This window comes from Phoca vitulina, unplaced genomic scaffold, assembly GCF_004348235.1.
Source record: "Phoca vitulina isolate PV1807 unplaced genomic scaffold, GSC_HSeal_1.0 scaffold10, whole genome shotgun sequence".
Classification (NCBI taxonomy): domain Eukaryota; kingdom Metazoa; phylum Chordata; class Mammalia; order Carnivora; family Phocidae; genus Phoca; species Phoca vitulina.
This window is the reverse complement of record NW_022589713.1, coordinates 21965120-22033937: the sequence shown is the minus strand read 5'-3', so window position 1 is coordinate 22033937 and position 68818 is coordinate 21965120. Positions and strand designations below refer to the sequence as shown.

The following is a 68818-nucleotide window of genomic DNA, read 5'->3' as shown; positions in this document are numbered from 1 at the left end:
GGTAGCTCTATTTTCAACTTTTTGAGGAACCTCCATACTGTTTTCCAGAGTGGCTGCACCAGCTTGCATTCCCACCAACAGTGTAGGAGGGTTCCCCTTTCTCCACATCCCCGCCAACATCTGTCATTTCCTGACTTGTTAATTTTAGCCATTCTGACTGGTGTGAGGTGGTATCTCATTGAGGTTTTGATTTGGATTTCCCTGATGCCGAGCGATATTGAACACTTTTTCATGTGTCTGTTGGCCATTTGGATGTCTTCTTTGGAAAAATGTCTGTTCATGTCTTCTGCCCATTTCTTGATTGGATTCTTTGTTCTTTTGGTGTTGAGTTTGATGAGTTCTTTATAGATTTTGGATACTAGCCCTTTATCTGATATGTCATTTTCAAATATCTTCTCCCATTCTGTCAGTTGTCTTTTGGTTTTGTTGACTGTTTCCTTTGCTTTGCAAAAGCTTTTTATCTTGATGAAGTCCCAATAGTTCATTTTTGCCCTTGCTTCCCTTGCCTTTGGCGATGTTTCTAGGAAGAAGTTGCTGCGGCTGAGGTCGAAGAGGTTGCTGCCTGTGTTCTCCTTTAGGATTTTGATGGACTCCTGTCTCACATTGAGGTCTTTCAACCATTTGGAGTCTATTTTTGTGTGTGATGTAAGGAAATGGTCCAGTTTCATTCTTCTGCATGTGGCTGTCCAATTTTCCCAACACCATTTGTTGAAGAGACTGTCTTTTTTCCATTGGACATTCTTTCCTGCTTTGTCAAAGATTAGTTGACCATATAGTTGAGGGTCCATTTCTGGGCTCTCTATTCTGTTCCATTGATCTATGTGTCTGTTTTTGTGCCAGTCCCATACTGTCTTGATGATGACAGCTTTGTAGTAGAGCTGGAAGTCCGGAATTGTGATGCCGCCAGCTTTGCTTTTCTTTTTCAACATTCCTCTGGCTATGCGGGGTCTTTTCTGGTTCCATACAAATTTTAGGATTATTTGTTCCATTTCTTTGAAGAAAGTGGATGGTATTTTGATGGGGATTGCATTGAATGTGTAGATTGCTCTAGGTAGCATTGACATCTTCACAATATTTGTTCTTCCAATCCATGAGCATGGAACGTTTTTCCATTTCTTTGTGTCTTCCTCAATTTCTTTCATGAGTATTTTATAGTTTTCTGAGTACAGATCCTTTGCCTCTTTGGTTAGATTTATTCCTAGGTATCTTATGGTTTTGGGTGCAATTGTAAAGCAATAGTGACTTCTGTTAAGAGCTAAAACCATAAAACTTCTAGAAGAAAACAGGAGAAAATCTTTGAGACCCTGGGTTAGGCAAAGATTCTTTTTTTTTTTAAAAGGTTTATTTATTGATTTGAGAGAGAGAGAACACAAGAGAGAGGGGCAGAGGGAGAGGGAGAGAGAGAATCTCGAGCAGACTCTGCACTGAGCATGGAGCCCAATGTGGGGCTTGTTCTCACAACCCCGAGATCACAGCCCAAGCCGAAACCAAGAGTTGGACGCTCAACCGACTGCTCCTGCCAGGCACACCCCCTTTTTAAAAATAGTGACATGGATGATTTCTTTCCCCCAAATTTAACAAAAGCCAACATTTCATCATATATTCCTCAAACCTTACATAGAATAAAAGATTACTGAAAACGTCTTTGTTTTGGTCTAATTCCATGCCTTTCTTCTGTTTCCAGAAGCAATTGCTATCCTGGAGATGGTGTTAACACCTCACAACTATATTTTTGGATTTGTACATATCCACAAAGAACACACAGCATGATTTCATGTAGTATACTCATATGTCTATATGCTAGAAACAATTAGAAAAAACAATTAAAAAAAGAAAAAGAAAATGCACTTTAAAATTGATACTATTACCACATCATGAAAATACACCTGTAAATACCTAGAAATGTACCTAATAAAAGATATGCAAGGCTCCACAAAAATCTACTAAACATTACTGAGAGAAAGGAAGAATTTGCTACCTCATCCTCAAAACTGGGAGACAGGAAAGGGGGCTGGGGCTGGAATGGCATGAGATGTCCAAACACGGCATCTAATGCATCATCAGTACTTGACATTTACATTGTTATGACCCTGTAAATATCCACACATAGTATACTATGATTAATATGATTTTTTGGGTACAATCTTTCTTCATGCAATCAGCATTTGCTTTGTTTTCAACATAGCTTTCACCAAATAGTCCCGCAAACTCCTCCATGTCATTAAAATAGCCCCAGTGAAGTCACCTGTCATTGGTCCCATTTTGTTTTTTCCTATGACATGCCTCCTTTCTAGGCTGGTCCATCCTCCTTGCTGTGCAGCTGTTCTCCAGATTTGTTCCATTACCATCCTCCTCGCTATCCCCTTGCCCTCCTTTCTGTAGGAGCTTCCTGGTCCCAGTGCACTTTGTTCTTGGTTTACAGGAGAAGGCGGTAATGCCTTATAGATCCTAATCTTGAACGCCACACACTGTGATTTCTGTCACATTCTATTTGTTAGAAGAGAGTCACTAAGTATAGCTCCCACTTACGGGGATGGGAACTAGGCTCCACCTTAGGAAGGGAGGAGTACCAAAGAATCTGTGGATGCATTTTAAAACCACCAAGATGCACTCGCAAACTCTGTGTGTGTGTGTGTGTGTGTGTGCGCGCGTGCGCGTGTGCGCATGCCTGCATGTGAGTGTGTGTATGTGTGTGTGTATGGGGAGGGATTCCTAGAGGTGGTCAGATAGGGTTCTGGTCCTGTCACTGGAGTGCTGCCCACAGATTGTACCTGTGGGTGTTTTTCTTGGATTGTTCAGTTTTCTCAGAGAAGAAATGCTCGGAGGATATAAGCCGGGTGGCCGGATGCAGGGCATTATGTGGGATGAGGGCTTGGGGTGGTCTCCCCATACAGTATGCAGATTGCATATCTTTTCTCTCTAACCTTTACTTTACTTCTTATGGTTTCAGATGCTGATTTGCAGGCTCTCTTGAGTGGGAGATTTTCTTTTTCTTTCCCTCTCTTTGGGCTCTCCTTCCTCATCTAGGTAGTTGACGGCTGTTCCAGCCAGCTCCCAGAACCCCCAGGTGAGCTGGGTTTTGTACTGGTGGCTCAGGACGCCTGCCATGTGGTCACCTTGGAATATTACAGTGGGTGATATTCATGGACCGGTGGGTGGAGTGGCGCAACTGCTTGAATTTAAGGCAGTTACACATAGGGAGGGTCTTTTAACAAAGGTGTCCATTAATGGCATAGCTGTTTCACGGAGCAATGAACTCCTGGTCTCTGGAAGATTCTAGAAGAGGTAGGTGGCCGAGTGTTGGAGACAGGATGTCTTCTTTTAGAGGCTGGCATCAGTGACGGCTATGATTTCAGGAGGGGCCTGTGACCTTCGGATTCAAGCCATGGCACAACACATGGCCCTTCAGGCTCATCCTCCTAACGCTGAGGACACCGATGGTGTGGCCGTGGGGACAGCTGACATCCACCCGGCAGGTACTGCTCACTGTATTCATGTTAGCTCATTCAGTCCCCATAGGACACTTGCATGGTGGGTGCGATGATGATCCCCAGCTCACTGCTGAGGACACCAGGACTGGGAGGATCAGTGACTTGGGGCTCACTGAGGGTTTGTGCCGTGGCTATGACAGCCTGATGTTGGCAGATGGGGTCGGCCAGAGCTCAGTGAGGAGGGGTCTCCAGCTAGCTGCAGGGCTTCTGCAGTCAAACCAATGTTTACAGAAAGGACCCGAGGCTTCAATCATACATTAATGGCTCCTGACGGTGCAAGACAGCTTTCAGTCAAACAGGGGACCAGCAGCTAAGAGGCCATCTTTCCAGAAAGATGCCCATTCTCTTCTCTTTAAAATGGACTTTTAACACTCTCGCGGAGCTTTAAAAATGTCAAGTGAAGCTTTTTAATGATAGAGTGGATTTCCTCCCGCAATCAGGTTAACGTGTTCTCTTCACTGTGTCTCTCCTGGGAGGTGGGGAAGGAGATGGGATGCTAAAGAAATGGATGCCGAAGGGTTCATGGTGCCCACGCTCGCCTGCAGTTCCCAAGGGCGGAGCCATCACAAAGGATATGGGCAGGGGAGGGGACGGCCTCCAAATGCCTCTGGCGTCTTGGCCACATCTAATTTTTTACAATATAATAAAATGTTAATTTTTCTGATCCTCTTCGTGTTCACATACGTACAAATACATCAGCCAAGTGTTCAGGGAGTAATTTGTTATCCTGCGGTGATTTCGTTTTAAATAAACGTCTCCTCGTACCACCCCCCCCAGCTCCCGTCCCCCTGTTTTGTCCGTGTGGGAGCTGTCAGGGCCCTCACTCCCAACATCCGCACTCCATTCATCCGCGGCCCGATTGTTCTGGCCGTTCGTGACTGTGGCTGCCGCCGTGCCCTGAGCCCACAGGCTTCTCCGCAGTTGTCCCTGCCACCCTGGGGCGGGCACCACTGCCTCGCTCCCTGCCCAGCCCGGGGGAAGTGATGGCTGATTCCTTGTGTCAGAGAGGCAGTCAGCCGTCCCTCCTGATGGAAACAAAGCAGTCTCGGCACAGGCCCAGGGCGGGGGGTTCCTGGGGAAGAAGGGCTCTCCTCTGATCAGTCAGGGCCCTGATGGCTTCCTCGGGCAAACAGCACGAACACTCCCAGCGGGTGGCCGTTTCGGTCTTCCTGTAAACAGACATTCCCCACCGCGGCAGAGAAACTCACTCCCGGACATATGCTTTTGTAGTTAGTTGAGAGAACGAGGGAAATGACTCTTTAGGATGTTGTTAACTCAACAGCCTGTTTGGTCAACAGCCATGTAAATAAATCCAGTGACCTATGAATTCACTTTTGAAATGACAAATTGATGTTCACTTCAAAAATGTATTCATCATTTATTCTAAATGTAGGTGTCATTTAATCACGGAGATGAAACAGTGAGCAAATCCCACCTGGGCTCCTTCTTCCTGAAGCCATATGCTTGCGTGCGTTTGTGTGCTCCAAGTGGGTATGTTGGGTGGCATCCCCCTGGAGCCCAGAGGTGTCAGGAGGCCTCCAGACCATCCTTGGCCCTACGGTTTGGCAGCTGACTATTTGGACGGGTATGGGTAGGACTGGCGGATGCCTTTAGCTACATTTGTGTGCTGCCAAACAGAAGCACCCCCAGCTTAGGTTATAGAATCTCCTTCAAACAGAGTCCTGGAGGGGAAATCTGGGGCAGGAACCACAATTCGGTAGGGAAAAGGCAATTTCATAAAGCTATTCATGGCCAAAGAGTCCTGACTACCCCCTGCCACCTGTAGTCACAGACAGGGTGGTCATTCCAGTATCTCCCCCTGCCCCAGTTTCCCAGCCCTTCCTGGGGTGTGGCCCTCCCGGAGAGCATCTTGGCTTCTACTTGCAGTTCAGGCCGTGGTGTCCAGAGCTGGGCAAAAGGCACAGGGGCCAGTCTTGGTGAACTGGAAACATATTTCAACAAATGTCAGTGAATGGTTATTGGGCTGCTGAGTTATGTTACTTCGCTGGTCCTGTCTTCATCTTTCCTCTCTGTTTTCCTAATGAAACACTTACCAAACATTTACCAAGCCCCTATTTTGTGCCATGGAGAAAAATCAAACTAACTGTGTTCAAACAATTCGTAACAAAGTACGCAAACCTTCAAGTACCCTCTCAATCACATGAATCATGCAGAAAGTACCTGGTTAACAGATGAGCTAACAAAGCGATATGTGAGCGTGGAGGGTGGGCAGATAGGGGCTGGTCCAGATCCCTGAAGACCAAGCAGCACTTCTCCAGACAGAGATGGAGGGAAGGACTTCCTAATGAGAAGGAACAGCATGTGTGAAAAGCACGGTAGTGTGAGGGTCCGTGGCCCTTCTGGTGTCGTGTGGCCGATTTTTGCAAAAGGGATCTCATGGACAGTCATGAGAGACAAAGCAGAGAAAGCAGTGTGAAGCCAGAGGGGGGATGATAGATTGAATGTTTGTATCCCCCCCCAAAATTCATGGGTTGAGACTGAATCCCCCATATGATGGTGTTTGGAGGCAGGGCCTTTGGAAGGTGATTGGGTCATGAGGGTGGAGCTCTCATGGATGGGATTAGTGTCCTTATAAAGAGACTCCAGAGAGTAAGCTTGTCCCTTCCACCATGTGAGGACACGAGGAGAAGGCAACCATCTATGAATCAGGAAGTGGGTTCTCATCAAACACGGAATCAGCAAATGACTGGATGTCAGCTTCCCAGCCTCCAGAACCGTAAGCAATGAATTTCTGCTGTTTATTAGCCACTCCGTCTATGGTATTCTGTTACAACAGCCAGAAGAGACTAAGACAGTGGGGAACTAAGTCTTATCTCTTGGACAATGGGGGAGTTTTGGGCAGGTTTTAAGTAAGAGTGTAACATGAGCAGATCCTTCTGGCTTTAGTGTTGAGGCTGCCCTGGGTGACAGGAACCAGGAGGCCAAGGCAGAGAGGGAAGGAAAAAGCTGCCTCTGTCGAATTAGTCCCCAGCACCTTAAAGGCGGCCCTTGGAGGATGCATTCCTCTTGCACAGAGGCAGCTAGATACGGAGCCCACCCCTGTCCCTTTGACAAACAATTTGGTGGCCTCTCACCAGTGATCACTGGATCCCAGATGGCTTTTGGATCTGCTGCCCCACCCCTAGAACCTGCACCCAATCTTTTCTGAATCCTTTGTGGCAGACACAGAGGTGTGCTACTCAGCTTTCCCTTTATGAGAGAACTTGATTATCCGCAAGGAGTACATCAGGCAGCTGAGAGCTTTCAGCTAGCCGTGCCTTCAGGGTCTGCCTTAGCTTTTATACATTGTGGGATTCAATTTGCTGGTTTTTGGAGGATTTTTATATCTATGTTCATGAGAGATATTAGTCTGCTGTTTTCTTTTCTTATAATGTGTTTGGTTTTGGTATTAAGATAATGCTAGCCTCAGACGAGTTAGGAAGTAAGCCCTCTGCTTCTATATTCTGAAAGAGGTTGTAGAAAATTGGTGTAATTTCTTCCTTAAGTGTTGGGTGGAATTCACCAGTGAACCTATCTGGGCCTGGTGCTTTCTTTGTGAGGGTTATTGATTATTGACTCGATTTCTTTAAAAGATAATACGCCTACTCAGATCACCTATTTCTTCTTGTGTGAATTTTGGCAGATTGTGTCTTTCAAGGAATTGGACCATTTGATAACCTAGGTTATCAAATTTGGGGGCACAGAGTTACTTGTAGTATTCCTTTATTATCCTTTTAATGTGCATGGGATCTGCAGTGACAACCACTCTTTCACTTCTGATATTGGTAATTGTGTCCTTTCTTTTCTCTTAGCTAACCTGGCTAGAAGATCATAGATGTTATTGATCTTTTCAAAGAACCAAGCTTTTGATTTTGCTGATTTTCTGTGTTGAGTTCTTGTTTTCAATTTATTGATTTCCGCTCTTTTTAAATTATTTTTCTTTTGCTTACTTTGCTCTTCTTTCTAGTTTCTTAATGTGGAAGCTTAGATTATTGATTTTAGAGCCTTCTTCTTTTCTAATATATGCCTTCAATGCTCTAAATTTCCTTCTAAAGAGAGCTTTTGCTGCATCTCTCAAATTTTGATAAGTTGTGTTTTCATTTTCAGGTAGTTCAAAATATTTTAAAATTTTTCTTGAGATTTCTTCTTTGATGCATTAGCTATTTGGAAGTGTGTTCTTTAATCTGCAAATATTTTGCAGTTATCTTTCTGTTACTGATGTCTAGTTTAATTCCACTGTGGTCTGAGAGCAGACATGTGTGACTTCTATTCTTTCAATTGGTTGGTGGTGTGCTTTATGGACCAGAATGTGGTCTATCTTGGTGAAGTTTGGAAAGAATATGTAATCTGCTGTTGTTGGATGAAGTAGTCTATAGATGCCAATTATATCTAGTAGTTTGGGGGTGGTGTTGAGTTCAACTATGTCCTTACTAATTTTCTGCTTGTAGATGGACCCATTCCCCTCACCCCAGAAGCATGAGGGGATTTTTCCCTGATATTCACTGTGAGACCTGGTAGAGACCCAGGAGATAAAACTCACAAAAATGTGGGGGTCCTGGTGACTGGGTCCCCCTGGAGAGTTTTCAACTCTCAAAGCTGTCCACATTGAGCCCCAGACATTTGTCAATTACAATTCAGGTTATCTCACCCAGGCCATGGTTTCCATGGAGGTTTCTGCTCTGGTGGGTTGTGAATCTCGGTATCACCTGTCAGTCTCTCCAGTTTGGGGAGGGGGGAAGAGGTTTACCTTGTGACTTCACTTCTCCTACAGATATAAGAAGAGTTGTTGATTTTTCAGTTTGTCAGCTTTTTACCTGTTGGAGGGAGTGATGGCTTCTAGGCTTTTTACATGCTGGATCAAAAACCAGATATGTGGCTTATCTTAGCTTTTGAACAGAGGCCCAGCTCTTCTTGGTCAGCCTGTAGCCAGTGACTGAGCAGACTGGGGTCTCTAGGGCCTGGCCATTTCTACACAAGGGACTCTTCTGTTGCATTGTCTGAGACTTGGACCGCTGTCCGAAGTTCTCGCTACCTGATCCTGCTTCCTCCTCCTTTATCTTTCACAGGTATTACCCTCTAGTACCCTGTTTGCGTTCCTAACTCTGTCTCAGCATCTGCTTGCCAGGGAGTCCACCTGCTACATTTGATCAATACTGTTGTTGTTTCCAGGAGGAGAACAGGGAAATCTATGAGCCACGGATGTGGATAATCTGATTTACAAGGTGTAGCTTGCTAACCTTCAGGCTGGGCTCCACCACTCGCCCTGTCACAGGTCCCCCTTTGGCTGTGCTGCTATGAGCCACCCTACACAGCACCAGGCGGGAGTGAAGACCTCAGCACCTGGCCTCTTCAGAGTCCAGAAAAAGGAGGAGTTTCTGCCTCTCTGTTAAAATCAGTTTTTGCTTGAAGACCCACCTTTTCCATCAGCACCTGACACAAATGATGCTTTCTCCAGAGATGGTGAACTTCTTCTGGAAGGCTTTCGTGGAAACCTTGTCGTAACACAACAATAGTCCTGGTGTTCTTATAAGAAGAAACATGGGGAGTCATGGAGCAGGTGGTGGTGGTGGGTCCTCATATCATCGTGGAAAGCAATCCCCACAGTGGAGCTGAGAGATGAGGAAGGCTTGAATTATGGCAAAGGCTGTGGGAGTAGGGTGGATGTGGGGCTGGGAGAGTGGGTCAGAATGGACCAGATTTCATCACTGCGGGGAATGAAGGAGTCACTAGTGACCATCATGAGTCTGACTGAGGTACCTGGGGGATGGGGATGTATTCACTTCGTTGGGGACCCAGGAGGAGTTGGAGGTAATGTGGGGGAGAAAAGTGACTTCGGTTCAGTATCTTTTGATTTGGGGATGCCTGTGGGATATCTAAGGGAAGGCATCCCGATCGCTGCCTGACTTTTAGTTTTCTTTCGTTCTGCTTGCAAAATCAGAGAGAAGCAGCATCCTGTCAGGGGCTGTTGCTTTCCCTTTGGTCCCTCTGCTGGGTTTTCTCCAGCCCCTTGCCCTCAGGCAAGAGAAGAAACAGCAGCGCAGTCTGCTGGGGGCTGCAGGGCAGGCTCTTAACACAGCAGGGCTCTTCAGATGTTCCGAAACTGACAATCCCAGGTCTACCACCTGCCAGCATCTGTTCCCAGAGACACAGCATCACAAACTCTCCGGACTGGAAGGGACGTTAGAGGTCATCCATTCCAGCGTCGGGGTTGGCATTCTCAGACTGTTCTAATAATTTAAGAGTTCCTCCTCCTATGAATGCGGGAGGCTTTCTTCTGACTTCTCCTTAATATGCTGTTCAAGACATGGTCCACCCGTGCGCTTCCTTCCTCCGGAGACGTGTGCCAGCGGCGGGGGGTGGGGGTGGGGGGGGGGGGGGCAGGCGGGGGAGCTCACGTTTGTGGGTCCAGCAGGGAGGGATGATGCTACAAGTCCAGATTGGAGAACACAGTTCTTTCTGTCCTTCACACTACAGCTACCAGAATGGTCTCCATGGTTACGGCAGCTTCTCAGAGGTGCCTGGATGTTCATTTTCTCTATTTCCCTAAATGTCTAATTTATGAATAATCTGTTTAGTAACCTGCTGGAAAGTTTCTGTATGTATATGAAAATCAAGAAATAGATATTCAAAACAACAAAAAAAAGTAGGCTGATAGGCATTTTGGGTATATTCTTTTCTTCTACCAATAACAGAAATTAAGATGGACTTGAAAAATTTCAAGTTAAACAAGATTCAATGAAAGAAACACTGCCTTCATGTTCTTCAAAGGCATGTGAGCCAGAGAGGGGCTGGAGCTAACCTAATTATGTTTTCTTTAATGTGAAATAGCTATTTGCCTGACATTCCATTTGCATCTCCCCATCACATTCAAATGGCTGGGACATTGATTTTTTTTTTTGTTCTCCTAGGGCTCCCTTTGAACATGAAAGTGTTTTTTTCCTATTTTTTTACCCCTTGTGAGAGCAGTGATAAGAACAGATCGATAATTACATTGTTGGATAAAAATGAATATAAATTTTATTGAAAAACAACACCAGCAACAATGTGCGGAAAGCATACTCAACAGCCACTGGCCCACACAACTCAACACACACGTTATGAAAAGTAATCACCTCTTAAGATTTCCAGCTACTTATTCCAAATGAAAAGAAATGATAGACCCCAGATAAAACTGATGTGGGACACAGATGCACATCACCTCTGAACACACTGTTAACAGCAAAGGATGTGGCAATACTGTTCACCTCATGTTTGCTGGGGGCGATCTAGTGTACTTCAAGGATGAACTGGTTTAGAGAGAATTTATCCTTCCAGTTAGCATAGCATCTCAAACCCAGACTACCGGGGAAACTTTTCTACATTGCAAGTCCTTTGAGATCAAAGAGGATTTCACAAACTTTCTTGGCACCTTGCCCCTCCTGCTTAAAAACAGGAAATAGTTCTTTATGTCTAGCCTAAATCCTTCATGCTTCAGTTAATCTATTTATTTCCTTTTAATCTCAGCAGGCCATGAGGAGTCTGTCCTGGTGGGACAATGCAGCATATGGGGAACTCACAATGATCATAATCAGATTGAAACGGAGTCCAGCTGGGCGGCTGGCGCGTCGGAAACAAGCTGAAAGGAGTTAATCGCAGTTGTGGTTGTAGCCCATTTGCCCCCCACTCCGGCACCCTCCCCGACCTTCTGCACCCTTCTGCCTGTGGCCTGAGGGCTGCCATCCCAGGACTTGCCAGTCAAAGCCCTGAGTGTGATCAGTCTCGGTCCTTCACCGGCGTAGTAACGAGTGCGGTCAGAGCTGTCCCTTCCAGTCCCATATCCAGTGTTTCCGTTTCAAGGCGCGATTTCCCGGCAAAAGACTCTCCAGTATTACATGCCGTGTCTTCTCACCCGGCCAGGCAGTCCCCAAGCTCGCCTCACAGCTTGCGCGTGGCAGAGACCTGCTCCGTGTGCACACGAGGAAGCACCCAGGGAACTGAACATAAACATCTCAGCAGATATTTCAAATTCTGTGTAAAAAACCCCGGCGAGCGACTCGGCCGCGCAGTGCTGCTCGCCGGCAGCTCCGCGTTCTGGGCACCAGGGGGCGCCCGAGCCATTCCACCGGTCGCGGGACTCCAGCACCAGGAAACAAAGATGGGGATTTGAATAAAAGGCTTCGAAATGCAACCCTGAATTCTATCCTGAGCAGCATGCGTGTAAAAATTCATGAAGATTGGATTTCATTTCATGTATTTTTACTTCAGTGGAAAGAAATACAGGTGATTTCTGACTGTGCCTACAGCTGTCTTTACGAAGGGGGGGTCTGGTTAACGCAGAGGGAGGGGCGCGCGGTTGCTCTGCAGGTGGGGCCTGGGCTTGGTTCCTGGGCAACTCCTACTGTGCCGGGGCGGGGAGGGGGTGGGGGGTGGTGGTGGTGGCATCCTCTGCCTGCTCCAGGATGTACTGATTAGTTGTATTATTTTTAAAAAGATACACGTTCTCATCGGGGCTAGCCATGGCTCTGGGTCCAGGGAGTGACATGAGTCATAGAAGGCACTTACTATTTGGATAAAACACAGCACCTTTCTTTCAGCCCATAAAATCAAAGGTTTGAAAAAAGGCTGTTTTCGGGGTGTAAGAACTCCCCTTGTTTTCCTGTCGTAGTTAGTGCGCAGCGGTTCCGCCTCTGGGGTCTTTGTGCATTTTCCAGGCGCGCATGTCAACTGTGCCAAGGGCTTGGGAGGCAGAGCCTGCCAGAGGGCACAGGACACAGTCCAGGGGAGAGCCCAGACCCCCCATGATGTTCTGCCCTGGTGTTCCAGGGCCCCAGCCTGGGCACCCCTGTCACATGGCTCTGGGCCAGGTCCAAGCTGGGTGGCACCGGGGACCTTTGGGGAGATGCGGGACTGAAGTGTTGGGAGCCTGGAACTTTAGGCAGGCCTGTTTGGGGGAGGCTGCTGCTGCCCACCCTGAGCTCTGAGATGGCAGGGGCAGGACCCCTGGTTCCCTCCATAACCCTGGCATCGAGCACGGAGCCCTGTGCTAATTAAGTGCCCCGTGAACATTTGCTGAATACACAAATGTGAGGATGAAGGCAGAGGAGGCGTGAGCATCCAGCTGGCCTGGCTGCCGCTGAACCTGAGGACATTTAGAACAGTAGTGGGGGGGGGGGGCGCTGGGCCAGTGCCCGCTCTCGGGGTGAGGGCGCGGAGACGGGAGGGGCCACAGAGTGGAGCAGCCAGGAGGCGGGGAGCCCCTGCAGGGGTTCCTTGTGCTGGGAGGGGGCTGCAGTGGCCACGCAGGGCCTCTCCCTCCTTCCCTCTGGGCTGCCCTTGCAGGAAGGAGCCAGCCTTGCTGCTGTTGCCATGGCAACACGGGCCTGAGGTGCTGCTGAGGCTCCTAGGGCTGGAGCTGGCGTGGACGGCAGGACCCCAGGGGTCTCTCATGTCAGCGACAGGCAGGAAGGGAGATGGGATGTGGACAAGCACAGAAGCAGCACCCGGAGCGGGTGGAGGTCCCCCTGTGTGGGCTTTGCTGGTAGGGAGCCTTGGGGGCTGGCAGAGCCCTGTTATTTCATGAGTCTCCTTGGCACTACGGTGTTTGCACTCCTCCCTGCCTGGCCTCCCTGCCCGGGTCTTTAGGGCTATCACCAAGGCCTCCCCCCCCCCCCCCCCCCCCCCCGGGCCTAGCAGCCTCCTGAAGCTCCCCGTGAAAGTGCAGGCTGGGGCCTGAAGCCCAGGCTCCGAGAGGGCCTGGAGGGCCAGCGACTCCCTAGACTGAACTGGCCTGTGGGCCCGTCGGGAGCACGGAGTCGGAGGCCTCACAGCCTCAGACTCAGGTGGCAGGGCTGCTGTGTTGTCCCCCGCCCTCTGGCCCTCCCCCCAGGGCACCCAAGAGCGGGCCCTGGGAGCCTCCACATGACCTTCCTATTACCACATGGCCATTGTGTCCAGGGACCGTGGAGCCTCGGGCCGGGTGCGGGCTGGCCAGCTTCCTCTTCACACCTTCTCTTTTCTAAGGCTCTTGAAGAGCGAGGGGCAGCAGGAATGCAGATGGTCAGGTCTGGGGGAAATAATGGTAGGCCGACCGTCCCTGGGGTCCAGGAATTGGTGAGAAACACAGAGGCTATCCAAAACGGGCTCTGTGATTCAGGATGACTCAGCCTTGCAGATCAGGTCCCTTCTGGGCACGGAGGAGAATTCTCTCATCATCACGTGAAAAAGCTTTCTGTCTGGGCAACCTTCCTGCTTTCCCACATCAGCCCTATAAAGACAACAAGAGCATTACTACACGAAGGGGGCATCTGGGCAGTGGTGTACCCTTTACAATACCTTGGATTTACATAGCACCTTTGTCTTCTACAGGGCCTCTGCCTCAGTCCCCTGGGCCACGGCCACAACCGGGTGAAGCCATGGGAACGCCAACATCCCCGCCTCCGTGGCGAGCAGAGAGCCTGAGGCAGAGGCCTCGAAGAGACTGCGTGCAGACTTGGTGGTGTCCAGGGCCCTCCCTGGGCAAGTCTGGCCTTGGCCCTCTGGGCGGGGGCGGCCGGGGGGCGCCGGGCCTCACTGGGCGTTCACTTTGTATTTCAGGATGTAGGAGTAGAAGTTGTGGTTGGCGTTCTCCAGCACCATGACGTAGATCTCGCGGCAGCCGGCCGTGCTGCAGCTGCCCTCCCAGTAGCCCTCTCTAGTCAGGGTCAGGGGCCACGTATCCTGCCCCTTCACCAGGGCTTTGGTGACGCCGTGGAGCTTCAGTTTGAACGGGACGTTCCGGTTGGCAGGAAGCACGCCCGACAGAGGCTCCAGCAACTCATTGTCCTGCCCCCAGTTGCCAAAGCTCTCGGGGAACATGGGCCAGTTCACCTTGGTGTTGGTGCAGCACAGGAGATAATTGAAGACGAAGATGTAGTTGCCCGGCTCCAGCCTCTTCTTGACAAAGATCTTGAGGGCAAACTTGCCGGCCTGGGGCAGCTGGACCTTCAGCTCTGCCCGCTTCTGCCGCTGCACCTGGAAGATGTAGCGCCGCTGCGTCTCCTCGGTGACGGGGCCCTCGTCCCCGTGCAGGGAAGCCAGGACGCTGATGCCCTCCTCCACGCCGAAGCTGACCGAGCAGCGCCCGTCGCCAGTGTGGATGATGGGGTCGGGGTGGGAGGGCTTCACGATGCCCATCTGCTCCGAGAACCAGCTGGGGCCCACGGGCTGGTGCAGCTCGGCCGGCAGCCGGACACTGATGTCCACGTAGTTGCACTTGAGCGTGTACTCGAGCACTGAGCTGTAGACGTCGGAGCTGCCTTTGGCAAAGATCTGCAGCTTGTGGGTGCCCACCGTCGGAGGGTATATGTCCAGCTTCATCCCGTTCTTCCTGAGGCTCAGCAGCCCATGCTCCTGCTTGCCATTGAGCATAAACATGAAGAGCGTGGGGGCACAGCTCTCGATGGTGATGGTGGCCTTCCCGTTCACTGTGGAGAGAGAGAGCCGGGGTCAGGTGGGATGGGTCCAGGATGTGCCGACGTGCTGCTAAATGTTTAACAACTGGCTCTCCGCGGGAAGAAGCCCTGACTCTAGCATCTGCCCATTTCCACGGTGTAACTACTTTCAGCACCCTGGATTTTAAGCAGTCGAGGTGATGTCACGGAACAGGCTGTAAGCCAGCTGCAGGACACCACTGGAGGGGCCCCCCTCCCCGCTCTAGGTGGTTCTCTTCGGGTGTGCTGAAAGCTGAGGGTCTCCAGAGAAAATCTGCCCCAGCTGGATGTGCTTGCCTCACCCAAGTGATTCTCGTTAGCTGAAGGTGGTCCGGAGGCTTAGCCTGATTCCAGAGAAGGGGAGAGGGCCCAGGGGCAAGGAGGGCCCATGACTGGTTGGAGGGCCGCCCTTTGTCTCCTTCCAGTCTTAAGTCTTGCTTCACACCGCTCCCTCCAGCATCTGTTCATTCTAGTGTCAGCCCTGTCAGGTGAACATTGGACCTTAAAACCCGGCTGGACCACTGGAGGCGGTGCTCCGGGGGCGGGGCTGCCTCCTCGCCTCCCCATGCCCCAACCCAGGACTCTCACTTGGGCGAGACTTGGCCCGTCTCTGGAGGGCCTTTTGCATCCACTCTCCCTCTATCTCTCCCCATGCCCTCCAGTTTTGTCTTCCTCTGTCCCAGTCACTGTTTTTCAGGGTCAGTTCTCTGGTTCTACAGCCCATGAGCACTCCCCTACCTCATCCTCCCTGCCTCGCAGGACCACAGGGAGGGGCAGTGGCTCCTTGCAGAGCCTCAATCCCCTTCCTCTTGGAAGCCCCACACCTGCGCCTTGTCCCAGCAACCTCCCCACCCCGTTGGGGTTCACAGATGAGCACAAAGGAAGGAGACAGACTACCACCAGAACCACACTCGCTAGTAACCTTTTCCCGGTCTGAGGTACAACGCTCTTGATGGGGAGGTCATGCCTGGGTTCTAGGACAAGTACCCCCAAGACCTCCCCTCTAATCTGCCCCAAGGCCCCGACTCCAGGCTGCTCTGCTCCTGCATTCAGTGCTAACTCCCAACCAGCCAGTGAGAATCCCCCAGCAGCAGCAGGAAAGGCTGGGAGCTTCCTGGCTGGCTCCCCTCTGCTTCTTCGTGGGCTCCAGCCCAGCCCACCCACCACCGCCCCGTTCCCTCTGCTGCCATTCCTTCCCTCTCTGCTATACTTCTTGTGGGGTGCTTGGTGCTTTGGTGTTATTTTCTTTGTCTACCTTCTTTCTCCACTGCCTCCAGCCACGACGGGACATCTGTCCCATGGTAACCTCCAAAAGGAAAGTGCCCAAGAACAACAGACTTGTTATCAGTCTCTCTTGGTTGAATCTCTCCTCTCCCCTGGCTTCCTCTTGTAAGCCAACTCAGTGGGCAGAAGTTGTCTCAGCCTTCAACTGCTCATGGCCCTGTCTTGTTCCGTCTTGCTTCCGAGTTGGCTGTGAGATCCCACGGAATTCACCTTTGATGAGGAGTGCCATCCAGCACTTCCACAGGGCTGCCCAAGGGCCCCTGGGAAATTGTCTACCTGGTCATTCCTGGGTTCACTTGTGTGGGTCACCATCCAACTGGAGACCAGTGAGAGTCCTATCCCCTCCTGCCTGGCCTGAGTCAGGACCCTCCTTTTCTGGACCACAGGGCATTCTCCCACATATCCCAGAGCCCTCACACCTGTCCTTCCCTCCACCGCTTTTCCCCAAACCTGATAAGACCTTAGCATGACGTCTGACTGCAGAGAAGCCTTTTTCCGTGCCCTCAGGTAAGGTCCAGCTCCCCTGGAAGCCTCTCTTGTAGCTCCACATCTCCTTCAGGAAACTTAGCACCATTGTACTGAATTAGTTCTCTGCAATGTCTGTCTTCCCTGCAGGGGTGAGCACTGTGGGGAACTGCCCTCCTGCCTCCTTTCATGCGTGTCCCAGGGCTGCCCAGGGCGCCTGGCCCAGCAGATTCTCTGCAAAGGTGAGCTGAATGGCTGGGAGACTTGAAAGATGGACTCTGGGGATTCTGGGAGAGCCTGTGACCTCCCCTGTGTCCCCTCTCCCTCCAACCCCCCTCTCCCCTATCAGTGGTATCCCACCCCCCACACCCCTCACACCCCCTGTCCTCTTCCTTCCCTGCTTTTCACCCACCTGTTTCCCTCTTCTGCTTTCTTCCCATCCTCACTCTTAACACAACTAGCTCCAACAAAGAAAAAGTCTTGAAATATGCATCACGAATATGGAATCAAATTTGAGATTACTGTATATTAAGAATCCCAGTGTTTACATTTCTGTGTCTCTTGCAAAGGCAAGTTCTACTCCGTGGCATTAATTGGATGTTGGTGTGGCCTGGACCATTCTTCCGTGGTTCCATGGCCCACACCAGTCAGAACAGGCTCCCCATCTGATACGAGCACAGGAAACGCATTCTCAAAGATAGCAACCTCGCGCTGTTATTTTAGCAGCAGGAGCCTCCAGGTATTTGTAGTTTTAAAAAAGTATTCAGGAGCTCAGCAAACTGGTTAGGGAAAGCAGTGTGAGGTGGAAGGGATGAATCAGCTGGCAGTAACTCGGGGACACCTGTGCTCCCCGTGCCCCTATCCCTCTACAGTGTAGGATGGGGCTCCCCTTCAGACCTACCCAGAGACCTCTCTGTGCTAACAGCCAGTGTGAGCTCAGACCCTTCCCTCCTGGGAGTATACGGGTCCCCTGGTAGCAGAGATGGTGCCAACAGGCAGGCCTTTGCGTAAGTGTGGGTGTGTGGGTGTGGGTGTGGGTGGGGGGGTAGGTGCACTGACTAGGCTGTGCTGAGCCCTGTAGTGTGTCCAGGTTATGTGTCCAGCCCTGGACCAGGCACCAGGGCCTTGGACAGACATAAGACGATGTCCTCTGCAGTCAGCCCTGCGAGGCTCGTGACCACAGTTCTGTACCCTCTCCCACACAGCCGGCCCCCCCATAAACCTCAGAGTGCACAAACACACCCGGCTGGGTACCTGTGGCCCCTGTGGGGATGTAGGGAACAAAAGTCAGTCCAGGCCAGCCGTGGGGACAGCTCAGCTAGGTGTCCTGCCCCTTCCTACTCCCAGGAAAGTTGGCTGGAAAAGGCTGGACTTGGCCTCCAGGAGGGAAGCTTGTGAGAGAAGGGCACAGAGGAAGGCAGGCTGCGCCTCTGCAGCCAGCCCTGGTCTAGGGGTGCTTGAGTTCAGGCATTGGAGGGCTTGCTGTGTCCTTCCAGAGCATGTCCGTCCCTGTGTTTGGGGATGCCTGTTCTCTTCCAGCTCTTAAGACCCAGCTCAGCAGCCACTCCCTAATAAAGCCTCCCCCGGTCCTCTGTCCTGGGAGACCCCCACTGCTCTCCCACTAGCTGCTCAGACCACTGACACACAGAGCCCCGAGTGGCTGGGCCAACACGTCCTCTTTGCCAGGAGTTTGGGAGAACGCAGCAGGCTAGTGAGCTTCTGTCGGGGACCTGAACCGGGAGGTGGGGACAGCCAGGCCTGTGGCGGTCCTTCACCTGCTGCGGGAACTGGGAGAGACTCACCCAGCGGGGATGCTCCAGCCCTGGCTCCCTGACAGGTTGGGCTGTAAATGGGGTCCTCAGGGCCTAGGGAAACTCAAGGACTTCCTATGCATCCCCTTTTTGGTTTATGCTGCTGTGAGCCGGTGTCTGTCCCTGCAAACGTGACCTGTGGCTGTGTCCTGCGCCGATGGCCCGATGGACTTGGCTGCCATAGTAGCGTCCGCATATACATACAGCTTACACGGAGCCCACGGGCCCTGGCTGGGCCCTGACAGGGCAGTCCCCTGGGGCCCAGAGGCCTCGAGGTGCAGAGCACGCTGCTCTGTCCCTGCCGCGAGATGCCGGCCACCTGCTCCGGGCTTACCTGTTTTGATCACAGAAGTCGCTGGGTGGGCACTCAGCATTCCCTTGTTGTAGAATTCACTCTTGTGATACATGTTGTTCTCAAACTGCTTCAGAGATTGAGGAGGTTTTAGCAGTTGCCAGTTCTTGTTGTCTGGGAAATGGTCCTCGATGAACAGTGCGGGATGGGTGAGGAAGTAGAATTCATTGTAGCTAGAGGTGGGGGGGGGGAGCTGGTCAGTGGCCATGTGCTGTGAGTAGGCCTCAGCTCTGTAGAGAAGGAGGTGGGGCTCGCAGGGGGATCTTTGGGGCCTTCTTTTGTCTAGCGCTTCCACAGGAGGGGTCCTGCCAACAACCCGATGGGGAGAGGCACTATGTCCGGTCTTAACATGGGCGCTGCAGATGGCCTCTCAGTGGCTGCTTCCAGAAATAGGGGCCATGGCGGGATCTGCGGCCCCTTTTAAGTGAAGGCCATAGTCCATGTGGAGCTATGTCCAGGTGGGGATTGGGCTCCCCCTTCTCTCAAAGCCCGACAGAGATTTGAGGGAGCAAAGGCATAACCCAGGGACCGGGTGCCAACCAGCAGGGTGGAGGGAGGGCAGGCAGGGAGAGTCTTGGATGAGCAGCCCTCCTGTGGTCCCTGGGGCCAATGAGACATGGCTCTCTAGTGGTTAGTGATGGGGATCAAGAGAAGAAGAGGGAGACTCATTTGAGCTAAAGCTTCTCTCTTAGCTTGTATTTGGCCTGTGTGCAGGCCTGTCGAGATTTAAACTGCAAAAATCAGACAATGCTCTCATTTTTCTGGATAAAAAAGAATCTGAGTTGCTGAGAGATGTTATGATCCAGAGTGAATATCACGGCTTTAGGTTAAGACCATGGTTGGCCAGAGCCTTGGAGAACAGACATGCTCCAGCGCCCTGCACCCCAGCACCCTGCCCCACCGTGGTCACAGTGACTCTGTACCCATAGACTATAACCTCTTCCTCAGAGATGTGATGTGGCTGCATTTGGGCCCAGAGCGTGGGGGAGGAGCCCTGGCATCTGGGGGAAGAGAATTCTGGCATCCCTGCATTGTAATACAGCCAGTGGGTCAAAGGCCTGAAGGGAATCTACAGATGTTAAAGTAGCTTCTCAGCTCTGCCTTCCTCTCTTGTAGGGCCTGTGGGCAAATGCTGGGCTTTCAGCACTTGGGCAGAGGAAGCGATGGGGAGCCAGAGGAGGGATTTAGTCAGCAGAGGGTGAGGTGACAAAAGGGTCCGGGCCCTTCCTATTGGCTTGGAGCTGAATCATTTCAGAGCTGGAGGAATGGTGGGAGGGGCCAGCAGCGAGGAGAGGCCACCCTGGCCCTCCCTGCCCTCCCACCTGGCCTTCTCCACCTGCTGCTACCTTCAACCTTGTGCCTCCCCCATTTCCACCAGCCGGACACGCAACAGCACCGAGATTTCTACTTACAGGAAGGTGAATTTGGAGGTGGCAGAATCCACCAGGCCACTGCCCCAGGTGCTGTCCACCAGGTGCCATCTCCCCTCCAGGTACACGGCGTTCCAGGCGTGGTCAAAGTCCCCCGAGAAGCTCTGCCCCGTCTGGTAGCCAAAGCCCTTGGAGTAGCCAGGCACAGTCATGCACTGCACGCCGGCGATCCTGGGGGCGGGACAGGGGGTCTGAGAGGTGGCTCCTGCGGGGGCTGCAAATCACCACCACCTGCTCCTCCATGGAGACCGAGCAAATCACCTCTGAGACATCTTTCCCCAGGCAGAGCCCGCCTGAGTGCTCTGCCTGCCGCTCTTCAGGAGGACAATGGGTGCAATGGCGAGGATCACCCCAAGAACATGGAAACCAGGAAAGGATGATGTTCTTGAAGAATCAGAGCAGCTCAAAACACGTGGCTGAGGAGCTGGGTCTAGGTGACACGGGTGGGGTGTCATGGAGGGGTGCTGGACGTGAGGGTACAGAAGAAAGCTGAGCCCTACTCTCTCCAGTCATGTGCTGACTGACTGCCCTGGCCAGTTTCAGCGTCCCCTGTAGACGTCCTTTGAGGGGTGGAAATGTTGACCAGTCAGCCTGAGTTCTTCGGCCCTCTCGAGAGTATGCTCCCCCACTGCTTACAAGCACTCCGGCACCACTTTTCGTGGCCTGGGCAGTGGGGGATGGATGATGGTCACCTGTGGGGACCACAGAAATCATGGGCAAGCTACAATGTGGGCGTTGTAGCTGAAACCCTGAGGTCCACCCCAAGGCCAAAGCAAGAGCCCCGAGAGTCCTTCCATGACCAGCTGGCCTTCCTCTTCAGCCATGGCAGGGACCAGGGTGGGCTGCTCTTCTGACCCAGGGAACGCCCTGTGCGAGTTTTCTTGGGGGGTCTTTGTGTGAATTAGAAAAGGTATTCCTTCTTTAAGACACTTTCCTTTCACATCTGGCGGCTTGGTATAACACACACAGTCGGTGCTGTCCAGGAGGCTCGCGGCGGCTCCTTCCACGGGGCTCCCTGAGCATCGCACAAGCTGCCCTGCACACTCTGCGCTCGCCTCACACGAATCGGTTCCTGCTCTGGGTGTTAGCCAGGCCTGGGGGCCTCTGGAGGCTGGGGGCCTCTGGTGGCCGGGGGCCTTCTGTGGACCAGTGCTGCAGACCCCAGTGCTCTCAACAAGAGGGCCATGGAGCCTCTCCGGGGAAGGGAGAAAACGGCTCCCCGTTCATTATAGGAACAGGGGACATTTTCCCTCTAAAAACATATGTTTCTAAATCTTTTTGTTTTTTTTTTTAGAGAGAGAATGAGAGAACACGTGCATGTGAGCAAGCGGGTGGGGGGTGGTGGGGGTGGAGGGGCAGAGGGGGAGGGAGAGCGAGACCTGAGCCGAAATCCAGTCAGACGCTCAACCGACTGAGCCACCCAGGCGCCCCTAAAAAGTATGTTTAATTGCCCATTAGAATACTGGATTAAACATTACTTATCATTTGTTGAGAGAAGCAGTGAAGCAAAATGGGGAGCCTGCCCGTTTCCACGTTCCACCCTGCTGCAGCCGAACAGTGTCCCGTTCCCACGTCTGCCTGAGCTTCCCTCCTCCGTGGGGTGCAGGCCTGCCCTTCCGCCTGAGGCTTCACAGACGGGGAACCAGGCCTCCCAGGCTGTCTGAGACATGCCGCGAGAACAGAGCAGCGAGGCGCTCCGGGAAGGATTTCAGGAGCACTCGGGGAGCGGGGCAGAGAGCAAGAGGGACGGGATCCTGATGTCAGCTTTTCCTGCTGCTGAAGGGCCAAAACCCACTCCTGGAGCAGAAGGGCCGCCCAGAGGCAGGAGACACAGGAGGCAGCAGGCCGAGGAGGAGCCCCGGAAGTGCAGCGTGCATGCCTGGAGGGTCCCCTGCCTCATTAGCTGCAGATGCGGTGAAGGGGTGCTTCTGGGGGTCGGAACTGAATGTGTTTACAGTCTCAGAGAAAACAGGAGCAGAGGGGGAGGGGCGAGAGCCAGGCTAGAACGGTGGGCTGGAGGGCGGATTGGGGGGCTTCCCTGGGAGGTGGGGCTCCACCTACTCAGAGTGAGTGAGAAGTGTGAGGTAAGACACGCTCCTGACACAATATGAACTGACAGAAGCCTATGGAACCCCGCCGTCAGCACAAGGCCTGAGTGTGTGTGCGTGTGCGTGCGCGTGTGGGGGGGTGTGCTTGTGCAGGGCGAGAGGCAGAGGAGGAGGGCACAGTGAGACAGGCCGGCTGCACCTGGGCTCCTAGTGATGCGATTACAGGCGATTGTGATTTTCTTCTTTAAACTCCTTTAGACCTTCTAAATTTTCAGTAATGATTGTGTGTTACTTTTAGAATTGGAAAAAAGCCATAAATACTACTTGAAATTACATTCTTCGGTGAGTTATTTTCCTTTCTTGCCCAGAAACGTCTGTGTGCATCACCCATTTCCAGGCGCGTGTGGAGGGGTGTGGAGCCCTGGGAAGAGTCCTGCAGTAAGCTGGGCTGATGGAGGGGAGCTGCGGCCCTCTGGACGCGCTGCCCCCTAGGGCCGCAGCTTCCCCCCCCCCTCCCTCGAGGCCTGGCCTCCGCTCACAGCTTCCTGTGGTCCAGGAAGGAAGGGGAGCGCTGCATGTCCACACGGCCCCCGGGTGCCCCAGTGAAAGGGAGCAGGCGCCGCTGTGACCAGCGGGGCCGGCTGTGTGCCCGGGCAGTGGGCCTGGGGGCACCGTCCCCCCGAGCGGTGGAGTGGAGGTAGGCTTTGAGAACCAGGTTGGGGAGCGGCACTGAGAGCCCGACCCCAAGCCTGGGAAGGGCGGGAGGAGGCAGAAGTGGGTGGCTGGATGGGCCGTCATTGGGCCGAGTCAGGCGATCTGGGCTCAGTCTCAGCTCTATGGCTGCCTCCAGGGTGACCTTGCCAGGCCCATCACGGGCAAAAAGAAAGGTTGACATTAAATGATCTCTGGGGGGTGATGTCTATGACAGGCTGGAGGGAAGCTGGGAAGGCCATGGGGAATGCCTGGGGCAGAATAAAGATGAAAAAAAGAAACTTAGCTGTGAGCTTATGCCATGCTTGACTATGATATGAGGATATTTTATTACCTGGCAGCAATGTGCAAGATGAACTGGACAAAGAAGTCATGATGTAAAGCATTATTGTTAATAATCCATAATTCTCATGCAAAATTGGGGGACTAGTGATTCTAGCTGCCGGTTGCTAGTTAGAATGACCCACAACCATATCATGCGATCGACAGATCACTGACTTTTGTGCAAAGCACTGTACCAGGCACCAGGGAATAATATCATATATCCTATCCTATCATATAATAACTACTACAGCCTAATAAAATATTCTGAAAAGAGAGTTCATTGGCTGCCCTAGATGTGCTCATTGTTTCAAGGGGGCAGACAGGTAGACCATTACTAAAATGCTATTGATGCACACAGCCCTTTTAGGGGACCCAAAGGAAGAGGAGTTTGCTGGAAAGATCTAGGAGAGCACTGAAGAAGGAACAGAAGATGAGAAATGTTTCCACCTCCTAATGAGATCTCATCAGCCATTCTAGAGCCCCAAATATCATCCCAGGACATCTATCTAATAACCTCAGGCTGCAGCGTCTTGGTTTTTACTTTTGATAGTTTTAAATTGCCAACACCAGTGGTATCAGTTGAGGAGGGGGTGGATCCGGTCCATGACTATTACTGTATACAGATAGGGGCCGGGTCCTGCCGTGGGAACCGTGTAATACCGCATTAGCCACACCACTGCCAGGCCCCAGCAGGGTGGCCGCACTGTCTGGGGTGGGCAATGTGCCCTGCAGGCGTCAGGCTCTGACCATAGTGTACTCTCATCACCTCTCCAGGGTGTGTGGGCCACGCGGAAAATAAGAGAAGGAGGGAGGGATGTAGCCAATGGGAGATGCAATGAAGCATGCTCTTTTTTTTTGTACCTTGATGAAAATATTGTGATTTTTTAAAAAAGATTTTATTTATTTGTTTGTTTGTTTATAGCACATGAGCTGGGGTAGGGGAGGGGCAGAGGGAGAGGGGAAGAGAGAATCTCAAGCAGGCTTCTCGCTGAGTGCGGAGCCTGATGCGGGGCTTGATCTCACAACCCTGAGATCGTGACCTGAGCCGAAACCAAGAGTTGGCTGCTCAACCGACTGAGCCACCCTGGTGCCCCCCCAATTTTGTGATTTCTGTACTGTAGCAGGACAAGCATAAGCATGGCATATGTTCCACAGATTATGTGGCTGATTTCTTGTAACTCTGACGGTACCTCTATTTCTGCTGTATGGTCCCCTTTCCCTGGTCTCGCACCACCCTTACTGGTGAGGTCAGTAACTATAACCACAGTAATTATTCTCACTCGGAGGCCCTGTGTCGGGCCTTCTGGGCTGTGACCTCAGGGCCCTCCTCTCTGACAAGTGAGGAGTCAGCAGAACAGAGAGCGAGGCTGACTCGCCTGGGGACACACAGCCAACCAGTGGCCAGAGCAGCCTCAGGACTCAGTTGTCCTGATGCACACAGTTCGGGAGGCTTTGTATGACACCAGCCCCTTCGTATGCCAAGATTTAATTTATAAATGTATGGGTACAGCAAAATTAAAGGATGGTTTGTTCTAGTGACATCCTTCATCTCTGCGAGCACTAGCCTTTGGTGTATCTACAAGGGCGGGGGAATTCAGATGTCCCTTTCAGGAATTATATGACAAAGTCAGATCTGGGCATAACTTCAGGTAATCCAGGGTATCTGCCTCTCCCAGGAGGGTGGTGAGATGGTTGCTCCCCAGCCTTTGGGGCCTTTGGAGCCCACCGATGTGCTGGGATCATCTGGGACATGATGCTGAGCAGAAGCTGGATGCTGCTCTTGGTCTCTGTGACAGAGGGAGGACAGATGGAGAACAGGCTGACATCCGGTTGGTGACAACCAGTCTCCCCGGCATCAAAGCCTCAAACCGATACTAAGCTCCTGGCTTTCCCCAAACTCTCTGGAAACTCTGCTAGCTGGTGGTGCTATAGTCGTGATAACAGGGGGAGGGGTGGTACTGGAGCTGACTTGGTGGCAGGGATCTGGGAAGTGAAGCTTGGCCCCTGCAAGGAGGTTAAGCAGAATTCATGAAGGCGGAGGGGAATTGAGGCAAAAGCAGGGACGTTAATGTTGGATGATGGGAAGTCAGAAAGAAACCAGACCAGCCGTTACAAGCAATAGGACTAAAAAAACAAAAACAAACAAAAAAACAAAAAAAACCCCTCACATCGATTACTTGGGAAAGACGATGAGGAAATGAAGGATGTTGCAAAAATATCTGAGTTCCCCACCGAATTACTTTATTCAATCAGTCTTTAATGAGGCCATTGCAAGGAAGCAGAATGGACGGGCAGAAGTAATGATGGCCGTGTGGGTACTGCTCTTGCTAAGAGGCCGCCCTGACAACTGAGCCGGGATAAATCAGCAAGTGTGGATTACATGTCTTCTGTTATTAAGGACTCAGCTAATGAATTTACCAAACCTTCGGCAATTATTTGGAAGGTAAGGGAATTAGGAAAGTGATGCATGGGCGAGGTTGCTGATCTTTAAAGCCAAAGTTAAAGGGACCCAGGGAACCGTGAGCTACCGTTAACCGTCTGAGCAGTGTAAAGAGTTTTTCACATGCTAACTGCCAGGTTAGGACCTAGCTTTAAATGATGCAGAATGTTGGGATGTGTTTTAATGATCAGCTGCAGGCCAGAAGAGGGCCATTGTTAAGCATCTGGATCAGGCCAGAAAGCTGACAGGTTCACTCAAGGCAAGTGTCAATTTTCTGAGTCTATGTGTGTCTGCGGGAAAGTTCCACTGCGCAAGAGCATTCCCATACTCAAGAAAGACAGGCAAGGTTAAAAAAAACCCCCAACAACCCCAAAGTCAGGTGAGCAAATTCCAAACTGCATGTTCTCACTTAACCCTAGCACTGCCAGCAGGCACTATGGTCCCCATGTACAGATGGGAAAACTGAGGCTCTGAGAAATTCAGTGCCTTTCCAAAGGAACACAATTAACAAGTGGTAAATCAAGGACTGGAAACTAAGGACGGGGGAGCTGAGGGCTGCAAACGTCTTTCCGGCTTTCAGTCTGGCACCCTCCTGCATCATGCTTGGAAGGCTTATACTGGATAAAGAAGGATATATCCTATGACTGAGAAATCCTAGGACTGAAAAATCAAGTTGGCCAACTAAGATGAAAATTATGCTCTGAAAGGAGCCAGGCAAAAATAGAGCCGAAAACAGACTGAGGGTTAGTCCATGATTTAAAAAGAGAGGAAGGCCCATTTCATACAAATCTGCTAGGAATATCTTGTCATTTCCAGTCATCGTGGGCCTATGGCATGTAGGATTCTGAGCTGGGCATTCACAGGGGAAGCAGAAACAGAGAGAGAGGGGCTGAAGACACATAAAAGACATACTAGCCCCACAAGACACTGGAGGAAAAATGAGCACAGGTAACACAGGTTAACACGTATATGATAGAACAAAGTCTGGGAGGGAATGGGACAAAATGTTAAGTGTTATCTCTAAGTCGTCAGAGTGACCTAATTTTCTTCTTTTTGCTTCTGTGCATTTTATAAATCATCTATAATTAACAAGGATTTTTTGTTTAATTTGGAAAAGTTATTAAATAAAAGCATAAGGCAAGCCAGGAGTCCGTGTATACGGTGTGCTGATGACATCAAGGGAGGAGATGGGGTGGGGTGAAGGGGGCGTCCAGGAGTGGGGCAGGAAGGAGCATTAGAGAGGGGGGAGCAGAGTGAGCTTGAGGACCCAGAAGTGTGGAGAGTGCCGCAGGGTGCAGGGCTGGAAGGGTGCTGGAGGTCAGATTATGGAGGACATTACAGGACAGTGTGAGCCTGTGGGTCCTGTTCAGGAACCCAGGGCCTGTGGAGTCTGGGCAGAGGGCCAGTGAGGATCCCGGTTCCTGGAGAGGCCCCCAGGCATGTTGGGGTGCCCGGGCCTGGAGCGGGGGCAGGCACGTGAGGGGTAGGAGCGAAGCACCGCTCTGGTGGAGTGGATGGGCTGCAGAGGGGCTGGCATCCGCTGCAGCCTGACCTGCCCTGGTTGCCTCTGGGACACTGGCCTCAGGGGCGGGGCGTGGAGGGGGGGACCGTGAAGAGCAGGGAGCGAGCAGGAGGCTGGGAGCAGGCACATGTCGATGCTTGCCGGTGGTGTTGGGGGGTGGGAGGGCCCAACAACGGGGGGTTAGGCCAGGAATGGGCGGCGTGTCTGCAGGAGCAGGACGTCTTGGGCTGCCTGTGTGTCGACACGTACACACATCCCCGACACATCACAACTGCCCACCTGCGGACTCCTGAGTGTCTGTTGCTGCACTTGGTTTGATGAATCTGAGTCCCGGTGGGCTGACATGGGTGCCTGGGAAGACCCACTCCCAGAGGCCTGCAGAGACGGTGGGCAGAGCCTATCCATCTCCCTGGGGACAAGGCTCTTCAGCGGCCTCCCCGGCTGCCTGATTGTTTCCCGGGGAACCCAGCAGACCTCGGAGAGTGGGCACAGGAAGCTGTGGGGTCGGCGGGGCTCCCCCAGCCTGGAGTCTGTCTCGAGGTCACCTAGAACCAGCAAAGGTGCCTCCGCGCACAGTGGTCTCCTTACCTGCTGTCACCCACCCGGGCAACCTGGCCAGGAGCACATTAGAGCAATGAAAATGGAGCCCAAAGTCTCCAAGAGAAAAGCTGCTTCCTAGTTATTCAGCTTCTCCAACTGACAAATCTTTTCGGGTAGGAGATCATCTGTTTCTCCCGAGAGAGGGCTCCGGTGCCAGCCCCGAGGACAGGCTTTCACAGTCCCCTTGGCGTCAGCAGCCACTGTCCTACTGTTCCCAGACCTGCCATTCTTCTAACCTTCAGCTGTGCAGAGATCAGAGAAGGTGGAAAAGGGGCCTTTTATAACCAAATTATCTCTGCGCATTCATCTGCCATTATGTTAATGCATCGCGAAGGCAGGCAGATGGTACAAAGTCAATTATGCTGGTGTTAAAAAGGGAGAAATTGACCTTTTCAGGACTCACTCGGATTCCAGAGCAGAGTTTGCAAACTCCGGTTTCAGGCCTGGCATGTGGGCGAAGGCGCACGGCGCTTTGGAAGGGGCGGAGGGAGGGGTCACAGCAGTCAGCCCAGGACTGCCTGCCTTCCATGGGACCCCTTCTCTTACCTGCACATTTTCTCAAAGAGTCCAGCGTAGCCATCACAGTTGGTCTTCCGGGTCCGTAGGATGTCAGTGGGCTTGAAGGCCTGGCGGTCCTTCTCCTGGGCAGCCTCGATGTCGTACTCTGGAGGGCAGAGGAGTCTGTGAGCCAACAGGTCTTGGGAGGCAACCAAGGCCGGTGCAGAGCAGAGGGGTCCGTGGCCTGCGGCGCCGTCCCCGCCCTCCGCTGTGCTTTCAGCACCATTTGGGCTGGCCTCCCTCAAGTCCCGGAGAAACCACTGTAGGCTGAAGGGAACCAGGGCCCCCAGCCAGGGCAAACTTGGGGAAATGTCGCCTCCTTGGGCAGGTGGCAAGAGGAAGAGCGAAGCATCGGCAGAGCAGGCTGCCTGGCTCGTCAGGCCTTTGAGGAGAGGCTGAAAGGGAAGGGGGCCAAGACAGCACCAGGCCGTGGGGGCTCTGCCCTTGCCCTCCCCACCACACAGCTCGGCAGGCTGTTCCTGTGAGGCTGCTCCCCCATCCTTGCTGCGGCCACCCCCAAGGCCTCACACTGACCCCCAGGGGATGCCCTGAGCTACCGCTAAACAGGCTGTCCGTTAGTGAAGGCCTGGAGGGAGGCCCTGAGGCAGGAATCCCTGTGGGCAATGAGGGCACGAAGGGAGCACCTGTGAAGGTGGCAGACAGTAAATGAAGTTCTACCTAATGCTCTGTTTCTGACTCTGCCCCTTTAAGGCCCCGGGCTGAATGGAGCTGCTGGTTTTGGGGAGGGAGGAAATGGCCGCTCAGGCCCTGTGGTCAGGTACCCTACCTGTGTCAGGTGAGTTCCTCCTCTAAGCTGCATCCCTCACTGCTGCTCTGGGAGGACAAAGGAAAAGCCCAGTGGCAGCAGATCAGGAGAGCCCCCCGCTGGTTGTCAGGTCACAGGGAAAGCACTAGAAGTCCACCCCACCACCTGGCTCTTCCATTGACTGCAAGGGGCAGCATCCAGCCTCCCCCTAGCCACCCCCATGGGGCCTGGCTTGACCTGGCCAGACGCTCAAGGCTGTCCCGTGCAGAGCTAGGGACAGGTGCACAGGCCCAGGCCCCCTGAGGTTGCTCTGAGTGCCTGGTGACGGGGCTGAGATCGCGGGTGTGGGAACAGGGAGAGGGAGAGGCGAGCGCACTCTTCCTGGCACTGGTGCTTTAAGAAACCTCTGGTGTTGCAATAACTTTCCAACAGCTATGAACCTTCCCCATCCTTCTTGGAGATGACCTTCTGTCCTGGGTTCTCAGGTCTGTGCAGCAGGTTTACCAGGAAGCCAGCACTGAGGGAATGCTGCCGCTGGGTAAAGGGCCTAAGCTCTGGTCACTGACTGTGGGCAGATGGCCACAGGGGATCCCCCACCCAACGACCCTTTATGGAGACTGTTAGTACACGGTGAGTTTTACTCTCCTTGGTTAGTCTTTGGTTATTCAACCTAGCCATCTGGGAACCCTTCTCCTCCACTGTCTGTCTCACTCCATACACACTGGTGGTCAAGTGAATCCCAGAGAGTCTCCCCTAGAAACAGGGTCCTGCGGGGAGTGGCATCAGGGGAGTCCTAGGGCCAGTGGCGCCACAGGTGGGCCTACCTATGTGGTGGCAGATCCAGATCCAGATCACACGGACCCTCTCCAGGTCACTGTGGGCCTCCTGGAGCAGGTCGCTCACCAGCTCGTCCAGGCCACTGTTGACTGTCACCTGGGGAGTGGGAGGGGTGTGCTATGTCAGGGCCTGGACGAGGGCGGTGGGAGCCCAGTGCCCTGCCGCCAGGAGCCGGTGCTGCTTTTCCTCCAGGCAGAGGAGGAAGAGGAGGAGAGGGCCAGAGGCACAAGGGCTAGGCTGAGCGCAGCCCTTGGTGGGGGCCTGGACATATCAGGTAGTGCTGACCAGCTGAGTCACTGGCCCTAGAGCCACATACCTTTTCTCGGCAGACCTGGGGCCAGCCAGGTGGGTGGGCATCTGAGCGGCTACAGCAGCCCCTACTCATGGTCAGTACTACCCAAAGCGATCTACGGACTTAACACAGTCCCTATAAAATTCCAACAGCCTTTTTTGCAGAAATGGAAAAGCCAATCCTCAACTTCATATGAAATCGCAAGGGGCCCAGAATAGCCAAAACAATTTTGAAAAAAGAAGAACAAAATGGGAGGACTCACATTTCTGAATTTCAAAACTCAATTACAAAACTATAGTAATCAAAATAGTGTGGTACTGACATAAGGATCATATAGGCCGGTGGAATAGAACTGAGAGTCTAGAAATTAACTTATACACCTATGGCTAACTGACTTTTTTGACAAGGATTACAAGTCTGTTCCGTGGGGAAGAATAGTCTGTTTAACAAAGTCCAGTCTGTGCTGGACAACTGGATATCCACATACTAAAGAATGAAGTTGGATCCCTACTTCATATACAAAAATTAACTCGGGGCTCCTGGGTGGCTCAGCTTGTCAAGCATCCGACTCTTGGTTTTGGCTCAGGTTATGATCTCAGGGTTGTGGGCTTGAGCCCCGTGTCGGGCTCTGTGCTGGGCAGGGAGTCTGCTTGAGATTCTCTCTCTCTCTCTTTCTCTCTCAAAATAAATAAATAAATAAATCTTTTAAAAAATCAATTCAAAAAGGATCAATGGCTTAAATAAAAGAGCTTAAATGATAAAATTCTTTGAAGTAAACACAGGAGTAAATCATCATGACCTTGGGTTTGGCAATGGATTCTTCGATATGATACCAAAAGCACGAGGTACAAAAGAAAAAATAGATTAACTGGGCTTCATAACAATAAAAAAACCTCTGGGCATCAAAGGACATTATTAAGAAAGTGAAAAGACAACTTACAGAATGGGAGAAAATATTCACAAATTACATATCTGATAAGGGATGAATATCCAGAATATGTAAAGTACTCCTACAACTCAACAACAAAAAGACAAACAACCCGATTTTAAAATGGGTGAAGGACCTGAATATACACTTCTTCAGAGATATATATAAATGGCCGATGAAAAGCTGTGCCACATCATTAGTCCCTAGGGAAATGCAAACCGAAACCACGGGACACCACTTCACACCCCGTAGGAGGGCTGTAGTAAAAAAGATAGCAAGGGTGTGGAGAAATGAGAACCGTTGTGCATCGTTAGTGGAAATGTAAAATGGCGCAGCTGCTGTGGAAAACAGTTTGGTGGTTCCTAAACAGGATTATCGTATGATCCAGTAATTCCACTCCTAGGTATATACCCAAGAGAACTGAAGACAGATGCTCCGGCAGATACTTGTTCACCTATGTTCACTGCAACATTATTCACAATACACAAACGGTAGAAACAACGAAAGCGTCCATCACAGACGAACAGGTAAACACACGTAGTATATCTCTACGATGAAATATTATTCATCCACAAAAAGCAATGAAGTTCTGACACATGCTACAACATGGAGGAACCTTGAAAACATGATGCTAAATAAGCCAGACACAAAAGGACACGTACTGGATGAGTCCACTTATGTGGAATATTGAGAGTAAACAAGTTGAGAGAGACAGTAAGTAACGTAGAGGTTAGCAGGGAGAACAGGGAATGACTGCTTCATGGGTACGGCCTTTTTGTTTGGGGAGATGGTTGTACAATATCATGAATGCATTCAATGCCACCGAGTTGTACCCTTAAACATGATTAATATGGCAAATTTTATATTATATGTATTTTACCACAATTAAAAAAAAAAGAACAAATTAGGTTTTCTCGCAGGGGCGCTCGGGAGGAAACACGGTTGGGATTCTAGGAAAGGCTGCCGTGACCATGTTTAATCTTTCTCGAGAAGCTGGGGCAACTGTGTGCTTAATTCTGTGAAAGTTGCCCACGCCTTGGCCAGCCCGCACCCTAAGGTACTCCCTGAGCTCCTGGATCCTTTCCACCACTCACATCAGAACCCCCGGATGCACTGTCTGAGCACAAGGAGACCTCTGGAGCCCGCTTCTGCCTCCTACCCGCCTAGCTGCTGTCTGCCTCCTTCTGTTCAATGTCCAGCTCCAACTCCACAGTTCTTGTCTTCGTCCCTCTCCCAGAGCCAAGGACAGTGCCTGACACATTGCAGGGCCCTCACTCAGCCTGGCTGACTCCTGACTTAACCTCCTGGCTTCTGGGCCTTTGGGTCCCCACCTCCCGGCTCTACCTGGGCCTGGCTGGCTCTGGACACCCACTGCTTTGCGGCTGGGTCTCTGGCCTCAGCTGGGCTCCCGGCACTGCTCTCCAAGCCTGGCCTGTCCCTTCTGGTGGCCATTACAACATACCCACCCTCCTCAGACCCTGACACCGCCTCCCTTCCCTCCCTCTCAGAGACAACCCAGCCTAGGACTCAACATGGCTCAGTCAGGACCTCCCCTTCCGAGCCCTCCGTCCTGCACAGCCAGCCTCTCTGTCAGCCTCCAGCCCGGGCCTCCTGTCTTTGCAGGCCTTGCTCTTCCTCAGGCAGCGCCCCTGCTCACCTGTGTCCTCACCTCCTCCCTTCCAGGCCTGGCTGCCCTATCCCCTCCCCAGATCTCTCTCTTAGGGCTGCCTACATCTTGCTTCCCCTTCTCTGCCAGGCTCCTGTGGGGTCTTCTCCCCACTCCCTCCTCCTTCATCCCCGCTTTGCATCTCAGCCTGCCGAGTCTGGCTGAGGCTCCGACGCCCCCCCTCTGACCTGCCCCTCTGGCAGTAGGAAGCACTTCAGTGCACAAGTGCTGGAAATGAGTCTCTCCTAACCTCACTTGACCAGACTGAACGGCGCATGCTATTGGCCATCCTTGACCTCAGGGAGCTCTCCTTGCACCTTCTAGAACACTGATCCTTCCTTGTCTTGCCCTGGTCTCAGGTGGCTCAGGGCCCGTTTGGACCTCTTGCCCTGTCCTCCCCAAGATGACACCCACCCTATGGCTTCAGCTTCAGCTAAATGTGATGGTTCCTGGATCAGTGTTTCCTGCCCACATCTCTCCAGGCTGGATAGGGCTCCAGGCTTGGAGACCTGGCTGCCCAGTGGTCACTTCCCGTGGCTGTTCCACAGGTACTAGAGCCCACTGCCCCTAAACAAACTTGTCATCCCCTGAGACTTGCTCCTGGTAGCGAGGAGCTGTCCCACCCTCGCTCCGTCACTCAGTCCAGCGGCCTGTGAGCCTCCTGCCTTCCACCTCCCTCACACACACCGGGATGGAGTCCTCCCTCTGCCTCCAGCTCAGTGCTGACCCTTCCACTCCTCTCTGGTCTCATTGTTCCCATTTAATCCACGTCACACCGGCTCCTGCCGGGACAGCAAACGGCTCCCTGCTGACGGCCCTGCCTCTAATCTGACACTGGATCCAGGCCCCTATCCATCCACTCATCAATTCAACAAACAAGGTTCCTGAGCACCTACTATGTGCCAGCCACACGATGGTCTTTTTAGACTATAGATGACCTCCCTGCTTACCAGCCTACGATGGCTCGACTTCAGCAATGGGTCCAGCTCCTTGGCCCTTCTAATCAGACTCTTTGTCGTAGGGCTCCTGCCTGGTTCCCAGGACCCCAGTGTGTCTCTAGTGCTTCAGCTTCTATAGCTGCTTCTCCCCAACCCCACCCCAGATGAGGCCAGACCCAGAGGTGAGAGCTTGGCAGCCCACGTGCTCCAGGGGTGAGCATGGTTCTGGTCACAGTGGGTGCTGGCCAGTTGCATCCATGGCCCTCCCTCATCCTCTTGCTCCCTTCCTTCATGGGCCAGGGGTGGCCTGGCTCAGCAGCAGCAATGCCCAAGTGGGCAATGGCAGGGGGGGCAGGATAGGGTTGGTCAGAGGGGCCTGCCAATGGGGCACCTGCAGGGTGTGTACCCTTGGGGTGGACACATCAGGACCCCGTGGGTGGCATTGGGGGGATGGAATGGCCTCCTGTCCTGGGCAGGAGTCTGGTGCCTTGGCCTTCTTTCCCCCATCCATACGATGTGAAGAGGCACTCTGGGCCATCTGTCCAAGGGACTGCAGATGCATTCAGGAGGGGCCTGAGGAGAGGCTTCATTACCCTGACTCGGGAAACTCCAAGCCACCTTCTCTTACCTGTGAGGCATAGGTGTCCAGTTTCTCAAACTGCCGCAGGTCCAGGGGCATGGATTTCAGGCTGGACCGATCCCAGGGGTAGGCTGGAAACACAGGGAGGCTCAGTCAGCTACTGAGGCCTGCTGACAAGGGGCCTCTCTGTCTTTTTGAGGAGCTGGGATTGCCCGACCTTCAACATGCTTCCCAGAGCCTGAAAAACTGCTCCCAAGGGCTAGATCTCCTAGAAGGGTTCCTTGGTCAAATTGGCTTGTGAACGATGGCAACTCCTCTAGTTCTTTTGGAGACTCACAGGGGATCTAAGCCTATTTGCAGACCCCGGGAAGTCAGCAGTAAAGAAACTAATTTCCCCTCAATTAACTCAGCAGTGCTCAGACAGATTAATGATGGAACCTCCTTCTCCCCATCTTATAGTTTTCTGCAGATTTCCTGCGAACTGCCCCAGGAATGAGTGCTCTGTGGGAAGTGCCCAGGAATGCTGCCAGTCCCCGGTGGGCTCAAGAAAGGAAGGTCTGTGCCATAGCCACAGTGCCCAGGGTGGAGGGCACCCTGGGTGTCAAAGGAGGGTGTGCTAGACCAGGCCGTGCAGGCTTCTGTAGGGTAAAGTGGGTTTGGCACCCAGACAGGCTTCCTCCTGTGCCCACAGTCAGCTGGAGACTGGAGCACCCCAAGAAAGCTACGTGTGTTCTAACAACGGGCACCCCAAGTTCTGTGGGGAGGCCTCTGAGGGATGCTGTGCCTCAGAATCACTCATCTGTGCTCGCCTTTCTCATAGGAAGCCGGGACACAGGACAGCCCCAGTCAGCTGCTGCAGGGCTAACTGACCAGTGGTCAGACCAGCCATGGATGGGCAGCAAACCCCTGTCTCAGCCTGAAAGAGAGCCTGGGCTCTGGCAGGGTCCCTCTTTTTTTTTTTTATTATGTTATGTTAATCACCTAAATACATTACATCATTAGTTTTTGATGTAGTGTTCCATGATTCACTGTTTGCGTGTAACACCCAGTGCTCCATGCAGAACGTGCCCATCACTGGGCTAACCCATCCCCCCACCCCCCTCCCCTCTAAAACCCTCAGTTTGTTTCTCAGAGTCCTAGTCTCTCATGGTTCTTCTCCCCCTCCGATTTCGCCCCCTTCATTTTTCCCTTCCTGCTATCTTCTTCTTTTTTTTTTTTTTTTAAACATATAATGTATTATTTGTTTCAGAGGTACAGGTCTGTGATTCAACAGTCTTACATGATTCACAGTGCTCACCATAGCACATACCCTCCCCAATGTCTATCACCCAGCCACCCCATCCCTCCCACCCCCCACCACTCCAGCAACCCTCAGTTTGTTTCCTGAGATTAAGAATTCCTCATATCAGTGAGGTCATATGATACATGTCTTTCTCTGATTGACTTATTTTGCTCAGCATAATAGCCTCCAGTTCCATCCACGTTGTTGCAAATGGCAAGATCTCATTCCTTTTGATGGCTACCCTGAACGCGCCCGATCTCCTCTGGCTGTGTCCCTCTTATTCAAGGTTCCTTATTCAAGGCCGACCAAATCAGGCAAGCTGGGTGGGAGGCCAGGGAGTGGGCAAGGAGGGTGGGGCCAAATGGATGCTGATCCCTGAACTCGCTGATAACCCTACTCCCCTAAGAGGGGTGCTGGTGGGGCCCCAGCGTATGGCAGCCAGCCTGGAAGCCGCAGAGCAATATGGGAAAACACTTGATGGGGGCTCCATGAAGCCTAGGTTCTCGTGGGGGCCTGACCTTCATGACCTCCACCTCCCTGGGGGCTGCTGGACTCAGGCGCACATCTATGGGGCACCTGGGAGAGTGAAGGAGACAGTGGATCATGTTGTAAGGTCAGCACCACTCTGCTCCCTGGGAAGGTGCAATGTGGGGGTCCTCTGTGGGCAAGCACAAGAAGAGAGGTATAAAGCCTCTGTGCCCGCTGTGGGGGCTGCAGCTTCATCTGCCCGCACATCCCTCACCTTGGTGCTGCAGGCCCAAGACCTGGGGTGAGAGAGAGGGGAGGAGCTCCTGCACGACCCTCCCTGGCCAGTTCTGGCTGAGAGGCAGTGGCAGCTGGGTAGGGAGCTGGCCAATTTCCGGCCACAGAGGTGCCCCCAACCTCGGTCAGCTGTCCGAGCAGCCCATGTGGGTTCGTCCGCATTTCCCCACTGCTGCAAGGTCCCTTCCTGTTAGGAACCGGGCCTTCTTTCTTCACAAACCAACTGGATCTGGCACATTCCCCAAGGCCACTCTGCGCTGCGTTCTTGCTTCTTGCTGACACTCTGCAGCAGGCCCTGGAGGGGTTTGGTCTCTCTGACCCCAAGCCGCTGACTGGGTCCTCACCATGTCACGTGCTCGGACACATCCAGGATCTGAGGGCTGTTCCTCTCCCAAGAGGGGGCAGAGGGTGCTGGGGGCGGGCAGGCTATGTAAACCCGACCTTGAGGCTGCGGTTGTCACTCACCAACCTAGCATTTTCTGCTCCTTCTACAAGGGACCAAGACGTTTCCTGGACCCTCCCCCAAACCTTCTGTCCTGTACAGTCTTACCCTGGGGCTCCCTGGAAGCCTAGCACCATTGTGGCTCACTCCTCTGTTGCTGGAGCTGGGATCTCTTGTCTCTCATTACTTAGATCACTGTCAGTCCCTATCCTGTGTGGCGTGAGCACAGCCCTTGTCCAGCCAGCCCCTAGGGAGGCGGTGGGGACCCGCAGCAGGCTCTCAGTGCCTTCTCCCTCCATGGAATCTGGATCCTGCCATTCTCTGACAAGGGCTAGCAGGCTCACCTAAGTGGATATGAAGTGGACTTACATTTAACAAATTTCCGCTCAGCACAGCTCTGCAAATGAGGTCTCCCCCACCCCCATTGAGAACAAGGATGACATTTCTAAAATGGGACTGAAAACCTTATTACTAATTTTACCCTTTCTTGGTTCCATTTTACAATATCTGAACATTAAAAATACCCACAATGATTTATGCCTCATTAAATTTACCTTCTGAAGAGATTACATAAGATCTAAATATGATTTTGCATAATTACATTTAAAATACCAGTGGCATTAACTGAATTATTCTAATTTTAAAGCAAAACAATGGGAAGAAGTGCCAAACTCTACCAAACCTGAGATACCACCTGGTCTACTGAGAGGAAAACTGAGGCCCGAGGAAGGTCAGTGAGGGACAAAAATAGGATTCAAAGCCAGGCCATCTATCAACCCATTCAGGGTTTTACCCTCTGTCCCATTCTGTGTATTCACATGCCTCCTACCTTACAGATGCTTGGCATTCCATTTAAAGTTAACACCGTTCTGAATTCTGTTTTTAATATGTTTTCTGTAATGGGCTGCCTTGTTATTGGGGTTTATGCTTTAGCTTTGGGGTCACGTGGTGTGTGAGCTTCTCATTACCCTGCCTGTGTCCATGGCAGACATTGCTAATCAATCATGATACTCATCTCCACCTTGAGTGCAGAGGTAACCCCAGACTCTCAAACAGATTGGCCCATGAGGCTAAACCAATTCACCACCTCACAGAATGGCCCTGGAGAAGGCCCTGCAACTCACCATGGGCATCTTTTGCTCCAGGCTGCCGGGGTCTTGTGTTTCCATTTTTATCACCTTGTAAACCTGCAATATCCCAAAGGTCAGAGGTAGAGACGCTTCAGAAGAAATCAAAATGCAAGCACGGATGATTGTCTATGTGGTAGTCCTGGCTTCTGACTCCTCCTCTTCACTGTCTTTCCCCAGCCTTCTTGCTCCCATACCACCCACCATCTATTACTGCTGGAATTGCTCTGGACTTCCTCCTGAGGTTGAGGAAGGACTGGGAACCAGGGAGGGAATGACAAGAGAGATAATTGCAGTCTGTGACCAAAGGTGGAATTTACTCTGACAGCAACACTTTGTGTTCCTCAGCAGGTCTACCTGGAGCCTGGAGCTCCTGCCCTGCTCTGGATTGCCCCCGCCATCTTGGAATACATCTGAGGATGCTAAGAGCACCAGTGCATTCATTGTCAGTTAAGAACTGACCATGGGAAGAAATGAATGTGGGACAAGGGAAAGGCAGTTTCTATGGAGTTGAAACCCAAAAAGGTCAAGCAATTATTAAATTATTCTTCAGGAAGGTTCAAGGGCAACCAAATCCTATCAATCCAGGACTGTTAACGTAGAATGGTTGCCAGCAGTTATTCAACTCCATGGAAACAGGAGAGGAGCTGCTGATTTGAAACCAGGTCAGGAAGATGTGGGTCTCTGATGGAACCAGGAGGAGCTGAGGAGTAGAGTGTCAAGGCGGGCTGTTTTATGCCCTTGAAGCCCACCGAAGGTTGTAAATATAACAATGGAAGGTTGCTAATGTATAGAGGCACAGAGAAACAGTGGTCCGTTTGTTTCTTGCATCTATATTTTATTTCCATGTTCATTCTTTGGTAGAGTAATGAGGATTCAACATCGAGCTAGCATTTCTTATGCACTTACTATGCCTGCCTATCTTGTGCTTTAGATTGACTGTCTCATTTAACTTCACAACAGTCTTATGAAGGAAGGTGAATTATTTTCCTCCTTTCATAAATGAGGAATTTGATTGCAAAAGGGAGGTTAAGCTACTTGCCTAAGGTGATAGCTGAGATCTGAGCCCAGCCAGTTGACTCCAGGGCCTGTCTGCTCTACACCTGACTGCCCTTTTGAGACCCTAACCACTGAAGGCTACAGGACCAGGCATCCGGGAGGGTCTGCCTTGCCCATGCATGGACATGGAGATAACCTGAGCCCTGGCTGCTCTGGAGCCTTCATTCCTTGGCCAGCATTTCCCCAGATCCCTTTAGCCATAAGGTAGACAGATGCCCACAGAGGACCAAGAAGGGAGTGGAAGAGACATGGTGGGCCTGAGTCTATGCACCTTGCACCGAAGACAGCCAAGCATGGTGGCTAAGAGCACAGGTCTCAGGCAGACCTGGTTCTGACCCACTTCCTAACTGGTCCCTTGGGCAGTTATTTTACTGCTTGGGGCCTCACTTTGCTGACTTATAAGGTGGGGATGATGCTGGTTTATATCTAAGGGTTAAAAAGTTAACGAATATAAAATCTTTACCACTGTGTATGCCACTTTTTAGGCAGACAATAAATGGTATCTAAAAACAACACTCTTGTGATGAAATTCATCTTTAGCTAAATGCCTTGTGTTACCCACACCTAATTGCACAGACTCAAGAATAATGGGTGTTAGTTATGGAGAAAAGAGGTCCCAGAATGAAGCTTCTTTTCAGTGTGTAGGCCTAGGTTATCCCTCTCCTTCCCCCATAAGAGGCCTAGGTTGGGCTCTGCCCATTAAGTGACTTTGATTCCTCCCTGCCAGCCCTCCACACACAAGCAGCCCTGTACGTACGTACGTTTAGCCAAGGAGAACTTCTTGAGCAGCTGGGGCATGGCATCTCGGGGGTGGACCTCCACAGTCAGCTGTGTCCCTGCAAAGGAATGGGAGGTGACATTCTCAGCCAGATGCTGCTAGGAAAGAGTGCAATGTCCTGTGACAGATGTTTGAACAACAAAACACAATTGGTTTTAAGCTTTCTTCTGAATATATAAATAATTCTTGTTAAAAAAAAATGAAAAAACAAAATAGAAACAGACAGTCCGGGCAAGATGGAATAAGAACATTTTACCTTGTCTTTCCCACTGAATGTGACTATAAATGTTGGGAAGAATGCATGGAGCAACTATTTGAGGATTCTGTAAGGTAAATCAGAGAAGGCAAGCTGGGGAATAAGATTAGAATTTAAGTGAGCTTACCATTCCCCTCCCCCTGTGGTTATTACTTAGACTGGACTCAAAGGCAGTCCCAAACCCAGAAGTGCACAAAGGGTACAGAGAAATAGTGTTCCAAGAGAAGTCCTTTCTGTGGAGTAAGAAAGGAAACCTCTAAGAGTCAGAGGGTGTGGGGGAAATCCCCTGTTGTACCCCCATCTTTTTTCTGTTATCTCTCCACTCAGCCTCTAGGAAAGTCTGTTGGTAGCAGTGTAGCAGTGATTTTGTTGGTCAGCCAAAACCTTAAGCACCTGAGTCTTTGAGGGAGGGCACCAGAGAAGCTATGACTCCCTAGAGTGTGGGGGCAAATACTCATTGTTTTTTTTTCTCTCTCTCTCTCTGTCCCGCACTGATTGTGTCTAGGTGCAGAGTTATGAGAAGTGCCTGGCAGAGTGGGGAAACTAAAGTCCAGCTTTTGTGCTGGAGAATGGGAAGTGGATTATGAAGGGGAGGGAGCTCAAGAAAGCAAATCCATACAGGTATGGATGAACTCTTGTGGTCACCTCTATGTTGAGCATACATGGATCTCATCCTAAGCATCATACCACAGTCTTTGAGAACTAAACTGATGGGGTAGACCAATGCCTCGACTGGCCACTGGGAGGTGCATGTGCAAGGCAGATCTGTATAGCACTGCAAAGGCTACGATCCAAAATCACCCAGCACAGCAAGAACCAGGAATATCTATACTCAAAAGGAAAAGATAATCAACAGATGTTAACTCCAGGATGACATAGATTTCGGAATTATCTGACAGACTTTCAAATAGCTATAGTAACCATGTTCTAAAAAGTGAGGGCAAATAGTCTTGAAATAAATGGAAAGATACCAAGAATCAGCAAAACATCAGATGCTATAAAGATAAAACAAATAGAAATTTTAGAGCTTAAATATAACAGTTTGAAAAATTATCTGGATATGCTAAATAGTAGAATGGCGATGACAGAGGAAAGAGTCAATGAATTTGAAGAAAGATCAATAGAAATTATCCAATATGAACAACAGTGAGAAAAAGTGAACAAAACTTCAGAGACCTGTGGGATAATACTTAAAGATCTAACATTCATGTTATTGAATTCCCAGAAGGAGAGGAGAAATAGTGTGGTGCAGAAAAAAAAAAAAAAAAAGAAGAAATAATGAGAAAATAATCAATGAAACCAGAAGCTGGTTCTTCGGAAAGATCAGCAAAATTGATAACCAGATTGACCAAAGGGAAAGGGAGGTAAGACATGAATCAGGAATCAAGACTCCAATATCAGGAATGAAATAGGTAAGACCACTACTGATCTCATATATATTAAAAGAATAATAAGGGAATACTACAAACAACCCTATGCACATAAATTCTACAACTTAGATGAAATGGGCCAATTCCTTGAAAGTTACAAACTACCAAAACTCATCCAATGAATAGATAACACCTCAATATCCCTGTATCTATTTTAAAAACTAACTGTAGTCAAAATCTTCCAAAAACAAACAAATGCCAGGTCCAGATGACTTCATTGACAAATTCTAAGACATATTTAAAAAGAAATAAGACCATTTTTTAAATAAGATCTTTCAGAAAACAGAAGAGTAGCAAATATTTCATTACCCATTTCATGAGGCCCTCATTAATCTGATACCCAAACCAGACAAAGACAGCATAAGAAAGAAACACTACAGACTGATATTTCTCTTCTTTTTCTTTTGTTTTCAGACCGATATTTCCTATGAACACAAAAATTCTCAAAAAATATTAGAAAATTAAATCCAGCAATATAGTAAAGGACCAATATAGCACGATCAAGTGTGGTTTATTTAGGCAATTCAAGGCTGGTTCAATATTTGAAAACCAATGAATGTAATTCACCTAATAATATTAGCAGGCCGAAGAAGAAAAGAACACATGATCATATCAATTGATGCAGAGAATGCATTTGACAAAATTTAACATCTATTCATGACAAAACCTCTCAATAAACTAGGAATAGGAGGGAGCTTCCTTAATCTGAAAAAAGGTATTTACCAAAAATCTATAGCTAAGAGCATATTTAATAGTCAAAAATGGAATGCTTTCCCCCTAAGATTGGGAACAGGCATGGATGTCCATACTCACTGTTCCTAATAAACATTGCACTGTAATTTCAACCCAGTAAAATAAAACAAGAAAAATAAATAAAAGTCTTATAGATTGGAAAGGAAAAAAAATAAAACTCTCCTCTTTCACATATGACACATCTTTCTACATAGGAACTGTCAAGTAATCTAGAAAGAAGTTCCTAGAACTAATAAGAAAGTTTAGCATGGTCACAGGATACAAGGTCAGCACCCAAAAATCAATTATATTTATATTCATAACAAATGATTGGAAATTGAATTTAAAAATTACTATTTACCATAGCTCCAAAAAATTGAAATACCTAAGTATAAATCTAAAAAAAAGTTCAGAAGCTATATGTTGAAAACTACAAAATATGATTAAACAAATTAAAGAAGACTTAAATAAGTGGGAAGACATACCATGTTCATGAATTGAAAACTCAATATTTTTAAATTGGCAAGTCTCCCTAAATTGATCTATGTAGATTTAATGCAACTCAATTCAAACTCCTTGGAGAATTTTATATATTTTAGATTTAGGCAAGATGATTCTAAAATATAGATGGAAAGATACAGCAACTCGAGGTTTTTCTTGAAAAAAAAAAAAAAAAGTTGGAGGACTCCAGCCAGCTGATTTTAAGATGTGTTATAAAGCTACAGTCATCAGTGTGATATTGGCACAGGGATAGATACATAGATAAATGGAGCACCGTTAAGAAATAGAGCCATACATATATGGCAAATTGATTTTTTACAGAAGTGCAAAGACATTCCAATTAGAAAATGGGTAAAAGAACAGATATTCACCAAAGAAGAGATTACAGATGGCAAATAAGCACAAGAAACTATGTTTAACATGATTAGCCATTAGGAAAATGCAAATTAAAACCACAATGAGGTATCATACCTATTAGAAGAGCAGTAATAAAAAATAGCGATAATACTATATATTGACAAAGTTGTGGAGAAATCAGATCTCTCATACATTGCTGGTGGGACTATAAAGTAGTATAGCAACTCTGGAAAATAGTTCGGCAGTTTCGTATAAAACAAAACATACACCAAACATATAAGACCCAACAACTGTACTCTTGAACGTTTATCCCAGAATATCCCATATTCTGTTCCACGTGGTCTCAGAACTTACGTTCACATGAAAACCTATATAGAAATGTTTATAGAAACTCCATTCACAATAACCCCAAACTGGAAACAACCTAAATATCCTTCAATGGGTGAATGGATAAACACCCTGTGGTACATCCATATAAAGGAATACTTCTCAACAATACAAAGAAACTCTTAGGAGAGGCAAACGGATATAACTACAGAGATTCTGCACAAGGGTATTTTGGGGTGACAGAACTGCCCTGTATTCTGAATGTAGGGGTGGTTACATGAGCATGTGTTATGAGTGCATTAAAACCCACAGAACTATATACGAGATAATTCCGTTTTAGTAATTTAAAATAAAAACAAATAAAAATAAGTACCAACTGAGCAAAAAAGCCTGAGCAAAATTAAAACAAGAATTTGGATGATACAGAAAGATATAAAATAGAAAGTGAAAGTCCAAAGCAGGATTATAGTAAACATATTCTTTGTAACCTGCTTTCTTTTCTTGACTCTTCACATGTCAGTGAATATAATCCTATGTCATCATTTTAAGTGGGCTGCATAGAACTCTATTCTATACATGGTTTATAATCCATATAAGCAATCCCTTTTGGTAGAATAGTTAACTTTTCCCAAATGTTTTGTTATTATAATCAGTGATATATGAACATTCTGATGCAGATCTCTTTTATGCACTTTTCAAATCAGTTTCTTTAAATAAATTCTTAAATATGGATCAAAAGTTATGGAAATTTTTAAGGCTTTTGTTCTATATTAGCAAACTTCCCATGAATGATTTTATCTGTTCATGACCACACCAACAGCACAAGAGGATGTCCATTTTGCTCATTCTTGCTGTGTTTGATTGCAAAATTGGTCACAAAACTTTGTACTTCTGAGAGGTCTTTTGTTCTGTCCCTTGAATGTGAGCTGTCCTTACGACGTGGTTTGGCTAGTTAGCATGTGATGTTAATAGAAGTGATGCTGGGCAAGCTCTGAGCCTAGGTCTCAAGAAACTTGCAGCTTCCGTCCTTATTCTTGGGATTCCAGCCACAAATACCATGTGAATGAGCCCAGGCTAGCCTGCTGGAGGAGGAGAGACCACGTGGAACAGAATAGAGGCATCTCAGGTGAGGCCACCCTACCCTACCTGGTCTCTAGCCAACTTACCAGCTGACCACAAATACACGAGCAAGCCCAGCCAAGACCTGTGATAACTGAGTGTGTCTCGGGCAAGAACGCCTGGCCAACCTGCGCCCTTGTGAGCTGGTAAATGCTTATTGTTTTAAGCCACTGAGTTTTGGGGTGGTTTGTAATATAAAAGTAGATCATTGATATATTCACTAACATTTGATTTTTATTAATCTCTGAAATTTTTCTTAATGAATAATGACATCTCATTTTTGTGTATTTAATTTTTAATGTATTTTTCATATATTTATTTGCCATTTAAAATTCTTATTTTGTGAATTGTCTACTTTCCTACTCATGTATTATTTTTTCCTTATTCATTTTATAAGTTCTTTTTACTAACACTTTCCCTGCTAAATGTATTGCAATTATTTTTCACAGAGTAACAATACCGACTTTATTGTGTAGCTCATAAACTTGCTCTATATGCCAAAGAGGGTAATTCCGAAACAAGCCTATAAGATACAATGTGGCCTTCCAAAGCATTACTTTGAAGAGGTTAACGTCACTTTGAGTGTAGTTTCTAGCACACTCACTGTCAAAGAAAATCAGTGTGTGACTTTAAAATTAAGACTGTAAGCGTTTCAGAGTTCAAAGCATAATTCAGTTCTGGTCATAGGAACACGTGGCATTACCAAGAGCAAACACTTCCTGTGTGTCTTATGCTGCATGGGCCTGTTCTTCGCCTTTTCACTTTTTCCATCTGAAACACTTTCAGGTGTTTTCCAAAATGAGTGCCAAGCTGTACTTAGCTGCAAGATGCCTTACAAGAAACAGATCTAAAAACCTGCCCACTCTCTCCCTTTTTGTAGGCTGCAATGTGTAATGCTCTGAGAAGTCCTGCAGTGAAGAAGTCAGTTGGACCCAGTACTATTTTGTGAAACACAATTTGGAAAATGCTGGACAGGAACAACAACACCCAGAAGCTTAAAGAAGCTGCAAAACTGAACTTGGTTTAGGGCTCAACAACAAACCTCTTCCCCAAACTTCTCACATCTAACATCCAGGCACTTCCGACCACCCCCAACTCAGCTGTGCTTCTTTGTCAAAAAAGTGAGCTGAACAAGGTACCGTTAAAGCCCTGGCAAAGCGTGGGTGCTGAGATAGTCTCATACACTGACGTGGTCCTGGCCGGCAAGCTCCACCCAGCCATTTCCAATCCCTTCTCTCTTTCCTGCACTTCCTCTTCTCTCCCCGCTCTTGGACAGGGGCCCAACTTCCAATATTCTCCTGAGCCCCACTTCCTGACTCTCCCTCAAAGTGGCGCTGCTAATCAGCCCCCGTTGAGGAAAGCAGCGAAGCTCCTTGGCCTCCCTGATCTGTGGGAGTGTGATACCCACTCTTACTACACACAGGTGTGTGAGGACCCTTGCCGAGGTGGGGGGGGCTTCTCTGCCCCAGAAACTGGGCCTGGGTGTGCTGTCTCAGGTGAGCAACAGTCACTGGAGAGCTCTGTGCTTCCTAAAGGTGTGAAATGGTAAGATTTTGCAGACTACTACATTCCTGTATCACTTAAAACTCTTAATTTAAGACAAAAATTAATTTGACCAATCTCCGATGATAAAGATAGGAACATCATTTGGAGCAAAATTTCAAGTAAGATCTAAAATCTAAGTACAGTCAGATATCATGACACCAATCTTAAAAGTCATACCAAACCTACAGGAGGCCCTTCCTGGGGCGTCAGGTCACCTGGCTGGCTCTCTCACGGCACCCGTCCCCGGTTCTGCTGGTTGTCACCCAAACTACATTTCCAAAGCTGCAGCCCTGGCTGTCTTAGGAACAGCAGATTCACGGGTATTTCCTGCTCCCCCTGACAAGTGGTTCGTGGGGCCCTTTCCCAGATCCCACCAGCTCTGCTTCCTTTTCCTTCTCCCCTCAGATATGGAGACGTAGCAGGCCCAGCACGGCCATGGCCGACCACCTGGGGTCTGCCTTGTACCTGGGCAGGAGACTTCTCCCCTCCCTGGCAGCTTCTCCCCGGGTCTCTGCTGGTTTGAATGAGGATTTGTCTCAAGGCCTAATTTGCTCAGAATAGCTAACGCGGAGATGGCAAACAGATTGCCCGTTGTTCATTTAACTCTGACTGACTGGAAGTGGCTGCCTGGAGTGTCGATCAATTAGCGAAGACTGTGGGCACGTGTGTGCGAATGAATGTGAGTGTGTGTGTGTGAGTGTGCACACACGTGTGGGTATGCGTGTGTGTGTGGGGGGCCGAGGGATTCATGTCGGATACTTGCCACCCTTGTTTAAGGTGCTCACTCACGCTTTCTGTAACTGGAACGCGGGTTAATAACTGGGTTCTTTGCCTGGAAATTTCCCCCCACAGGAGCTGAGAGTCAGGAAGCCTCAGCTAAAGCATCGGTCACTAAGACGCCCTGAACGAGCTCCAGGGTAGGTGTTCGGCAGAGCCACGCTGTGGTTTCTGCCTGGGGAGCGGCAGTCCGCACACAGGAAGCCGGGCGCGCTGACACCCGGGGGGGGCAGCACGTTGGAGGGCGGCAGGGGCAGTCCAGCTCTGTAGAGCCCTCGCCAGGCTCTGCCCGCCGCAGCGTGAAAGGCCCGCCCAGCAGCTCTGGTCACCAGATGACCACCTGACAACAGAGTGGGCTGAGGCCACTGGGACACCAGCCTGAGGAGGGGGCAGGTAATGAAGGGCGGCTCTCTCGTGGCCCTAACCCGCCCCGGCGTTCACTGGGCTCTTGAAAACCCGGGGCCCTTCACGATTCCTTCTGCAGAGCTCTGGAAACGCGGCAGTGTGACCCTAGTGCATGCATGGTCAAAGAAGGCACAGAGTGTCTGCGTGCGGACAAGGGTGCAGGACCCGGAAGGACGGAAGCCTTAAAAGAAAACTCAGGAGTCACTTTTGGGGCCTGAAATCACAGGGGTTCCGGGGGTCACTCTCCTGTCATTCCACCCACCCACCCATTATAGATTGATCTTCTGAGGCACCCCTCCACATGAAGATCTGATCCCAAGGATCTGTCACCCCCTGCATCGAGTTTGTCATACCTGGTGCTCCCTCTGCTGGAGGCTCTTCCCCAGATGTCCACAAGGCTTGCTTCCTCACCTCCTCCCTTACTCAAATGTCACCTTCTCAGTCACTTTCTCAATGACTCTGTTTTCCTTTGTCCCCACGTGGTAGGCTGTGTAATAGCCCTTAAAGATATCCAGGCCTTCGTTCTAGGGACCTGTGAATGTTACCTTATATACTAAAGGGGACTTTGCAGATGTGATTAAGTTAAGGATCTGGAGATAGGAAGATCATCCTGGATTATCTGGTGGGCTCAGTGTAATCACAAGGATTCTCATAAAACAGAGTCAGGAGATTTAACTACTTATGCAGGGGACCGGCAATGTGACAATGGTCACAGACAATGGAGTGATGCAGCTACGAGTCAAGAAGTGCTAGCAGCTTCTAGAAGCTGGAGGAGTCAAGGAACAGATTCTCCCCTGGAGCCTCCAAAAGGCACCTGCCCTGCTGACACTTCGACTTAGCCCAGTGAGACTCACTTGGGACGTGTGGTTTCCAAAACCCTTGAAGAGAATTACATTTGTGTTCAGCCACCAAGCTTGTGATAATTTGTTACCACAGTCATAGGAAACTAACACACACCCCTGTGCACCCACCCTACCCCCATCCCCCTCCCAGCTCTGGCCTCCTTCAGCCTTATTTGACACCCTGTATTTTACTTCTGAGAGCTGTCTGTCTCCCTTACCAGGGGGTCGGCCCTGCAGGGGCAGGAGCCCTTGTCTGTTTTGTTGTGGACTCCATTCCTGCCCAGAGAGGGGCAGCCTTTCTCTCACTGGGGCCCAGGCTCTTGTAGGACCCCACTGGGCCCATCTCATCCCAACCTACAAGGCTCTGTTCTGCACATAGGCTACCAAGGCCACCCTCCTTTCTGTCCTCTGGAAGCCTCGAGTGCTGGTAGGTGGAATGTGAGTGGCCCATGAGAGCGAGGGTGTGGCGTGCCAGGTGAGGCCCTTGTGACTGGCAGGCCCCATCCCACTCCCATCTGCCTGGGACACGGCGGGGGCAGTGCACTGTGGAGGTCTGGCAGGTGCTCCTGGCTCGGGGACCACAGCATCCCCTGTCTCAGCTTTCTTGTGCACACACAGGGATAACACCATGACCCCAGCAGGGAGTGTGGCCAGAACTAAGCAAGATTAGTGACGTAGTGGCTAATCCACTTTCATTTTCCTGAGGTATTGCTTATTTTTGTTTTGTGGTGAGCTGTGTGCTGCTTGTCCATTTCCGGGAAGCAGGGGGGCATAGGTTTGTCTTCGCGGTGTGCTCAGGGCAGGAGGCAGGCTGCAGTGGGCCAGCTGAGTGGGGCCTATTCTGAAGTCATATGCCCAGGAATTCTGCCCAAAGGTACACCGGCCCAGTTTGCAAGGAAGGCTGGCCTCGTGCTGCTAACACATCTTGACAGGCCTTTCCTCACCGCCTGCCAGTGCCTTTCTGTGGGGATGCTGGGTTAGTCTGTGTTTCTGAGAGCAATTCCCTGAGAGGCTCTGAGTCCTCCCGGGACTCCTACTTTGCCACTGCCCCCTGGACATAATCAGATCATCTCCTTACAAGTCAGGACATCAGCACTGAGAACAATAGTGGTTGCCATCTTAGGGCTGAGTCTATGAGAGCTCTCAGGTACCAGGCCCTGAGTCTTTAACACAGAGCAGGAAACCAAGGTGGGAGGTTAGTGTGTGTGTAGGGGTGGAGTGGGGATTAGTGTGGGGGGGTCTCTATTTAACCTGGTCTCCCTTCCAGCTGTAGCTGTAGAGTCCTCCTTTCTCTACCCCTGCGGCCTCACCCCCCCACCCCCCCAACACAAACACCCTGTGTTCTCAGATCTGGCCAACTGCAGAGTCAGCATGGTGATGCCCTTGCCTGCCCTCCCAGAACCCCCCAGAACCCATCAAGGTGAGGATTCTCAAGAAAGGGTCCTCGTACTTCCCCTTGCTGAGTTAAATTCATCCCTGGGTGGAAGGCCCTGAAAGGCTCAGTCTCGGAAGGAGAGGCCAGGGAACCGCTGTGACTCAGGAGGAGGAAAGGCTTGGACTTAGGGGGTGGGGGGTGAGGCCGCTTTCCAGAGGTGCTGTGGAAGCATTGCTGTGTGAGGGTTAACAGCAGAGGCCTTGGGAAGGCTGTGGGGGTGGGGGGCTCAGGTTGCCCCTGCTCTGACGCTTACTGGCCCTGTGCTCTTGGACATATGACAATCTTTCCAAGCCTCAGTTTACTCATCTGTAAATTGAGGACAGTTGAGAGTATGTATCAAATAGGAGTGCTGTGAAGTTTCATTTACAGGAGAATAATTACGTAAATGGTCCGGCAGGGTGCCTGGCACATGGTTAGCACTCATAAATGTTAGCTCTGGTGATGACAGCGAGGGCGATGAGGACAGCCGTGGGACTTGATTGCTCTCTCCCATGTCACCAAGCAGCCTTTCATGGTTTCCCGTAGGATGTGGGGAGAAGGAGAGGGAGAGGGTGCTCCAACAACCATGGGGCAGAAAAGACAGTTTGTGCTCTGCCCTTGGTGTGTCTCTGGCCTGGACAGCAGATCCAGACAGACACACAGGAGCTGGAGGAGAGGCCAAGGGGAGTGGTGAATCCCTTACCTTGGTTGTCGTAGGAAGTGATGACCTGGGTCTGTTGAGGATGCTCTTTCTCCACCAGGCTTCCTGTTGAAGCAAGACAGACCTGCGGTGACCACTGGGACCGTGGTGGCATTTGCCCCAGGCAGAGCAGGGAGCTGTGTGTGTCTGCAAGAAAGGCAGGCTGGTGGGGGGTGAGCTCATCCCAGGCCTGGCCTAAACGTGTGCACACCCATGTGCACATCTGCACGGTGCACACACGTGTGAATCAGCACCTTTACACACCTGGATGCAGAAGCAAGTGACTATGAAGCCGTGTGCACACACCCTCACACCTCTCAGCAGGTGCCAGCAGAGGGTGGGTTTCTTCTCGAGAAGGTGGGGACACCTCATGGGTCCCAACTTCAGTGTGGCCAGGCTCAGCTGCCAAAGAGCAAATGGATGCCTTGCTGATCATCACACTTTCTGTGGGCTGGGAGGTTCCTATGCCCATTTTATAGCCAATAGGCCTGCAGCATGGACACTTAATTTTGGCTAAAGACCTCACCCCCAGGGACTTGAACCCCAAGTCTCCTGATTCCTAGGTCAACATCTTGCCTCCCTCTGAGCAAAATGGGGGCAGCCTGCCTTCTACTCCAGCTTAGGAGTTGGGGTGACTTGCCGTACTGTTCAGGTCCACAGATATTTTCAGGGCCCCCACTATGTGAAAGCTCTCTCCACGCACTAGGGATCTTTATGTCCTTGGAACACAGAGCTGTCCTCAGAGCCTAGTGGGGTCAGGCTGCGGTGAGAAAGGCCCAGTTCCTGCCACAGGCCATGAAGGGGAACCCACAGGCTTACCTGCCCCTCCAATGGGAAGCAACACCTTTTCCTATATCTCTCCCTCACCCACTGCTGCGGCGGCCTGGTCTTGCTGAGGCTGCTTCAGGGGGGTAGGGCAGGGGAAGGGGCAGGAGAAGGGGCAGGGTTGTGGCAGCAGGGCGTTCCCCCATGGTTACCACCCTGGCCTGCCACCTTCTCCCCTGGCCTTCCACTGGTCTGCAGAAAGGCTGTCGGGCCTGCCACTGGAAGCGGCCACTGGGACCAGTGCCTGGGCCTGGAAATAAGCATGCCTTTGGGGCGCTGGCCTCCACAGGTTCCACTCAGATATCTTCCCTTGTGCACCCAACCAGATCTGCCACCCAGGGCTTCCCATGCCTGGACCCAGGCAGAAGACAGTCAAAGGTGGATAGGCAGGTCACTGAGCTGGGCTGGACTTGTGATCCACCTGGCAGGGTCTTGCCCTGGAGAACCTGCCTGCTCCAGCCTTCTCCTACGAGCAGGCCCAGCCAGGACCCTCACCCCGTGGCCTGAGGTCGGTGGGTTGGCCAAGGGCTAGAAGCACTGTGTGTGCCAATCCAGGGTGATGCTGGTTTGCAGCTCTAGGCCAGACTCAAGCGAGGACAGGGAGGCTGGCTCCTTCAGGCACAGCTGGCTACGTCTCTGCTGGGCTGGCGGATAAAGGAAACAGGATCCGGGGAGGGAATCCTCAAGGAGGACGATTGGCTGGCATAGCTGCTGCGGGTATTTATAGTCAGGGCCGCACAACTGGTTTCCCTGTGGCTATGGGATGTCAGTCCCGGTGCTGCTAGGCAGACTTCGGCCAGGACCAAGGAAAGCAGCCAATCACAGCAGGGGAAGCCCGTTGCCGGGCAAGCTAGTGGCTTTGGCTCGGCCCAAGCACCTGCTGCTCGGAAAAGTTTGGAGCAGTCCAGGCTCCCCCCACCCTGCCAACGCCCCAGCTCAAGGAGCACACAGGGCAGCAAGAAGGGGAACATGTGCCTTTTTGGATCTGCCCCAAGTTCAGCCACATTTGTGCACACGCCACCAGCACAAGCCATCAGCTGCCTCCTCCGCAGATGAGAGGCATCCAGTTTCCAGGGCTGGGTGCCTTGGACACCAGCGAGGGAAGTATGTACCCAGAGTCTCACCATCAGAAAACACAGGGAGAAGCTGTAATTTTAGTTTCTGCCGGCGCGCAAACGTGCAATTTGAAAAAATAAATAAAATTTTATTATAAATTACCTATATTGGCGGAGTGGTGCAACCCTCTCTCCAGACCTTCACTTACCTGAAACTCCCAGTTCTCTCAGGTGGTTTTTCAAGAACTATTTTCACCCTCCTCCTTAGTTTTTTATTATTTTTTAAAAGATTTTTATTTTTTTTAAAGTAATCTCTACACACAACGTGGGGCTCAAACCCACAACCATGAGATCAAGAGCCGCACGCTCCACGACTGAGCCAGCCAGGCGCCCCATGATCCTCTTTATTTTGTTGTATTTTTCCACTAACCTTCCCTCAAATCAGAGGCCCTAAAGATGGTGAAAGTAGGATAGGATAAATTCACTATATTTCAATCTTCTCCTAACGTAATAACATGGCTGAGAAGCCATAAGATAAATTTCAGACAACTCAAGATAAGCGAGCTGTAACAAATGAAGATGCTGAGTCTCTTCTCTCCCACCTCAACCCACTTTTCCACTCACCCGCACGTACACTGGCCAAGCGTGCATATCTGCATCAGCTGCTGTGTATTTTTGCAGCTGACGGGTTTCTGGTGGTCTGACTCTTACAATTCTCATGAGCCTGTAGCCTAGTTTCGCTAACTTTGGCATGTGCTTCGGTCCGGCCAGAGCCGGCACATCTACCATCTTATGACCCTAAAGCAAGGTTAAGGAAGCCATCCCACCATGCGTGCCCATTAGCCAGGACCCCAAGGGATGGTTCCCGGGGCAGGAGCCTGTCTTGGGTCTGATCTGTCCTTATGCATAGGGCAGGGGACACAGGAAAGCTCTTTACGTCCAGGGTGTTGAGATTCTATTGCAGTGAAAAGCATTATGATTATAATCATTAACATGGTCCCATGAGGGCAGGGGTTCTTGACTGTCTTTATCCCAACACCTAGAACCCCACCCGGCACAAAGGAAACACTGTAGACCTTTATTGAGGGAATGAATGAATGAATGTTCTTTCAGAACTTCATCCTTCCCTTTTGTTACTGTCAGGATGGCAGAGCATAGATGTTTGGTCTCATTCAACTGGGGTCCTGATTACCCATCTGCAGAGGGTCATGCAGGTGGTTTCTTCACACTAGCATTTGATGAGCCCAGATCTGACTGAGTCCCCTATTGGGGTTCTGGGAGTGGAGGTCTGATTCTTACTAGAATTCTCACGTGCCCACAGAGAAGCTTCACTGATGTTTTTTCTTGAAAGCTGGGCTAATGAGTCTCTGAAGCGTACAGAATAAGGCCTAGTAGAGTCCGTCCATGCATGGCATTCCCTCAGCTGTCCTGGGCCTGTAGGGTGACAGACACCCGGCACCAGAGAAAGGAGGCTTTGGAAACAGACTTCTCTCAGATCTTACTATATTCTGGGTCCCCAGCCAGCTGGGAACCACAGCACCCATCTCCCTAGGCTTGGAGTAATAATGTCCCCAAAGAGGCCACTGTCCTCTCTGTTTGGAAAAATTTTCAAAGAATGGATGCCCTGCCTGACATGAGCAGCCCCACCTCCAGGGGGAACATACTCAAACCTCGCCATGCCGAGTGATGATGCCAAGTCCTTTCTTATATGTAGCCAGTGAACAAGTGGGTGCTCAAACTTAGGGCACTGCTCCCCTCCCATCCCACAGCCTCCAGGAAATTGGGGGATGCGATGCCAGGGAAAACTTTCTGGGGTCACAGTGGCCCCAGAGGCATGGCTGAATCACAAGCAGCCACTTTCTGAGTGGTTAGATGTCTACAGCCAGTTTTCAAACACGTGAAATCGAATGCTTCCTGTCATTTTTCAATGTGTTGAATTACAGAGACTGAAAAGAAAAGAAAATGAAAAGAGAGAATTTACCATGCACGTCACTTCCTTCGAATTTCTGCCATCTCCGGATTCCGTTTCCGACGCCCTGGAGTCCTATGAAATAACAGGGTCTCGCATGAGGGTCTCCATGATGGGAAGACCCAGGCCAGCAAGTGATGGGCCAGCTGCTAACGTATCTGGGTTGAGGTGGGGCTGGTGGAACCCGGCTCTGTCAGGATCCAAGAGAGGCTGCCCGCAAATGAGACGCACTTTAAAACATTAAAGGAAAATATTAAAACAGTAGTTTTCAAAGGTGGTGAGGTGGGTTATCGGGATCATCCAGGGAGAATTTTCACAATACAGATGCCCGTTTCTCACTCCACATCTCGGCCGCATAAACATGGAACCATAACTGTGGAAGATGCTCGCCATTCATTTTGCCTGCCTATTTCCGTATGTGGGGAATCTCCCACTTTTAGAGTCATGACGTAAGGTGGAGGGTGGGCAAAGATGGTCTATCCATATGGGAAACGCAAGTGATAGTTGGCAAATTGTGAAAATTCTCCCTGGATGATAGTCTCCCAGCCTCCCTTGCAGCTAGAGCATGGACATATGTGGCCTCGCACAACCAGTCTGATGCATCTGTGTCTGCTTCCGTCTTGGGATCTGGTGATGCAAGAGAGAAGGGCTCTCTTGTTCTCTCTCTCTGGTCGTGGCTGGAAGTGGTGGCTGCAAGGTCGAGTTCCTGGCCCAGAACTGGTGTACGTACGTTCTGGCAGTGGGAGCAGCTACAGTAAGATCAAGCTCCTGATGAGGAAGGAGTACCTAGGGCCCCTTGGTGGCAACAGAGGTGTCCTTGCCAGACCAGCTCTGCTGGGCAGCTGCTGACGCTGTTCCTGGAAGCTCGGCCTCTAGCCTGGGTTTCCAGCTCTTGCAGCCACTGCAAGTCCCCCAGTCCCTTCCCGATGCTCTTCTTTTCTGCAGCGCTCTCTGCAGCCAGGATCTGGGGCTTACCACTTGGAACCCTCGCGGACCCACGTGTGGGCCAAAATGCACATCACACTGACTTGGGGGATGAAACCTGACTTTGGAGTTCTTTTAGACTGGGTGCAGGCAGCTTTAGGCCACCTTCTCCATGGCACAGGATAGGAGGTGAGGGTGTCCAGGCATGCTTTTGAGAAGCACTGCCCAAAGGAGAATGGAAGGGCTGTAGAGGAAAGAGCAGAGAGCTTCTGTTGGCAGCCCAGATCCCCGGCACACACTATCTTTGCCTCCTTGTCCCTCTGACTCTTTTCTGCCACAAGGACACAGCAGAAAGCCACCCGATCCTCACTCGGTCCTCTGCATTGTGACAGTAATGGAGGTCAGGCCTTCCTTTGCAGAGCCAAGGACCTGGGCTGGAGGGGAGACAGGAGGAGAGGCCTGGAAGAGGTGTGGGGGCATTTTGGATCTTGTGCCCCAACAGGAGGCCTTGGAACAAGCTAGTTTAATTCGGTGTTTCCCTGCCTTAGGCTGTGTGGGCTTAGCCAGGGGTCTCTTGGACATCAACGCTGCCCAGCAGGCTTGGACGCTGGTCGCTCTCCCTCTGCTTTGGTATAGAACTGTCTGTAAGTAAGTGACACTGGTCTCTCCACTGGCCTGGTGTCTGGGGAAACCTCCTTCAGGAAAGATTTGGAGACAAATAGCAGAAAGGGGCTTGGAATGCAGTGTCTGGAGGAGAGGCAGCTTCTTTTCAATCAAGGAGCAGGTGGCCTCTGCCAATTTCCTCATTACGAATACCCGGGTGGGCCATTTCCACCTCTCCTGGGAGAAGCTCTGAGAACGAAAGAACCAACTAACCCAAACAATTCCTGGCCCCAAATCCCTCTGGAGACGGGGAGTACCTGACAACATGCGCAGCTCTCCAGAATCTATTTCTTTCCCCTGCCTGCCTCCCCAAGAGGTCACCAGGAACCATGGGGCAGTTCCAGCCTGTGTGACTGGTGGGGGCAAAGCCAGTCATGGCACATGCTTCCACATGGCAGGTGGAAGGTGGGGGTTCAATGCACAGGACCTCCGTGGACAGAAGAGCCAGAGGCAGACTCTGAGGAGCTCTGGAGCTGGAGGGCAGGCAGGAGGCAGAAGTCATTTTACCGCATGGGCTGTTAAGCGTCACTCCCAAAGCACTGGCCCACAGACAGCCTAGCACAAACCTCACGGCAGCCCCCAAGAAGGCTCCGGAGGGCTTCCTCACAGACCTACGACCTGTTCCCCAACTTCTGAGGGGCCTATCTAACATCTGTTATTCTCCATCTGTATTCTCTTCAGTGTGTCCTCTCTGGAGATTACAGAGGCCTGAGTGCTGCTTTCCATAATTGCTCCATAAACAGTCACTTCATTTTTCCAGTCTACCCTTCCTCAGAAAGTCTGTAGGAAGAGTAAAATTAATAGATCTGTGAGAGTGCAGAGAGCAGATTTTAAGCTGACCCTACCCAAGGCTGTGTGCCTTTTACACCACCCTTTATGCCTTCTACTGTAGGAGGCTGGGAGAGGCTTCAGATAGGGGAAACTGAGGCCAGGACTTGTGCGAGGACACCAAGGGAGTTCCCCGTCTCAAAGTCTGATTCAGCACGCACATTCCCCTGGGTCCCCTGCGCTCTGCAATGTGCCATGTGAGGAGCAGGCCTCGGCCACACAGGGGTCAGGCCTGAGGCTCTGGCCCCCTTCCTGCAAGGCATCTTCCAACCCTGTTGTGCACCCTTCAAAGAGTGGATGGGAGGAAGCCGGCTCCCCGGGGGGTGACGGAAGCACCGACTAGCCTGCGCGGGGAGTCAACTCGGGGCAATCACCGGGCTGCGCGTTGCCACGGGACGCCAGTGCCACCGCGCAGAGGCGCAGGCAGCGGTGGGGAGAGGGTCGGTGTCGCTGGCCTCGTTCGGGGGCGCCCCGGGCGGGCGGGCAGGCCCCGGGGTGGGGGGCGAGGAGGCCGAGGTGCGGGGGTCGGGGGGTCGGGGGCCCCGGCCCGGCGCGCGTTACCTCCTCTGCGCTGCGGCAGCGCGCCGGGGTCCGCCTGCCGGTCCGAGCGCGTGCCCTGCGCGGCGCGCCGCTTCTCCGAGTGCACGATCAGCAGCATGTCGATGGACACGGCGTTGCTGTCCTTCTTCAGCTCCATGGTGCCGCCTCGCTCCCCGCCGTGGCGCCGCGGCCGCTCTCGAGGCTGCCTGCGCTGCAAATGGCCCCGTGCGCGCCGCTGGCGGGCGCGGGAGACGGCGAGGGCGCGGGAGAGGGCGCTCCCCCGCCGCCGAGCCGCTGGGCGCCGCGTTTCGCTGACTCTGCCAAACACGCCATTAGGGCCCGCCCGGGAGGGCGCTACCCTAATGAAGCCGCTCTAAGTCACCTTTGAAAGGAAATCCCCAGCCGAGCCCTGACCTGCACCCAGGCCGCGGGCTGCCCAGCCGCCGGCTCCAGAGAGCCTCCTGCCCCGTGCGCTTGGAGCGCTCGTCCCGGGCTCCAGCGCTGTTCTCCGGCTGGCCGGTCGCCGCCTCGTCTCCCGCCCTCTCCGGTGGTTCCCGCGAGGGCCCGCAGCAGACCTCCTCGGGAAGCTGCAGCAAAGAACTCACACAGCGCTGTCAACAGTGAGAGTCAGTTCTGGAAAAGGAAGAAGGAGCACAGGGTGCCCCACTCCTTCCCCGGGTGGGTTTTGGAAGTTGATGGCCTCCTCTAGAAGAGGGAGATGGGCAGGGTGTTGGGGTCAGGATCTCTGCGATTACGGCTGCACCAGGCCTTGGAACATGACCTTTGGGCATCCACTTAACAATTCTTTCTGGCTTGTGGTGGACGTCTTAACATCTCTGTTCCTTCTAGAAGCCTGGCTCATGCTTGGTGGGGAAGGGGGGAGGGGCAGAGGAGGAGGTCGGTGCCTGAGCAGCCTGCCCGCTGTGCTCAGAGAGCTGGACCTGAGAGCCCATCTATTTTTAGCGGGGCCTAACCAGGCCAGCCAGCAGAGGCAGGGCCTTTGGCTCCGGGTCTCAGGAGTGTTTACAGCCGCATCTGCCTGGTAGCCCTTGGCACGGTGGGCCCACCCAACCTGGGCCAGTCCCCTAACTTAAGTTTCCACCATTAATAAATGCTGTGCACATGGAAGTCTTTGCTCTGGGACCCTTCGCACAGGAGTGTGATGACGCTAGGTTGCAGGGTGGTCCCTGAGAGCTCCTACTTCTCCCTTGGAGGCAGACTATAATGTGCTAGGTTCCAGTCCTAGCTCCGCCACTAGCTGTCTGTGTGACGGTGGACAAGCCATTTCCCCCCATTTCCCCAGCCCTCTCGTGGGCATAAAACAGGTTCTCACAGAGCTGTTGTGAGAATGACGTGCACTTGAGCTGCTTGGTGCAGAGTAAGCGGTCTCCAAATGGTAGCTGTCATTCATACCTCATTTTAAGGGTGAGGAAAAGGACAGGGGAAGTGACAAGTCAGTGATGGAGGCAGGGGCCACACAGATAATACCCTCAGAATCTGAAGGTCTTTCTCCACTGACTGTGACTCAGGGTTTGTCTGCCAGTAAAGGCCACCACCTTGTTGCGTCACCACCAACCCCTTGCTCACTGGGCATCTGATGAAAGGAGATGTCACGGTTTCTGATAGTGTTGGAGTCCCTAGAGAGCTGAGCTGGGACTGATGTAGGTGGGTGACTCCCAAGGCAGGTTTCCTCATGCAGTGAGTCCTGTCCTTTACTGTCATGTTTACGTGCGCGCGCGCACACACACACACACACACACACACACACACACATACGGCTGGGAGGCTGGCTGAGCCCTGCTGCTCTCTAGATGGCTAGGAAAGTAAGGACTATGGGTTATGCAAAGTCCCTGGGGTCTTGGAGATTGCCCAGGCAGCATCCCCTCATCTGACCTGGGACAGCGTGTCCCAGCTCTTTGAAGGATGTAGGTCCCGAGAGAAGCTTCTGTATAGCGCCTCTCACTACTGAATGGGGCTGAGTGGGAAGGGCAGGGAAGCTGAAGCCCCCTTGCCTGAATTTGCATTCCCGTCCTTCTCCCTTGTTCCCTGCTGGAGAGTGTCACTGTTAGGAGATTGCTCACGTGGCATCCCTTTCCAGAGCTGCCCCTGAAGGAGGCGATGATGACCTGGGGATGTAACAACCAGAGTTCCAGGAAGCTGGTCGAGGGGCCTCCTGCCTCTCCAGGATGCCTGAAAACAGACCCTTTGGAGAGGGGCTTCTCTCCTGTGGCGCTACAGACATTTGGGGCCAGAGAATTCCTTGTTGTGGGGGGTGTCCTGTGCATTGTAGGATATTTAGCAGCATCCCTGGGACCTACCTACTGGATGCCAGTAGCATCCCACTTCCCAGTTGTGACAAGCCGGAATGTGTCCAGGTGTTGACGTATGTTTCCTGGGGGACAAAAATGCAGGGAAAACACTTCTTTGGAACAAACCCATGAAATAGGGGCTGTGTCACTTTGGCTGTTCTGGAAAATGCTGCTGCTCCTGGGTCCTGATGCTGTCCAGAACCTGGACCCACTCCTCAGAGCTTCCCACCCATGGCTCTCAGTCCAGTATCTGGCTTCCTGGGCCCATACAGCTGCTCTGTGCCAGCAGCGTGGGCAGAAAGGTGAGATGCTCTCCTCATTCTTCATGCACCCACCCTGGCCTCTGTTGACCCCTCCTGTCATCCACACTACCTGTTTTGGCTGAGAGGGAGACACCACACCACAGGAAAGTGTTGGGATGTATCTGGAAAGGGGAGGGGGAGCAGGAGAGACTGAGGCTATGAGGTATCATTCAGAGTGTGTATGTCCTTGGAGGGCCTCCCCAACCAATGGAACTGAGAACACACCCTCAGCCTGTGATTTACACCCTGGGTCCATCCTCCTTCTGTAGACTCACCTCTTCCTCTTGCCCTGCCAACTCACACATGCTGCAGCCACAGCCATGTCCATTACTCCCCAAACACATCTAGCTGGTCTTTTGCCTTCTAGGCTTTCCTCAACATACTAGCCCCACCACCCTGCCACCATCTTGAACAACATGGAACTCAAGGACTTCCACAATCTGACCTAACAAATTCATCCACATCCTTTTGTCTTAGGATCTGACAAACCAGGGGCTATCTCTATTCTTGGGCAGACCTTTAATTATTTTAATCACAATGAGTTGGAAATTTCAGGACACCAAAAGACAAAGAGCAGTCAAAATGGTTGTATTGTTGCCTTTATCCTCCATTACATTAATACTCAGGCAAGTCCTACTGTCATCTACACTGCTTCTAGCCTTTTACTTGAAGATGGGATGCATCTGTTGTCCCTATGGTTCTGAGCCCTGAGCTGTCTTGGAGATGGCGAGTGGTTGACAAGGGGAGGCTTGCTTCTGGCAGATGAGGTTTTCACCAGAAGGGTTGTGTCCTGACTCACATTTTTGTTTTTCCTAAGAAATAGTGGTTCTTCGGGGACCACCAGTCCTAATTCTTTCAGCCCTCTAGAGATCCCAGGAGGTAAGTTTCTCTCTTCTCTAGAGAGATGTGATAGACAAAGCCAATACATGAAAGGCTTTCAGGCAATTTGTAGACATGCATGGTGTTCTACATTGGTGCAGTGAGGGAAGGGTACACAGAAAGTGGGGCACCTCGGTAAAGAGCACAGACCACGGCCCAGACTCTTCACACCCTCGCTTCTGCTGATATAGACAAACTTACATGGGGAACCAGAGACCTTTTCCAGAAACCTTTTTGGAAGCTGGTACTCGCTTCCTGTGGTGCCTTGACCAGCCTGGCTTGGCTTGCTCCCACTTTTGAATTTGTTATTGCTGTCACTTTTTCCTGAAATGCACATTTAGACATTCCTGGCAAGTACGGTCTGGTCATCCTTTGAAGTCTGATGCTGGCCCTCACCTCCACCCTGAAGCCTTCCTAGTCACCCTGGTTCTTGGAGCTCCTGGAGGATGCCAGCTCTCTGTGGTGCCTCTCTTTTTAGCCATCCTCAGTTCTCCTTTTTTCCACTGGAATGGCATGGACATTTAAATGTTAGTTTGAGGGGTGCCTGGGTGACTCAGTTGGTTAAGCGTCTGCCTTCGGCTCAGGTCATGATCCCAGGGTCCTGGAATAGAGCCCCACATCGGGCTCCCTGCTCAGCGGAGAGTCTTCTTCTCCCTCTCCCTCTGTTTGCCACTCTGCCTACTTGTGCTCTCTCTGTTAACTAAATAAATAAAATCTTAAAAAAAAACTAAATGTTAGTTTGAAAAAAAAATACTCTTCTAAACTACCTCAGGTCTCTTCTATTTCATAGCAAAGTGTATGGTGAAGTCCTTGCCTGGCCTCAGACCACATTAAGCTCTTGGAGGGCCAGGGCATGGTCTTCCTCATTCCTGAGTCCCCTCCCATCCTCCTCCCCCCACACATGCTGGGCCTTCTATGTGTATTGCACACAGGAGGTGCTCAATAAATGTTAGAGTCAAATTGGGCAGAATGAACGCTCCCAGCCAGCCAAGACTTCTCCCTGTAGCCCGGAGGCATAGCAGCCTTCCTGAGATTTATAGTCTTTGCTCCTTTCTCTCAGACCGTCAGGGAATGGAAGAAGAGGTTAACTGAGGACAAGCAGCTCTAAACGCACCTTCTCCCACTGCTGACAGAACCATCTGGAGCATGAATTTGGGGGAGTGCTTGGTTCCAACAGCACTTCTCAGTCCCATGCAGCCGCCTCCACCCTTCCCCAAGCAGGAGCCATAAGCTGTGACTTTTCCGTTAAACACAGTTCCCTTTCTCAGCCTTTCTGGCGGGTCTCTCCCTGGTCGGCCCGTCAGCCCGTTTCAGTATTTCTATCCATGACGCCTTCATTGATTTTCCCTATTTTTCCTCTCCATAGCTTAGTACAATCCCATCTCCTTGTATATCACGATGTGCAAATGTGGGAAGCACTACATCCCAAGTTAAGGGTAGTTTGAATTTTGAAGTCCTTATACACTATGGCATTCTTGGCCTTTTCCTGTGGATGGAGATGATGAGAATCAATTTGTCTCTCACCACCACTTCCAAAATATCTCCGGCCGTGCCAAGAGAGGTATCCAGTGGCACATGAAAGCCCATGGAGAGATTACCTCTTCAGCTTCGCCAAGTGTTTATGGCCGAGCTATTGAAATGCCCCTTGCATATTCCTCGATCCACCTCTCTGACGGAAACAAGAGGTCCTCATGCGGACTTCCCGCTTCAGAGTTTGTTCCTTGGTGGTCAGTGATTCCTATACAGAAGTCTGCATTTTGACTTCCACAAACTCACGGAGTCCTCGCGGTAGCCCAAGGCTGGGCTGATGCCTTTATACCCATTTTATTGACACTGAAACAGGATCAAGAAATGGGATGGCAAAGTTTTCCCAGGGAGTCAGCACGGGCTTCTAGATGGGCCCAGGACTCCCGCCAAGCCTGACACACTTGCCCATTCTGCATGCTTTAGTGAAAAAGGGCACAGAGGTCTCTTCCACCGGTGGGCTGAGGTTTAGGCCAGCCTCTCTTGCAGGGCCCAGGGCAGTGCTCTGAGTGACGGGAGTCCCCGGGGGAGAGCACTCACAGCTGGGTGGTGGGACGGTGTCCAACAAGGTGGTGAGGAGAGTCACAGGAGACCACTCTGGGGTGTCTGCATGAAGACACAGGTCAACTCAGAACAGCCTTTTGTTCATTCCTGAAGACCCCTGGTGACTGTCGGCATGAAGTGTGGTGCCCATCGGCCCCACACGGGTTGGGCGCTGTGGCCTGGGTCCCAGGGGGCACCAGGAGCCAGTTTCCCGAGTCAGTGTCAGTGCAGACTCTAGGCTTGCCTGTCCCCGGGGCACAGCTTCTAACAGGAGCCACGGGTATTTTTAGTCTCACGTGTGCAGGCACAGGACAAGGAGAGCTGGATGGGAACAGCTAATAAGCCATGGTCCTTATTAAGTTGGGAAGGGTGAAATGAGAGGAGGACAGGGAACCCAGTGGAACTTTTGCACATGCCTCATTTTCAGAGAACTCTTTTTCCATAATTCACTGAGAAAGATTGAGGTCAGGGTGATTATGCATAGCCCAAGTTAGAGAAACCTGAAAGTGGAACGTGCTCACTTCCTGCGGCCTGCAGGTCCCCTCCCAACAGGCCCTGTTCTGCCCTCTGGGTGACAAGGCAGAGCAGAAGGTATGTTCAGCTTTGGGGCTTGGCTATCAAGGCTTCCCGGGTGGGGGTGACTCAAAATGACCAGACGAGAAGCTGATTCCCAATGAGACCCTCACAGCCTCAGAAGATAGTTGAGCAGTATCAACTGTTATCCTGATTTCACAGATGAGGGAATGGAGGTTCAGAGAGGTGCAGACCCTTGTGCGAGGCCACACAGCTGGGAAATGGTGGAGCTGGGATTCAAGCTTGGTGTCCTAGATCAAGGTCTACCATTCTTTTCCAATATATCCCTCTTTCCCCAAAATGACAGTCAGTAGTGTCTAAGACTCATTATCCATTTTATTAAACCACAAACATTTTTTTCTACGCCAACTCTGTGTCAGGAACTCCATCCCTGGGATGAGGTAGTGAGGACGATACAGTGGCTCTCAAGAGCTCTGGGCTTAGCGAGGGCGACATAGAGGCCACTTGCAGCCTAACCTCGGCACAGCCCACGTGCAAGCTTGCCCTGTGGCAGACGCAGACCGGGAGGTGAAATTGAAATCGGCAAGTTTCCAGCCTTTGGTGCTGAGCGCGAGGACACTCAAAGCTCGGCTCGTACAGTCAGTTCCCTTCTGTGCCACATCGTCCAAGGATGAGACTGGTGGAAGTGGCCAGGGAGGGGCCGGGGTGCCTTCAGCCTTTCTCCAGTCCTGTGGCTCTGAGCACCGGGATGCTGGCAGCCTGGGGGCAGGACTCAGCAAGCCAGTGCTTGGCAAATCTGCAACGAAGATAGTACCCGGCTCCAGCTGCCGTCAGCCACTCCCTTCCTTCCCCGCCACATCTTTACAGTGTGAGAGCAGAAGGAGACAGTGAAAACATTGATTTGGGATGAAAAGCATCCACGTGAGCTCTTTGCACCTCCCTGCCTCAGCGCAAAGCCAGCCATGGCATGTGCTTCTGTCCATCCATTTATCCATCCAACAATCCATGCTTTCACACACTCTCTCCTGTCGATCCATCCAGGCCATCTACCCACCCATCCAGTCCCCCTCTCATCCATCCATCTCTCGCTTAGCCATTCGTTCACCCATGCCACCCTCTCTACCCAAACATCAACCCTCAATCTCTCTGCCAACCCCACTCTCCTATCCCTCCCATCTAACTTGTCCCACCCATCCACTCATTCAGCGGTTTGCCCACTTGCGCCTCACCCCATCCATTACCATTTCCTTCATCCCAGCTGGAACCAGACGCTGTTCTCCAGGCCTTGTGTCTGGTGTTGTGGGGACACAGAGATGAATGAGTCTCTCTTGTAGTCGACCTAGAAAACAGTGTGGATCAGTGGAATTGAAGGGAGCAGTGGAATTGAAGAGAGTCCTGGGGAGCTGAAGGAGAAGAGGGGGCTGCAGGAGGATCAACCAAGATACTTAGACCCTGCAGTTTGGGAAGATAATAATGGAAAGAAAGAGAGAGGGGGGGGGGGGTGAGTGGGGACAAGGAAGGCAGGAAAGAAGAAAAGAAGGGAGGGAGGGAAGGAAGGAAAAAATATGTGTTGGGTACCTATTCTGTGCTGGACCCTGTGCTAGGAGCTTTCACTAGTCTTACTCATCCTAACAACCTTTCGAGGTAGTTCCCTGCATTTTATAGAGAGGACCTGGGACTCAGGGCACCTGTTCCACATGAATAAAACATGAAGAGCAGGGCTAGATTGAACATGCTTGCTAACACAGAGCATCAGAATGAGAGCCTGAAGCAAACAGGTCCAGGACAAGTGAAAAGCATGCTGTCTGACAGTTTACTTCCGGGCTGCATTGCCTGAAGTATGTTTGGATGGGAACACACAGTCACTCCTACGGTGACTAGCTAGAACGAGGTTGGGGGGAGGGGGACGCGCACTGCTATTGGAGTTTGATGTCAGGTTCCACCTGTTTGATGTGGAACTGGAGCATCCCTTGGTGGCTGAGCCAGATCCAGCATCCTTCTGGAAGATTTCTGGCCCTGGAGTCTCTCTGCCAGGATGCACCAAGCACCTTAGGCAGATCTACAGGCATTCACACACCAGTCCAATATCCAGCTTTGCTTTGCCTGTCTGGGTCCAAGCTCTCCTCCTGCGGGGTGGGGGGCTCTGGAGACCCAGCATAGCCCCAGGGAGCAGAGCTCAGCTTCACCTCCCATCTGTTAGGGCTTCAGCCAGGGGTCCACGAGCCCCAACCCCAGGCCCTTCTGGCACCCAGGATGTGCAGTTTCCCACTGACGTATCACTCCTGGCACTTTCTGGATCCATACCCAGTTCTCGTTGTTTGATGTCACCAAATTGTTCCCTGACCACCTGATGAACTGTAAGTGTTGACAACCACCGTCCCAAGGCTGGAGTACTTCCAGATGGTTAGGTAGGTGGCCCAAGCAACCACGGGCTCTACGGACAGCTCAGGGAGAGGGCTTTGGGTAGGGTGAAGTGGCTCTGCAGTTGACCAGACTGAGGCTCTCTAGAAACAGCTGCGGAGCTTATGCCGTGGGGGATATGACGGCAGCCGGGTGAGGGGCATGCACATGAGAGATTCTAGAATTACACAGGTCTCCTTCACATGAGCCCCAGTGTCCTCCAAACCTGTGGGTCTTCTATTCTCTGAAGTCAATCTGTCTGTCTTTCGAGGTACTATTTGGCTTTGGCTTTGCCTACCCTGCAGAGCAGAGTTTGGGGGGAATGGAATGCAGGCGCCCAGGTAGTGGAGCTGGCTCCCGTGGCCCCGGAGTGGCTGGGAAGAGGGAATGTGTGAGGAGAGTGGCTGCTCGAGGCCCCAGTTCCCTCAGCCGTCCTTCCTCCCCAGCTTTCTCCCTCAGCATGACCAGGCCACCCACCTGCCAGCTCAGCTGTCCTCCTTGCTCACCATGTAATCCCTGCCAGGAAGAGAGGGGGGAAACATGAGCCAGCCTTCTCCCACTGCATCCTGCCGTCCTGTTCTCCCTCCAGCCAGGAGGGATGAAGGGAGGGGGCTGGGGACAGGGAAGGCCAGGCTCCCGAGAAAGCTCCCCAGCTCAGTGGCCTCCTAGATGCATGAAAACCACAAAATTGAGGCCTTCCCTCTGAGCCCACATGGCGGGGGCTGCTCTTGGCTCCTCTGGCATCTGGACACCTGCTAGGCCAGTTCCATCCAGCAGAGCCTCTCCTGCCCCCCCTGGGCTCTGCCTTCCCCTTCACCTCCCTGGGTCTGGGGTGGGGGGGCCCTGCTGGCTGTTTTTATTTTCATCCTGAAAAGGTCACTTACGAAAGAGGGAGCACCAGTCCCAGCATTGCCAGGCAAGTGGGAGCCTCAGTCTTCTGATCTGTAACGTGGCTGCAGTCATGCCCACTGCCCAGGGTAGAAGACAAAGTGAGGTGGTGCAGGGCGCGGCCCAGCACGTGGCTGGCACTGGGCGGTGCCTGTTCTGAAACGGGGCCAGTCCCGTCCCTGAACCTGGGACACGACCACAGACAGGCTGCCCCTCCCCTCATTGTCAGGGCACCTCTGGGACGCCGGATGGGAGGAGCAAGGACAGAAAGAGCCCCCTTGCGTGCACCTCAGTGCGGGGTCTCAGGAACATCGCGGGGGGGCGTTGGATACTGTGTGCTTGTGCACGGGCTCACGGCCGTCCATCTGTGCTCTCCCCGAGCAGTCGACCTCCCGCCCGCAGCAAGGGTTCCTTTCAAGCCGTTCCAGGGGCGTGTGCAGCTGTGTAACGAATCCGCTTGGGGTCCCCCACTGGTGCCGTGGGACCTCGGAAGGGTCACGTCACTTCTCTGGGCCTTGGTTTCTCATGTGAACACGGGCTGTGTCGATTCCCGCCTGGCGCTGCTGTTCTGGATTCGGCAGCTGGCCTCCTGCACGGCACACGGTAAGTGAGGGATCCTGCGACATCCGTCCCCTTTCCCCCATCCAGTGCAGAGGTTTGCCCCCAGGTGGCCTTGGGGTCTGCTCCAGGGAAGAAGGGAGAGGGAGGGCCAGAACACAGGATGGGCCATGGGAGACGGGAGCCCTGGCTTCTCGCCAGACACTGGCGCTCTCTGCAGACTGAGGCGGGGCAGGGCTGGCCTTGACCATGCCTCTCAGGGGGAGAGGTCAGGGCTGGCCTGTGTCCATGGAGGACCCCCAGCTCCCAGTTCTGCAACTGGGATAAGCTTCTTGGGTGGGTGCAAGGCTCCCTCCCCTCCCCCAACCCTCCCCTTGAGGCCTCTGGTCCCTGGAGTTCCTGTTGCGCAAGCAAAATGGGGAGCTTGCCTCTCACAGGGTTACCTGGGGCAGGCTGGGCGTGGGGCTGGGTCAGGTCCTGGAGCACAGTGATGACAGGGACCTGTTGGTGGCAGGACAGTTTGCACTCCCCAGGTGGTGGCTGAAAAGCTGCCACTGAGGGAGGAGCCTGTGATGACATGTGCCTCTGGCCAAGGCCTGACAACCATCTGTTCCCAGCCAGCAGCCTGGAGGCCTCAAGGGCTGGAGAAGACAGGGAAAGAAATAGAAAGAGAAACAGGGGACAGAGAGACACAGAGACAGAGAGAGACAAAGAGACAGAGGGACAGAGAGAGGAGGAAAGAGAGGGAGGAAGAGGCACACAGAGAAATAGCAGAACTGAGAGACAGAGACAGACAAAGAGAGGCAGAAAAAGAGAACGATAGGAACAGAGGAGCTAAGAGGGCAATCGAAAGAGAGAGATGAGCGGTGGGGGGCGGGGAGACACGGAAGTAGAGAGACAGAGGAAGATGGACATGGAGAGAGACACAGTCAGGGAGAGAGACAGAGAGAGACCAGTTCCTGGAGGCAGATAAAGAGGGGGTGCGTGCTGGGGTAGCTGTGGTAAGAGGGAGAGATAGACAAGAGTGCTTCCTCTGGTCAGGCTCTTGGTGGAAAGAGAGCCCTCATAAGCCAAGGCCCTTTCAGCCTCAGCACATCGAGAGGGAAGAAGTCACACTTGACCCTGGGCTCCTGGGTCTGGGGTCCTGACAGTGGTTCTTAGGTGTTAGTGTACAGCAGAATCACTGGGGGGTACATTCAAGTTCAGGGACCAGGCCCATCCCCAGAGTCTGACTGGCTGGTCAAAAGGAGGACAGGAATCTGCATTTCCATCAGGCTCCCCAGGAAATTCTAGTGTGGGGTCACACCAATTACAGTCAGAGACACTGCGTCAGGAGGAGCCGGGAGTGGGTACCCCCGTCCTGTCCTCGCCGCCTCCCCACCCTGTGGGTCCTGGATCGGCAGGGGCCAAGGCTCTGAGGGAACTTTCTCCACAGACTTGAAGGCTTCCCACATCCCTTGGTTCACCAGCCAGTGCCCCAGGAAGGGTTGGGGCCCTCTGTCTATCCCTGGATGGGCAGACAGGGAGGCACCTTGGCGGTCACGATTCAGTCCCAACCACTGTGCAGTTGAGGAAACGCAGCAGCTGGGCCAAGGCCACAAAGGCAAGATGACACGTTAATTTATCCATCTCCTGCTATGGCCTGGGCTCTGTGCTGACTATTATTTCAATTCGTCGCTTAAACAGGGGAAAGGTCGTCACTGCCTCTACCTTAGAGTTGAAGAAATGAGGG

The 68818-nt window shown here is 51.6% G+C and overlaps 1 protein-coding gene across 1 annotated transcript; it reads right to left on the bottom strand.

Annotated features, from left to right (window-relative positions):
• Positions 1–14014: 14014 nt before the first annotated feature.
• Positions 14015–57342, bottom strand: KY (kyphoscoliosis peptidase). Its single transcript, XM_032408652.1, has 11 exons — positions 57171–57342; positions 54207–54269; positions 50349–50411; positions 39924–39998; positions 38101–38163; positions 34539–34621; positions 30074–30182; positions 28472–28589; positions 20263–20451; positions 18833–19023; positions 14015–14932 (listed from the first exon to the last, which is right to left on the bottom strand). The coding sequence occupies exons 1-11, from the start codon at positions 57304–57306 to the stop codon at positions 14037–14039; spliced, it is 1986 nt and encodes a 661-aa protein (XP_032264543.1). The 5' UTR covers positions 57307–57342; the 3' UTR covers positions 14015–14036.
• Positions 57343–68818: the final 11476 nt, after the last annotated feature.

Excerpts from the sequence above, each read along its gene's own strand:
- KY (XM_032408652.1), bottom strand. The coding sequence starts at position 57,306 with ATGGAGCTGAAGAAGGACAGCAACGCCGTGTCCATCGACATGCTGCTG. Across the intron at positions 39,999-50,348 it reads CACTTCCTACGACAACCAAG|GGACACAGCTGACTGTGGAG; the intron begins GTAAGGGATTCA and ends ATTCCTTTGCAG. Across the intron at positions 34,622-38,100 it reads TGGAGCAAAAGATGCCCATG|CCTACCCCTGGGATCGGTCC; the intron begins GTGAGTTGCAGG and ends CTGTGTTTCCAG.